The sequence below is a fragment of the Equus przewalskii genome, chromosome 5 (assembly GCF_037783145.1).
Source record: "Equus przewalskii isolate Varuska chromosome 5, EquPr2, whole genome shotgun sequence".
NCBI lineage: Eukaryota > Metazoa > Chordata > Mammalia > Perissodactyla > Equidae > Equus > Equus przewalskii.
In genome coordinates this window covers 1,414,224-1,486,312 of record NC_091835.1, presented here as the reverse complement: position 1 = coordinate 1,486,312, position 72,089 = coordinate 1,414,224, and the positions used below count along the sequence as shown (strand labels likewise).

At 36.7% G+C, this 72,089-nt stretch overlaps 1 long non-coding RNA gene across 2 annotated transcripts; it reads right to left on the bottom strand.

Moving 5' to 3' along the window:
* Positions 1-18,951: 18,951 nt before the first annotated feature.
* LOC139083668 (uncharacterized) lies at positions 18,952-71,510 on the bottom strand. 2 transcript variants are annotated; one of them, XR_011540576.1, is made up of 5 exons: positions 71,333-71,510; positions 45,627-45,709; positions 27,140-27,216; positions 21,301-21,550; positions 18,952-19,273 (listed from the first exon to the last, which is right to left on the bottom strand). It is a non-coding gene; the product is annotated as an uncharacterized lncRNA (long non-coding RNA). The 2 variants fall into 2 exon arrangements; XR_011540577.1 differs by lacking the exon at positions 18,952-19,273 and having other exon boundaries at positions 20,626-21,550.
* Between the last annotated feature and the right edge of the window lie 579 nt (positions 71,511-72,089).

The following is a 72,089-nucleotide window of genomic DNA, read 5'->3' as shown; positions in this document are numbered from 1 at the left end:
ATGTTTAAAAATGTTACGGCTTCTTACTAACTTGATGGAAATTTCTTTTGTCAGATATTAATATAGCCATCACTGCTTTCCTTTGATGAGTATTTGAATGGTGTATGTTTTTCCATCCTTTCACTTTTGACCTTTTTATATCTTTATGTTTAAAGTGCATTTACCACAAGCAGCATATAGTTGAATCTTACTTTTTAACTAATTGGTCAATCACTATGTTTTAATTTGGGCCTTTTGAACATTTATATTTAATAGATTGATATGGTGGGTTTATATCTATGACATTGCCATTTGTTTACTATTTGTCCCTTCTGTTCTTTATCCCCTTTTACTTTATTTTCTGCATTCTTTAGGAGTGCGTGTTTTTAGGTTTCATTTTATTTTCTTTATTGGTTTACTATGTATTGGTTTACTATGTATTACTCTTTGCTTTTGCTTTTTTTATAGGGTGCTTTAGAATTTAGAAATAATTTAGAATTATTCTTTGAAAAAATAAATAAACTACTAGCAAACTTTATTGAGAGAAAAGTGAAAAAGAAACAAATACAGAAAATAAATAAAAATAAAAATTACAAGAGAAAGAGAAATTTTTAAAAAGTCATATGAAGCTATTTTCTCAACTCTGCTGATACCCTCGAAAGCCTGGATGAAATAGATAATATTCTATTAATTTGGAATGTACCAAAATTTACTCAAGAGGCAAAGAAAGTCTAAGTGCATCAGTTTTCATGGAAAAAAAAAAAGACCAATTTCCACGGAAGAAATACTCCAACCCTTTCAAAAAACCTTAACATGGTTTCACAGAAAAATTCTTCCATACATTTGACATGAGGATAAGTCCAACTCTATTTGTTTAAACCTTTTCAGGACATACTATTTTAAATGTCTTATATTAATCCAGAATAAAATGGCAAAACCTAACAAAATTGGAACAGTAAAGAAACAATAATCCAATTTTATTCATGAATATCAATGCAAAACTCCAAACTAAGACGTTAGCTAATAGAACCAGCAGCACCTGAAAGGGCTGATATATGGTAAGCAAGTGTGGCTCTTTACAGAAATCCAGGGACTGTTGATAATAGCAAATTATTAATATAATCTCCAGGGTCACTAGGGAGAACTATAGATATAATATCTATAGGTGATGAGCGATATTTGAGAGAATGTAGTATCTGTTCTTTAACATTCAATAAAATAAAATAGATAAATACTAAATCTCAGGAACATATATTTATATGATCTTTCTCACAGCTTCTAATCAATATAGAAAGCTTTATTTATCTGACAGCATTGTTCTAATGAATGCCACTATCTGAGATAAGACATGATCTCAGAATTCAGAACATAAAAGATTTGTTGGTAGGTATTTTAAGACTGATCCAATTTTGACCCACCCTAACTTGTTGCTCAGAGGAGTAAGATTAAAATGATAATGTAGAAAGTGACAGTATTAAAGACAAAAATATACAAAATTAATATTCTTGAAAAATGTAAATATTTCAATGTATAACAAAAGAACCCCAAAAAAGATAAATTTACAGATTAAAGTGTCATTCCACACTGAGAAAAAATTGATTCTGTACTATCAACACTACAACCTCACCAACAATCTATCCTCACAAATATACTAAACTATAAGAGTAAAGAGTCTTGTGTACATCTAAGTAAAGCACAAAAATCACATAAGAGGCAAATTAATTAGGCTGGCATCAGACATTTTCACAGCAATCATCAATGCTATGAAACAGTGAAGCAATATCTATAAATTGAGAGAAAAAGAAAATGAAACTCAAGAATTAATGCCCAAATTTTCCTTTCTATAAACAGACAAAATAATTTCCCTATAAACCCTTCTTGAAATAAAAATATTTTACTATAAGAATACTTTGCTGTGGAAAATATGTGGCTATGGGTATTAGATCCATCTACATATAGTCTTTAGGCTAACCAACTGTGGAAAGCATAGTTTCAAAACAGAACGTAGTTTTTATAAATAGTGAAGATAATGTTTACAATAAGAAAAGGAGGAGAGAGTGAAAATTTGAAGAAGTTTTCTGTGTTTCTTTTCTTATCTTTCATAATATAGAGTCAATAATGTTATCAAAAGTTTCAATACTCCAGTTTATGGAATGTTTCTCTTCAACTTTTTTTTTCTCCCTGGGAAAGATTAGATCTGAGCTAACATCTGTTGCCAATCTTCCTCTTTTTTTTTTCCCTCTCCAAAGCCTCTGTGCTTAGTTGTATATTCTAGTTGTAAGTCCTTCTAGTTCTTTGTGAGCCACTGTCACAGCACGGCTACTGACAGATGAGTGGTATGGTCTCTGATAAGGAAACAAACCCAGGTCACCAAAGCAGTGAGAATGCCAATATTAACCACTAAGCCATCAGGGCTGGCTCTCTCATCAACTTTTTAAACTTTAAATAATTTAAGAAATGGATACTGCTTGTTATAAAACCATCTCTTTGTTGACTGTCGAATTCATATTAATTTCTAGTTCTTCTGTTGAAGACAATTAATTTAAAATGTAACATTTTGTTAAACTAGAACATACAGCATGATCCCATTCTTGGAATATTATCAGTCATCTCTCTCTGTTGAATCTTTCTTCTTCTATCTGTTGATGTCCAGAATCATGTATGCCAATTGCTTCTATCTGGATAGTGGATTTTTGGATTACTTTTTATTTCTTCTTCCTATTCTAGGTTATTTGAATTTTTATATTGAGTATATATTATATTTTGTAAAAGGTTGAGTTACTTTTCAAATAAAAAGACATTTGTCCAAATGAAGAAAAATACCTACGTTCACATATTACCAACCCCACACTCATACTACAACTGGTCATGTGAGACTAACTACAGAGAAGTGATAGAATTGCATAGTGGGCAAGGATTCATTCACCCAGAACAATACCACTGAATTTCAGAACACAAAGAATGGAGGACAAAAATTAATATCTGTTTCTCAAAGTATAAATATGCAGGATGGCCACATCCTGTGTAGTAAGAACGGTAGTTTATATCCAAACAATGTATTCATTAGTCACTGAAAACAGAATTAAAAGCATTCATTTTTTAAAATTTATTGATATAAAAGGCATAGTTTAGTACCTATACTTTATGTAAGAAATTACAGCATTAAAATTTCAATAACAAGACACTAATAGATGCACAAGAGAAAAAAAACATTTATAATTTCTGAACCAATATTCTTCTGCCAATATTAACAACAGCAATGCAAAATCTCTTCTATTTTTCCAATGTGTGTGAGAAACAAAGGAGTAGAGGATGGATATAGTATGAATTTATGACTATTCTAGATAATCTCTAATTACGTGAAAGAACACTTGCACATTTTTGAATTATAAAGCTGTATACTGTGAAACTAGCAGGAATATCCATCAATTAAACAGAGACTGTGTCTCTTATTTATAAAAATCATTATGTAAAACAGACCCTTATTATAAGGGAAAATTCGGTCAAATACCAAAATAGTTGTAGAGACTTTAACATTCGCTGTGAGGCACTAATTACTTTAACGAAAGGCGAGGACTTGAATTCAAACGATTGTTGTTGAAAAGAAAAGTGCAACCATCTTAATTGGTCGACTCACTTGTCATCGATAACATTAGCCCATGCTTCTGTCCCAACATATAGTAAAAAATAAATCACAAAAAAATGTTAGGTCAAGTGGTTCTTAGTAATTTGAGCATGGGTTCTGTAGTTCTGATAAGCATAACTTACTTTTAAAGCAACTGAAGTTCATTAATCAGTGAAGGTCTATGCTTTAAATCTTCCATTTGAAGGTACAGGTCAATAGACTCAGCTCTTCTATTTATTAAAGTAATTAAAATTGACATATTACAATACCCTTAGTTGTCCAGTAATCTCCATGTTATTCTCGAACTAATGAATCCAAAATACAGGACTTTTCAATACTTCAATGGACTTAAACAATTGTCTTGTGCAGATTTGTGCTTAAACCCTCCAGGTCCAACAGCTTTGATTATTTCTTTATATATCTCTAGAGATATGTTCTCATGCTTTCCCTGCTTTAAATAGAGAGAATGTTTTGCAATTATCATTTACAAATGAACAATGCCCTGGGGATTGGAATCAACCTTTATCTTTTCTCTTTTCATTTGGCTTCAAAACTTTCAAAATTTTAAGCCAATAGTCTGTGCCATTTCCTTCTCTCTGTCACAGAGGTAACATTTCTTTGATCACCATTTTCATAAGTGGAGAATATTTGCTTTATACTTAGTGCTTTATGTCCTTTACATACTTCAACATCCCCAATTATTTTCCTACATAGCTGAATTATTGTTGTCGGTTGTTGTTATTTTTTAATCTACTCTGGAAAATAAAATAATGTCTTACATACGTTCTTTAAAAGTCACTTTAGAAATCTTGCTGTCCAGAAAAGCAAATGCAATTTGTGACAATGTTTTGTGCTAGTAAAAAGAGTTAATCTCCATTCCATCCATTAAATGATCACAGTTTACATGTGGTTTAATGGGACTACCTATGCATGACAGATGTTGTTAAATTATGTAAATGTCATAATAAGTTTATCTGATAATATGATCAGAATAACAGACAATGGTTTGCTTGAAACCCCAGGAGAAATAACACAAAACGTTGGAAGAAGCATAACTTTAAGTCTTTTTTTGTGGTAAGAAAATTAAAAAGAACCTTTTACATAATGCATATATGTACAACTCTCACATTGAGCTTTATTCTCCTTCTTGCTCTAAAGGAGTTGTTGGCTGCATATTCTAAGGACTTGAAAGCTAAGAAAATATAAGGAACAGCAAAGCTTATACATAGGAAGTAGGGACCAAAGACTGGCCCAGAATCTATGAAGAGCCCACATCACATTTTACAGTTCTCATAAGAATAGAAAACCCATGCTCTTTGCATAATGAGCATTTGAAAGATTAAAGCTTAAAGCCAATTGAGAGTTCTAGTGTCTAGGTCGAGCGATGTAATTCAAAAGATCCTGAAAAATAGCCCCTTCCCCACTCGCAAAGGAAAATATATTTCCCCGCTATCTCACCACAATGCCTGAAATGTCTAGTATTATTTTAAACCCTGAAACCTGCAACTATTACCTTTTATGGCAAAATGGACTTTGCAGTTGTGATTAAATTAATGATCTTGAGATAGGGAGATTATCCTGGGTTATCCATGTGGGTCCTAAATGTAATCACAAGTGTCCTTATAGAAGGGAGGTGGAGGGAGATAAGGCTGCAGACAGAGGAGGTAATGTGATGATTGGAACAAGATGCTACCCTGCTGGCTTTGAAGATGAAGGAAGGGCCGTGAGCCAAAGAATGCAAGGAACACAGCTCTAGAAGATGGAGAAGGCCAGGAAACACATTCTGTTCCAGAGCCACAGGAGAGAGCTCAGCCCTGGTTTTGGATTTCTGATCTCCAAAACTATAAGATAATAAATTTATGTGTATCTGTTTTAAACCACCAAGTTTACAGTAGTTTGTTATAGAACCAATAGGAACTTAATATAGTTGGTAATCGTATGGATGATTTAATCATTTGAATGCCAACCATATATGTGCATTTTAATTGCAAATAATGTTAGGAAGCAAAGAATAGGAATATAGATAGTATTAGGTAGGATTTTATTTCAGAGTACAAAAGAAGCTTGCTTAAAAGAAGATGGGGCTTGGTCAGGGCACCATTGAGATCAGCACAATTTTTATCCCACTTCTTAGTATTGTATATTGTTGGGGAGACAAAAAATCTTCCCCTACTATTCTAGGTCCTTCTGGCTGGTCTAATAATCAGATTGACATGAGACAGATTCACCAGAGAACATCAAATTTAATTTTGTACATACATACATGGGCTCTATAAGAATCTGCGATCCACAGGCAGTCAGGAGATTGAGGCTTATGTGCTATCCAGAGCTAAGGAGAAGCGAGTAGGGGTCTGAGACTTCAAAGAGGGGAAGAAAATGCACAAAGAAATGGAAAGAGCAAATGCTTGGTAAACAAATGTTTGTCATGCCATGCAGGGACAAAGGGACACAGAGAGGAATGTGGACAAACAGGTGTTGCTATGTTCCCCTCAGTCTACCACACCCAGTAGATATTCTTCGTAGTCATCTCTGGTGAGAGCTCTCTTTGTGCTGTAGGCTCCCTATCTACACTCTTTTAGTCAGTTAATAGGGAGGTTAAAAGAAAAACTTCCTGACTCTTTTGTTTCTTAAAAATAATCAGCCTAAAATAATCCTCATGCCAAAGAGACACATTTTGGGGTGGCAAATTTTGTTCCCCTACAATATCTTATTTAATTCTGTCCTAAAATATATTACCACTTGGTCACATAATCTCAATAAAGTAAGAACTTTTGACTTGACAGCAGGATGGACTTTCACTTTCCTGTTTCTCCTAGAGCATACAGAGAGGACAGACTCATAATAAGAATGCAAAAAGGAAATGCTAGAACAATCCTCCTTTTCAAAGCAGTGGGAAAATGACCTACTCACTTCGAGTATTCAGATGTTTTTCCTTTCCTTTTCATTTCTCTCAGAAATAAATACCTCCTACTAAATCCACAGGCTTTTTCACCTGACTTTTTGTATACTGTATTCAGAATGACATAATGCTTATGAAGGTACAAAAAAGAAATAAAATAATTGTAGCTTAGTCAGAGCTAATGATCTAGTTATGAAGGTAAGTATATTCTCATCATAATCTGAATATATATTACATTACTATCCATACTGAAGGTTTAAGATATATTCGCACTTATCTTTAAACCAACATATCAGGAATAGAATTTAAAGCAGTGTTCACAAAGGGAAGATGTTGAAGGGAAGTAATTGAATGCAATTAATCAGGAAGGTTTCCTGGAAGAAGTAAATTTTAAGATGTATTTTAACAACCAAAAGAGAGTCATTGATTGGCAAAGAAGAAAACAAATTTCTGTAACTGCAGAATCCAGAGCCAAGAGGAAGAGCGGTCCTTAACAAAAACCTAGGGATTTTCCCACAAACCAACATGAAGTAACAATGTAAGGGACACCCCTGTGGTTTAAGCTGCATAGAACAAGTAGAATCTGAGTACATTTAAACCGCATTATGGCACTTTGCTTAACGGCAAGTGTGAAACACCCCGCTAAATCATTCCTGGCATCATCAATGTAGTCACTGCCGTGTCTAACGGCATTTTCATAGGTTTGCTGCCTAAGCACATTTACAGAGTTATTCCTTCCTCTCCTTCACCAGCTCTCTACTAAAATGCTCTGGTAATCATCCTTTACTGAACTTGAAGGCTGTGTCCTCTTCAGAATGTTCATCTAGGCTGATGGCCTTCTGAGTTTAACAGCATGTAATTACTGTTCACTCCTTAAACTGCGTAACTTCTGTAACTGTAAAAGTAAGCAATATTCTGCCAAAATTCCTTCCCTCTAGGAGAGACATGAAAGTGAATCAAGGTTATTGGTATCCATGCCAAACAGAAAGAGAATGACAAAGCTGATTCATCCTCTTGTCTGCAGGATCAAATTAAAGGCACAAGCCAAGGCTTTCCTTGAGCTTTGACCTGGCTGGGGCAATGTGAAATAACCTTATTCTTCACCTGTGTCAGTTGAAACAGGGTCGTTCTGAGAGTGAGCCAAATTTTGGCTATTTATTTCTGTTAATACAATCAATTATTATGACAGTTCATCAGGGTTGGGAGTGAGTGAAATTTCTAAGGATGCTGGGTCTATAAGAATTCGGTTATGAGCGGTTCTATAGATTAGTGTCAGCACACTAATATTAAAACATTCTTGACCTCATCACATACAAATACATCCAAGTGTAAATTTCAGCCAGTCAGTCTATATACATAATATGTCAAGCTCCCACACAATTTCTATAATATTTATGTAGCTTTTCTATTGACAAATAAGATACAATATTTGCAAAACATTGACAAATATAGTTAGTGGTGTTTGGGGTATATACTGACTGACAATAAAAAATGAAAAAGCTAAAGAATATCTTAGAGCAAATATCATTAAAATATTTTTAAAGTGAATGAAATATGTACAGAAGAGTAAAATTTTATTCTGAATATTTAAATTTGAATATTAATTTTGATAATGAAATACTTTACACAATCAAAGAGACTACAACTATTAACAAAGAGAACGTTAGCACCCTCAGGCCCTCTCACACATTTTTATATATGTGTCGGGCATAAAGAAGACATTACCATCTTCTGCTTGCCAAGTACACATCAAAGCACAACCTTCACAATGGAGCAGGATTAACACTTCCAAGGTAGCATCTTTCACACAAGTTGAACGCATCTCAAGTTGTCTCCTTCCTTCTGTCAGTCCAACTGTACATATTTAAGATCGTTTTTCCCTCTCCTGGATTAACCCATAACTTTTTGTAGCAGTCATCAAAAGAAGCTGCTCAGGTCCCCCTTAAGAGAAACTGCCTGGGAAGCATGGGTGATGAGAGCCTCCAAAATGTTACAACTTTGAACCTACCATGGTGTTCATCTCAGGCCACCTCCAGGCTGCTGCCCCAGTCAATGATGGAGCATGGCAGGAGAGTAGTAGAATTCCCGCCCACCTGAGCATCCCTACCTGATATGGGATTCCTCTAACCCTCAAGTTTAGCTGGGGGACTTGCCACGGCCTGGCTGAAACTCTCAGGACAGTGCTCCATGCTGAGGCTCTTCCTACTTGATCTTTCCTTCATGCACTTACAATTGAGAGGTGAAGCCTCTCTCTGCCTACCCCTGCAGCTGCTCTCTTCATCCTCCACAGGCATTTACTTGATAAATCTGCAAATCTAGTTCAGTCTTGGCATCTGCTGCTTGGCAGGCTCAAACTGAAATTGGTGCTTCCAGGATCGAGGTGAAAGAAGGAGTGACCCCACTCATTATCATTCTCAATGATCCCCCTGGGGACTTTAAGCTTCCCATCCCCATACCTCTAGGTTTTGGAGGGTTAGAAAGCTTGGTCCTCAACAGGAGTATACTCTTACCAGGGCGTGTAGCAAAGAGTTTCACTGAATTCCAAGCTACAGCTGCTACCAAGGCACTTTGGACTCCTTGTGATCAGGAACTAGTTGGTGAAAAAGAATTATCACCTTGTCAAGATAAACTGACAGAGCAGCAAGAGGAGACAGTCCTCCTTTAGTTACTAGGGTAAGGGAGAATACATGAAAGACCCAGGCAATCCACATGCTGCCTCTTCATACTCCTTTGCCCAGTAGTAACTGGGAATAGACGCAGGAAGCAACCTGATATGAGAAATGTATGATTATCAAAGGCTCATACTCATCAGAGTGAAGATTTAATCACACCTCCAGGTAAGCTATCAAGACCAGCCCAAGCAACAGGCAAGGGTAAAGGGAATTAACAATTGGGAGAGTGGTAATTTATTTCACTAACAACCCACCTCTAAGTTTCCTCCCAGGGGTAATCGCTACCAGAACCATGGAATAGCTGCCCACATCCAAGGGACAAGTGGATCTCTGCAGTTAGGGGATGGTGTGGGTATGGAGGTGTCCCGCTCAGATCTCTCTCCAAGAAAATCTGCTATGGGAGCATAGACTGTTGAGAGTCTTCAGCTGCCCGAGCTTTGGATGCACCACAGTATTCACGCCACTCCGCGCTTCCCCAGGGCAGCCCCAGCCCATGATGGAGCCCTGTGGGGTGGACCGGAACCTGGTCATTCCTGCCCCATGTTGGGTGATCTAATGGGCAGCTTTCATTTGGGCACTCCTGTTTAGCTTGCCCCAAACATTCCCAGAACTGTGCTTCACTGCAAAACGTTCTCTACTTAATGCTTTTTTTTACCTCTCTCCCTTCACAGATGATCTGGAGGTCTTTTCCCAACTCCTGCTTACTCCTCGTTTATGTTTCACAGGCATTTCCCCGGTAAATGTCTGGCGTATCTAGTTTAGTCTTGGCATCCACTTCTCAGAGGACATAAACTGACACAATTTCTTAATTACGAAGGTGTTCTTCTTTAATTGATTCAGCATACTATGAGCCTATACATTGTGGTACTTCCTTGCCACCACGTCTTTCAGTCAGAATCAGTCCTAACTGCACTGCCTTCCAATGTCCTTACACGGTCTATTCAAAACCCTTGAATGGTCTTTTCAAAAAATGTGTTGATTCCAGGGCCACCTGTTGGTGCAGGGATTAAGTTTTCACCTTCTGCTTCGGGGGCCCAGGGTTCACAGGTTCAGATCCTGGGTGCGGACCTAGCACCACTTATCAAGCCATGCTGTGGCAAGTGTCCTACTTATAAAGTAGAGGAAGATGGGCACGGATATTAGCTCAGGGCCAGTCTTCCTCAGCAAAAAGAGGAGGATTGGCGGCAGATGTTAGCTCAGGTCTAATCATCCTAAAAAAAAAACATGTTGATGCCATATGACTGGTCTTCTCTCTGACTCTAAGTGAACATGAACAAGTGTTCTACTTCCATAAATGTTCTTTGTTTTCCACAAATGTAAATCTTAATCTTTTCCGTAAAATATTTACTGATAATTCGAAAATAAAATAGTTTTTCCTTTCCTGGATATTTTTATACCACCTAAAAATTTATGCTATAAAATCTGACAGGAGCATATAAATTTTCAATTTGTGCACTAAACCTTTATTTCATTTACAAAATTGATTAGACTCAAAATTGATTCCAAGTTTTAACACTATGGCCCAATCTTCCTCTTCACAAATTTGGGTTTTTAGAATATATATGTAAAATATTTCTTTTAATTCAAAAAGAATTCATTTTTACCATAGAAAAACTGGAAAATCCATAAAAGCAAAAGTAAAAGATAAATAACTCAATCAGATTGAACATGGTTAATTATTTTTGATATTTATTATATAAACATCTAGTATTTTCTGTGCTTACATAAATATAAAATATTAAATACATAACTATAAAAATGTAGCATTTATGCACAGAAATTTGGCTGTTTTACACAAAATATAGGCTGTTTGTTAACTGATATTTTTGCTAAACAAGATTTTATTAGCATTCATTAATATTTAATGATTAAAAGTATCAGAAGTACTATGATTTATTTAACCAATTCCAACAGTATTGAAAGTTTAAGTTGCTTCATTTTTTCTAATAATAAATAATTCTACAAAACATCTTCTTATACAAACATCTTTGATATTTTCCTGAGGTTGAATTTCTAGAATTTTGGATCAAATTCCTTTATACATTTTTTAGATTGTTGATGTATGTTACCAGAAATGTATATTGCTAGAAAAGTTGTACCAATTTAAATCCTTTTAGTATTGCTCCAATCTTTAGTAATATTTTAATGTTTTCAATTTTATAGAGAATGCATTTTTGTGTTTTCATTTATATGTATTCATTTCCTTGGTAAACTGACTTTTTCTCAGTTATGCTGCTTCCAATATGAAGCAGAAAAAGGAAAATGGACTTTGGAGTCATTTAAACTAGGTTTGAGCCCTATAGTCACATTACTAGTTATGTGACTTGGAGCCAGTCATTTAAAATCTTTAAAACTCAAGGTTTTTTTTTCTGTAAGACTGAAATAATATATATATCACTGAATGGTGGTAAGGATGACAAGGTTTAATTAAAAATTCTTAATACTTTGTCTAGGATATAGCAAGTACTCGAAAATGCTAGTTATTTTTGGCTGTTGGAGTTTATTGAGAGGAAGTGACCAGTGGTTGACCAGTGACTGGACTGACATAAGTGGAGGTTCCTCACCCCTCCCCTATCCTTAGGATGTGTGTTCTGCTTGCCTTCCTCACACTGGAAGCTCCCTCCAGGACACAGCCTTGAGATAGTAAGGTGGTGTTGAGACCATCTGGACAGTATATGTGGCTGAACCCAGTTAAGGCTGCTACATACATTTTTAAGAATTTGATGGATGGGTACAGAGATCTACTTCTCGTGCAGCGTCCAAGACAAGGTCAGTTTGGGAACCAACAATGGCTTATAAATCTTGAAGTTTTGGTTGTTGTTAAATTTCTCTTCATGCTCTTTCTCATTGTTCTCTTTGAGGTGTGTGATTGCCAATTCAGTCACATAAATGTCAATGATTCTATCCAGTATTAAGCTTCATTAATAATATCAAAGATACAGGTAATTGCAAGGTATTGGCAAAGCATCAAGAGGTCTGTACTACCAAAGCCACTCCTCAGGTCCTTCCTTGCTATATTACATCTTCTTTCACCCAGATTTACCACACAAGGTCTCTAAATTATGCAGCCAGGTCATTACTTACACAATAGGGAGCTACTGGGGCTCTGAAAGACTCCAAATTTATACTCAGTTATATAACTTACATGATATTTTCCAGAGAGTTGTGCCCCATAAAGGCATGGCTTCCAGCTTTGATCCCCTTAAGTATTCCTAGACTATATATATCCTGCTAAAAACATTCCATGGACTCACTCACCAGTAAATATCATTAATATATTTGCCAGGAGATGTGTTATTAGTATGTTTACAAAGATGTTAGATGAGAGTTAAATTTGACTGTTGCTATTTTGATTTGTAAAAATTCTTTATATAATAGGAAAAAATATCCAACTCTTCATCATATATATAGTCCCAAATATTTTTGCCCCAGGATTTTATTTTCCTTTGAATGTTATTGGTGGCATTTTCTGATCAATGGAAGTACTTGTTTACATAGCACTATCTTTTCATTACTAAATTCTTTCATTTCTTTTTTGTTTGAGAATTCAGTTTTGTGGGTTATAATTAGATAGCCATAGCCCCTTTTAAGATTAAAAGCACTAACCTTATTTTTGAGAACTTGTAATATTAAAGCATCTGGAATTCAATTTGTTATAGGAAGTGAAGTTAGGATCCTTTAAAAAAAATTATTTCCAAAAAGTTAACCAATTATCTCAGCATCATTTAACATGATACATATTCTTTGCTCCTATTTATGTGAAATAATAGGACTATCAGTTAATAAATGCTTGCAATATATGTAATTAATCTCTTTCTTGACTTTCTATTCTGTTTCCATGACCTCTCTTTTCTCACTCTAGTTTGCTCATGCTCTCTTTGTTGTAGAAATCTATCTTTTCAATTAATATCCAGCAGAGTAATAGCTCCTCTTGCCCCATTTCATTATTCCTTAGTTGCCTGACTTCCTTTGCTATTCTTTCCTCTTCATGCTTGAAGATGACTTTTTGGTTCATGTTGCTTAGTAATTCCCAAAATCCTACTGGCATTTTGATTAGAATTGTATTGCTTGAATATATTTTTTGGAGAAAAGTGAGTAATTTTCCATTTCTCAGGTTTGGTATCTGGATATGATATATCTTTCCATTTACTCAACTATTTCATGTCATCAGAAAAATTTTGATTTTTTTCTTGTACATATCCTGTCTGCATCTTAGTCTAATATTCTCCTGTATCTTTTATGTTTTTATACTTATTAAGAATGGTATATTTTCCCATTATATTTCTTAAATGGTTATTTGTGATTGTCTATGCTAGAATTTTATTTAGGATATCTCTGTCTATTTTTGATAGTTTTCTTCTTAGTTGCACTCTGTCATATTTTTCTTCCAGAATAATAACTTCGTGGAAGGAATGATTAAGTTTCCATCTTTTTTCTATAGGACAGCTTTAACAGCAAGAAAATTACCTATGACTTGAATGTTTTCAATAAATGCATTCATAAAATTAAATGAACATGCTACATTTTAAAGGTAATTTGACAGCTTTTTCAATATTTACTATGATATTCTTTTATATCAGTCACATTTTATACTATAATTTTAAGGTTACTTTATACTGTCACAAAAGACTGAATTATCCAACAGAGATTCATGAAAAACACGTTATAACCCACATTACTTTTTACTAATAATTAGCAAAATATACAAGAAAGAAGCAACAGCCACCAGTGTGGCATCTGTATCTGTACCAGCCAACACAGCTTCTTAAAAGTCCCCTTTTGCACACTGAAACACATTTTGGCATCAGAATGATGATGTTCCCTATGTGCATGGTATAAGTTACCCTAGGGAGGAACAGATCCTGCTTAGTATTGTGGTGTATCAGTTTCCATACCTCACTAGTAACATAGCTAAAGAACCTCTATGAATAATGTACATTCTGACATACAAGTGAGGCTCATAAGTTACAAGCTTGTTTAGACTAAATCTAGAAAGACCAAATAAATCCTGCTAAAATCATGGACACAGCAGACCATGATAGCCCTTCTGTTATCTTCTGCTACTAAATCCATGAGAAGACAGTCTGGTACAAGTGGAATGGGTATTTCCAATGAGGTAGGGGAAAAGATAATTGTTCTATTGCAATGAACACAAACTATAGCATTTGGTGATAATTATCACAGTTTTCTCTATATTATTGGTTATATCCTCTCCTACATCCTTGTTTTTCTCTTATATGCTTTGATATGCTTTCATAGATTAGAGACTATGCTTAATCTCTTATTATTGGTTCAAGAATCAGAACTTTTAGTAAAACCATTTTACTACAATTTGAGTCATTATTTTCTGTATGGATACAATTACTAACAAATGTTTATTCAGTGACTGTTAAATGACAGAGTATATGAGTTTCTGTAAATATATTAATGAACAAGGCAAACATTTTAAATTTGCTAAAGATTGTTTTATAGTAAACGATGGTCTACTTTGGTGAATTTTCCACGTGCACTTGAAAATAATGTGTATTGCGTTCCTCTTTAGTGGGGTGTTCTATAAATTTCACTTAGGCTGATTTGACTGTAGTGTTGTTCAGGTCATCTATATCCTTACTGACTTTCTTCCCACTTATTCTATCAATTAATTGGAGAAGGGTATTGAAATCCTCAACCAAAATTATAGATTTATTTATTTCTAATTTTAATTCTCTCATATTAGGCTTTATAAATTTAAAGTAGTTTCTATTAGGTACATACACATTAAGGATTGTTATATATTCTTGAAGAAGTGACCTCTTTGTCACTATGTAATATCCTCTTTATTCCTGATGATATTTCGTATTTGAAGTCTACTTTGTTTGATATTAATATAGTTGCTCCAAATTTCTTTTGTTAAATGTTGTCATGGTATATCTTTTTTCATACTTTCTTTTTTAACTTATCTTCGCCTCTGTTTTCAAAATGGTTTTTGCTGACAACTTCCCAGAATTGGCCAAACTGTGAAATTGGAGGGCACAGTCCTCCACAAGACAGCCCTCACTTCTGGTACCAACTGCAAGGTCACAGGGTTCCCAAAACCTCCCTCAAGTTTAATAATTTACTAGAAGATTCATAGAACTCACTGAAAGTTATTTTGCTTGCAGTTACACTTTACTGCAAGGAAACATACAGATCAAAATCAGCCAAAAGAAGAGATGCATCCAGCAGAGACCAGAGGGTTCTAAATGCAGACCTTCCATCGCCTCCCCTATGAAGTCAGCGTGCGTTACCCTCCTGGCATCAATGTGTAACAGTACCCATAGAGTTTTGTCAACCAAGGAAGCTCACCCAAACTTCACTGTCCAGAGTTTTTACAGGTGCTTCATTACATAGACCTGATTGACAAGGTGATTGACAAGGTGTCTAGGTCAACTGGTATTGAATTACCCAAAGCCCCCACCCTAAACCACTGGCTGAACTTTCTGCTGTGGCCAGCTCCCACCCTAAACAAAGACCCTCTTGTTGGGTATGACAGAGATTACCTCTCAGAAGCTGAGGGAAAGGCCAAAGAGCAAGGCCAAATTCTTTACTACACAACGTCACATAGTTGGGTCTTGCCTTTATCAAATCCAACATTCTCTGTATTTTAACTGCTGTATTTAGACCAGTCAAATTTATTGTGGTTATTGATACGGTAAGATTGGAATCTACAAACTTGCTATGTCTTTTCTTTTGTTTCATCTGTTCTTTAATCTCTTTTTCTGCTGCCTTTCTTGGGTAAATTGAGCTTTTCTATTATTCAATTTAATCTCCTCTATTAATATTTATACCTCTATTTAAAAATTTTAGTTAGGTATGTCAAGATTTCAATACGTATTTTTAATTAACCAGAGTCTACCTGTAAATAATATTGTACTGCTTTATGCATAGTATAAGAATCATACAGCAGTATATTCCCAGTTCTTCCTTCCCAGCATTGTGCTATTTTTATAATGGATCTGGCTTTACATATGCTAAAGTCGTATGAGTCACTCATTATTTTTTATTTATCCTTTCAGTTACCTTCCTGAGCAATTAGAAATAGGAAAAAAATTAATTTGTTTACTACATTCATTTCATTTACAGTACTATCATTTTTTTGTATACATCTAAGTTTCTTCCTCGTAATATATTTCACTTTCTGAAGAATTCTTTTAACATTTCTTATAGAACTGATCTGCTGGTATTAAATTATCACAATTTTTGTTTGTCTGAGAAAGTAATTCTACTTTATTTTGGAGATAAAATTTTGCTGAGTATAGAATACTGCACTGACTTTTTTTAGTACTTTAAAGATCTCACTCCATTGTCTTCCAACTTAGAAGATTTCAAAAGAGAAGTTTGTTGTAATTCTCATCTGTGTTCCTCCTCATGTAATGTATCTTTTTTCTCTGGCTGCCTCAAGATATTCCCTGTGTTCTTTGTTTCCAGGTGTGATGTCTTTTCTTTTATCTTCTATTTATTTTCTTCTGCCTTTTAATTTAATTTAATTTCATCTTATTTTATTACGCTAGTTATCCTGTGTGGTATTCCTTTAGTCTGTGGTTTGGCTTTATTCTTAATCTTGGAAAATTCTTAACCAATAATTCTTCAAATATTTCCTCTGTCCCATTCTCTTATAACATTCTGAAATTCTATCTACATGTATTTTATATCATTTGATATTTTTCAGAGCTCTTAGATGCTCTGTTGTTGTTACTGTTTTCCCTATTCTTCTTTCTCTTTGTGTTTCAGTTTGAGTCATTTCTATGCACTTGTCTTCTAGTCACTGATTCCTTCCTCACCTGTGTTGAGTCTATTGACGAGATCTTCAAAGGCATTCTTCATCACTGTTACTATCTTTCCCATTTCTACCATTTCCATTTGATTTTTTCCTATATTTTCTATCTCTGTACTGATCTTGCTTATTGTCAACCTTCTCCATTTGAGACTTTACCATATTAATCATAGTGAGTCATAGTTATTTTAGATACCTTTCCAAATAGTTCCAATATCTTTCATATCTGAATCTAGTTTCAATGATTGCTTTGACTCTTGAATTGCATTGTTTCCTTATTGCCATTTTGTGTGTTTCATATTTTTTTTATTGATAGCTAAACATCTGCGTAGGACAGTAAAGACTGAGACAAGAATACTTTGCTGGGAACTGGGCTCACCTTTATTTCAGATATGTGTTTACTGCAGGGGTTTGAGTTAATCTACTAAGGAGGTAGGCTGGCTTTGCAGATTGTTCCGCATAGGTTTACACTGAGCACATCACAGATGTCAGATTTCACTTAGCAACACCTTGTGTTTAGGATGGTGACTTCTTTTTGTTTTGTTTTGTTTTCGTTTGTTTGTTTTTTAAATATATGCTCCCTACTCAGCTTTAATCTATCCTTTGTACTGTACCTCAGGGAGGGCCTGTTTCATCCAAGTCACTTGCTACTTGATGTTAGCCTTGCAGCGGGGAATGGGAGAGCATTCTGTGTGATTTTAATAAAACCTCAGGCAGATATCATGTCCCATGGGTTTTGAGGATTAATTTTCTCAGTGCTTCTTTCCTCCATTGGGCTAGAAGATATTTTTTATCTATTTTCCAGTGATGGTGAGTTTTTCCCCTATTCCTTTTATCTAGTTGCAACAGATTTTCTCCAGTGCTTATAGAACAACAGTATTTTTTTATGTCTCCCTTCATAGATTAAGAATTACGTTCCTTAGAGGTAATACAGATGGAAGTGTCCCAGTGGAGTTCTGTCTCCTTCTTACAGCTGATCCCATCTCTCAGGTTTTCACCATAAGAGAAACTTTCTCAGGACACTTCCCTCTTTTGTGTGTGGCTGTGATCACCTGATGGATTTTGTGCAGCAAGAGCCTAAAAGAGAGTGTGGACAATTCTTTTTTTTGCAGCCATCTTTCCAGTGCATGTTTGACTGTTTTCCATCAATTAGACCATCATCCTAGCTGAACTCTGCTTACTACTGTCTAGCTGCATCTTGCCCAGGTAAACAAGAATTTATGCTTCACCTCTCCCTGCTGGTGCTTATCTCTTTTTATATATATTTTTCTTCTTCTCCCAAAAGCCCCCCATTACATAGTTGTATATTCTAGTTGTAGGTCCTTCTAGTGGGATGCGACCTCAGCATGGCTTGGTGAGCAGTGCTAGCTCCGTGCCCAGGATCTGAACCGGCAAAACCTCAGGTCACCAAAGCAGCACGTGCAAACCTAACCGCTCAGCAATGGGGCCGGCCCTTCTCTTTATATTTTGAACCAGTTGGTTGCTTTGTGATTTCAACACTCATGGATTCAAGAAAAGTCATGAATTTGATGTTTATCAGGTTAGTTTTTGTTGTGTGCTTGGGAATAAGGCCCTTTCCAACCCTCAACATCTCTAAATGGAAACCAGAAGTCTCATATCTATTATTTTTAATTGACACATCAAACTCTATAACAAAAAGGTTATAAAACAGTACACACCAATAGGCTTTATTATTATAAGAACATTGTTTACTTGTTTGTTTGTTAAGTCAGTCAGCAACCAAATATTTGTTAAGTGCCTCTTCTGAACCAAGTTTGTCCTCAACAACTTGCTAGGCCATGTAAATAATCTCCTGTAAGTCTGGAATGATGTGTATGAAAATATTTTAAGAGCTATAACAAAGGAAGGAAAATAAGAACTTCAGCATTATTTCTATTATTGAAATATGGGCTTATTTGTCCAAAATGGTTCATTTGACTCAAATCCATGTATGAAAAACAAAGTTGTGGCAATTAAGTGTGAATTAAGTTTTACATATTCATTTATTGTGAAGTGTAAAGAAGCAAAGACTGAGTTCTTAATCTAAACGATGCTTTGAGGAAAGTAACAACGAGAGCTTCGAGCTAATTTGAGAATTGTTAAAAAAAATAGTTTACATTGCCTGTAAATAGATTTGGATTACAAAACAAAAATTGCTCAAAGTTATTTCCTGAATGAATTTTTTTCCAATTTCAATCATCAAAGACCTTTGATCTCTTATTCCCATCATCACTGGACAAAGCTTAAACATCCAGTGAGTCAGGACGTACAGTCAAATGTCACAGAAGAATGTTGTGTAGTAAATTCTGGAAGAAAAAAAGTGGAGAGAAAAATACAAAGTCATCAGCCATATTTAATCCGGAGAAATTACCTGAGTAAATTGGAACTATCTACCCAAAACATCACACATATATCTGTATTTTGTCTTAAAGTTCAGTGGAAAGCAAAATGCTTTCCAAAATCTGCTAGAACACTTCAAAAAAGAGAAATTTTATCAAAAGTAGACTACATCCTGATAAAATGCAGACATGAGTAATTCTACCATGCTATTTTGTCCTAAGTAAATTTCTAACTTTATTGCCTAAAGGTGACAAAATATTCTCTACTTTGCAAGCAAAACCAGGTCTAGACTCAGCCTATAATCAACTGTCATTTGGTCAAACAAAGAACAGAATGTGGCTTTATGTCTGAGCAATGTATTTAATTTTGACAGTCTGACTTCTTCGGGCTTCAGCAATCAACAACTCAGCACATAAACACACAGCCTGCAGCCTTGCATTGATTGTCAGCACAATTAATTGCCAAGAAAACTGCGGCTTTATTAAGTGTATGGCACTAACAATAAAAACATCACTATTTTTAGCACAGAGCAGGGCAAGATATCTATACAAATAAAATATAACAATAATAAACAAAAAGCCAGTCAGTAGTCCCACAGAAGAACATCAATGAATTTGTTTTGATGTCAAGTCACAACAGAATACTCAAGTGTCCTTGGACATAAGACATTGCAACCTCCACTAAAAGATAAGAGCCTTTTGTGCAGTGTGAAAAGTGGATGTCAACTGGTCTCTTCAGAATTATTTTTTATAGCTTCAAATATCTGTTGTCCATATGCCCAACTACAGAAATGCTGCCTGGGCAGGAGAGAGAAGACAAACATCACAGGGTCTAGTTATAGTCAGCATTGAAGAATATCCTAGAATTTAATCAGTGATAGTCTTTTAAAAGTAGATACATCCTCGGGAATAGAAATGGCCTATTGGTAGCATTGAAGAAATTTTCATCTGGTAATAAAGAACGAGTAATGTATGCTACAACTTTAGAGTTTTGAAATAAAAAGAGAGTAGTTCATTTTTTATATCCTTTCATTTATGTAGATATTCATTATACAAGTTTTTAGTATAGAGTTGCATAAATCTTAGAGAGGCTAACATATTGGAGAAAAGAAAGGAAGAGGAGGAAGAGTTTAGAGAACAACATGTATTGAGCATTGTATGAAACATTTGGGGACCAATGGTTGCCTTCACACAATATTGGTTTGTTTTATCACACAGAAATATGGTCAAAAAAGCCAATACAATGAAGCATGTCTGCACTAGGAAGCTTTTAAAAATTATACCTTCAGAGCACTAAATTAGAAGAAAAATAGACTTAGTTTTATTAACACGTGTATTTTTATCATCATTTTTAGACAGGAAGTATAAGATTTATAGAAATAATATGTGCAAGCCCGTTGATCTAGGCAGCAATGATGCTGAGAAGCAAACCACATTCTGCTGTCCTGGGTCCAATATACCATAGTACCTCATGTAAAATACAGGGTGAGATGGATTGCTTAAGACCACTTAATTGTGAAGAATATTAATTGAGTTGAAATATAAGTAGGTATTTCCTTCATCACATATGTATCATATACTTTGCTAAGTGCATTACGTACATTATATACATTAATGATCTTCTGGTTCACTCAACAGAAGCAATTTCAAATATCATTGCAAAACAAACCCTTAATCTGATGTGAGAAATCTGAGACTCAGTGAGGTCAATATGGCCTGTCCAGGTCCACTTGCTGGTTGGTGACAGAAGAAGAATAGAACTATCCTTATCCTTCTTTCCTTAAGCTGTATAGTATACAACAGGCCACTGCTGAACAAGTAACTATTGGACTTGATTCCCTTACACACTGTAATGATAAAGGTATTTTAGAGAGAGAAAAATACAGAATTTCTAAAATCTAGCTCTAAATTTAGGTTCAAAATTTTAAAAATTGCTTCAATTTGTCATGTCACAATAAGACAAAATTCCTTAAGTATAGAGAACCACATCTTACTCATCTTTGTAGTTTCAGCACATGAAACATTTGATTTCTAGTAACCTAGATCATTCATTCATATTCGTCCTTTAAAACTGAAAAATTTTCAATCTCTCATCTCAAAATAAATCCTCTGGATGAAGGGTTTCCTTTATCATTCTGCTTGTGGTGGAGGTGGAGGTGGTGAGAAGCAGCAGCAGACAGTTATAGCTTCTGTGATGAAAGGTTTACAACTGATTTTGGGTAGTCTTCAGCTGCTCTCAGTCATCTACAAAATAAATAAAGAAAGCAAACAAATACAATAAAATGTACCTTCAACAAAAAGATGAAAAAAAGTTGAGACAAAATACAGGTGCAAGTGCACACACACACACAGACATTACCTCACATTGAAAACATAATTCATTAAGTCATCTGCAGTCTGAGCACCTTATCTAGTTCCCTACTTTGGACAACAGCAAACTCCTGTGACAAAAGTGAGAACAGAGTAGGTACAGATAGAGCTAAATTCTGAATATATTCATATTTTTTCCCTGAAACACTATGTCTAAATCAAGGTAAAGACTGTGTGAGATGTGTCTTAAAATGTTGAGCCACTAGAAAATTTTAACACAAATCCCTTTTCTGATTGAACATCAGGAAAATGTTAATAGATGAGAAACTTAATTTCCAAGCATTTTCCATTCAGTTAGCAAATGACTACAATTGAGGGTCCACTATTTTTTAGGAGCTGGATTAGGTGGAAGGGTAACAAATAAGGCAAGGGGCATGCCCCCAAGGAATTTAAACCTTCTGACTAGAAACACTTCTAATTTGGGCTAAATTTGAATACTAGATTGGCCTGTTGCCTTGTTAATGTGGTGTATCAGGTTGATAAATTTGTGGGTGTTGAACCATCCTTGCATCCCTGGAATAAGACCCACTTGATCATGATGTATGATCCTTTTAACTTATTCTTGTATTTGATTGGCTAGTATTTTGTTGAGGATTTTTTGCCTCAATGATCATCAGTGATATTTCCCATAAATGTCTTTTTTTGTGCTGTCCTTGTCTGGTTTTGGTATTAGGATAATGTTGGCTTCATAGAATGAGTTAGGAAGTCTCCTCGCCTCTTCAATCTTTTGGAAGCGTTTGAGAAGGATAGGTATTAAGTCTTCTTTAAATGTTTGGTAGAATTCACCAGGGAAACCATCTGGTCCTGGACTTTTACTCTTTAGTAGGTTTTTGCTTGCTGTTTCGATCTCCTTACTGGTATTTGGTCTATCCAAATTCTCTACTTCTTGGTCCAGTTTGGAAGGTTGTATGTTTCTAAGAACTTATCCATTTCTTCTAGATTATCCAATTTGTTGGCATATAGCTTTTCATAGTATTCTCTTATTGTGTTTTGCATCTCTGTGGTGTCCACAGTAATTTCTCCTCTTTCACTTCTTATTTTATTTACTTGAGCCTTACCTCTTTTTTCCTTGGTGAGTCTAGCTAAGGGTTTGTCAATTTTGTTTATCTTTTCAAAGAACCAGCTCTTGGTCTCATTAATTGTTTCTATTTTTTTTTTTTTTAGTCTCTATTTAGTTTATTTCTCCTCTGATTTTTATTATGTCCTTCCTTCTGCTGATTTGGGGCTTTGTTTGTTCTTCTTCTCCCGCTTCCTTTAGATGTGCTGTTAGATTGTTTATTTGGGAGTGTTCTTCTTTGTTGAGGTAGGTCTGAATTGCTATAAACTTCCCCCTTAGAATCACTTTTGCTGTATCCCATAGATTTTGGCATGTTGTATGTTCAATTGTCTCCAGGATTTTTTTTATTTCTCCTTTGATTTCTTCATTGACCCAATCGTTGTTCAGTAGCATTTTGTTTAATCTCCACATTTTTGTGGCATTTCTGATTTTCTTCCTGTAGTTGATTTCTAGTTTCATACCTTTGTTGTCAGAAAAGACACATGGTATTATTTCGACCTTCTTCAATTTAGTGCGACTTGCTTTGTGGACTAATATGTAATCAGTCCTGGAGAATGTTCCATGTGCATTTGAAAAGAATGTGTCTTCTGTGGTTTTTGGATTGAATGTTCTACATATATGTACTTAGTCCATCTGGTCAAATGTGTCATTTAAGGCCAGTGTTTCCTTAATGATCTTCAGTTTGGATGATCTATCCATTGGTGTAAGTGGAGCATTAAAATGCCCTACCGTTATTGTGTTACTGTCCATTTCTCCTTTTATGTCTGTTAATAATCACTTTATATATTTAGGTGCTCCTATGTTGGATGCATAGATATTTACATGTGTTATAACTTCTTGTTGGATTTTTCCCTTTATCATTATGTAGTGCCTGTCTTTGTCTTTTATTACAGTTTTTGTTTAAAGTCTATTTTGTCTGATATAATTATTGCCATCCCTGCTTTCTTTTCTTTTCCATTTGCATGGACTATCTTTTTCCATCCTTTCACTTTCAGTTTGTTAGTGTCTTTAGGTCTGAAGTGTGTCTCTTGTATGAAGCATATATATGTGTCTTGTTTTTTATCCAATTGGCTACTGTATGCCTTTTGATTGGAACACTTAGTCCATTGACATTTAAAGTAGGTATTGATAAATATGTATTTATTGTCATTTGTTACTTTTTTCCTGGTTGTTTTAGTAGTTCTTCTCTGTTCCTTTCTTTTTCTCTTGCTCTTTCCCTTGTGGTTTGATGACTTTCTTTAGTAATATGTTTGATTTCTTTCATCTTACTTATTTTCTTACTTATTATAGGTTTCTGGTTTGTGATTACCATGAGGTTCCTATATAATATCCTATGTATATAGCAGTCTACATTGAGTTGATAGACTCTTTAGCTTGACCTCTTTCTAAAAGGTCTACTTTCTCATACCCCTCCTCCCACATTTTATGTTTTTGAAATCATCTAATCTCTTGTTTTGCATGTGTCTATCCATTACCTTCTTATCATTGAAATAGGTAATTTTAGTACTTTTGCCTTTTAACCTTCAGATTATCTTCATAGGTGGTTGATCTGCTATCTTTACTATATTTTTACGTTTACCAGTGATATTATTGCCTGTTTTTTGGGAGGTCTTTTGATAATTTTTTTATCCCTATTTGTGGTCATTGCTTTCCCACTTAAATAAGTCCCTTCAGAATTTCTTGTAGAACTGGCTTCTGGGTGATAAACTCCTTTAATTTTTGCTTGTCTGGGAAGCTCTTTATCTTTCCTTCCATTCTGAATGACAGCCTTATGGATAGAGTATTCTTGGCTGTAGGTTTCCTCCTTTCAGCACTTTAAATACATCATGCCATTCTCTTCTCACCTGTAGGGTTTTGGCTTAGAAGTCTGGTGATATCCTTATGGACTTTCCTTTGTATGTCACTTGTTGCCTTTCTCTTGCCACTTTTGGGATTCTTTCTTTATCTTTAATTTTGGACATTTCAATTATAATGTGTCTTGGTGTGGAGGTCTTTGGGTTTATCTTGTTTGGAGCTCTCTGTGCTTCATGTACTTGAATGTCTGTCTCCTTCCTTAGTTAGGAAAATTTTCAGCAATTGTTTCTTCAAATAGTTTTTCTGCCCCTTTGTCTTTCTCTTCTCCTTTTGGGACACCTATAATACAAATGTTAGTGTGTTTGATATTGTCCTAGAGTTCCTTTAGACTGTTTTCTTTCTGTCTAATTCTTTTTTCTTTTATCTATTCAGCTTTGGTGATTTCCTCTTTCTTTCGTCTAGCTTACTGATCTATTCTTCTGTATCATCTACTCTGCTATTGAGTCCCTCTAGTTAATTTTTCATTTCCAGTATTGTATTCTTCATTTCTGATTGGTTCTTTTCTATATTTTCCAGTTCTTTTTTGATGAGCTCACTGTGTTCATCCAGTCTTCTCCCAATATCAGTAAGCACCCTTATGAGTTTTTGTTTGAACTCTTTGTCAGGTACATTACTTATTTCTGTTTCATTTAGTTCTTTTTCTGGGGTTTTGTCCTGTTCCCTTGCTTGGAATGTATTCCTTTGCCTTCTCATTATGCCTCTTTCTCTGTGCTTATATCTATGCATTAGGTGAGTCGGCTATGTCTTCTGATCTTGGAGAAGTGGCCTTATGTAAAAGATGCCTTTTGATGCCCAGCAGTGACTTCCCTCTTGTCGCCAGTCCAAATGATCCAGGAGTGATCCCTTTGTGAGCTACTTGTGTACTTCTGCTGTGGCAGGGTTGCTCTTAATGCAGGTACCCAATGCAGGAAGGTCTTTCCTTCCCTGGCCAGCTGTTTGTAAATCGGGTTTGGGGATCCTCAGCACCATTGACTACCGGGTCTAACAGCACACTCCTGTTGACGTTTTCCTGTTAATTTGCTAGGGACCCTGTGTAGTTTGTTGCTAGGCTCAGGGGCTTACAGTTGCTATAGGCCTCAGGCCTACAAGGCTGTTGTCAGTTCTCTTAGGAATGCAGCTGAGTGGGGCTGGCCCTAGGCATGGAAGCACTCAATTGTTTCAGGCTTTGGAAGGTGGGGCTGATCCTTTTGATGGCTATTTGTGAAGCACAGGTCTTCTGCAACTGATAACCTCCACCCCCGACAGGTCCACACATACCATCAAGTCAACACAGTCCTGGTCCATGCACACTTCCAAACCCCCTGGATTGTACCCCAATGCCCCACTGCACAGGCCCCCACCTCTGCACCAATGTCCCCCACAGTTCACCTGGTCCTCATACAGTCCCCGCCCCATAGAGGCAGACACACTCGCCTGTCTGTAGAGGATCAAGGCACCCAGTCAATGCAGGCTGACAAGTAGTCCAAGGGCTTGCTGTTTGGTGGGGCCAGTCACTATGGCAGCTGCCCGCCCTTGCTGAACTAGATTAAATCTGCACTCTAGTGAGTCTGGCAGAGCCCTGGACTAACAGGCCAGGGGAAGAACTTCAATGGTGTCTGCCAGGGTCTGTGTCACCATGCCTGGTCTAGGAGACAACAATGGCCCTACCAATGTCTCAGTCTCCAGAGAGGTCTCTCCTCTCACCAAGATGCACCCAGAGCCTACCAGGTGAGTCTCTTTTCACCAAAGGACTGTCAGCCTTCTTTCTGGTGATTTTAGGTTGATGTCTGAGACAGGTGAGTTTGTCCATGGGCCCTTTAAGACCCAGGTTTTTTTTGGCTTTCGTCAGATAGCTTTTCTGAGGGTATTCCCTGCTGCAGATAATAGCCAGCAAAGCCAGATAGTAAGACCCTCGTCTCATTTATGCTGAGTCTGAAGGATGCTTATAACAGTATTGCCCCCACTCTGGACCTCACTCCTCCAGGGAGGGCTGCATACCTTAGGGTGGCTCCCACCTGGCCAGCTGAGAAACTCCATTGCTCCTGAACGTGGCTTTTTTTCTCTCCAGAAGGAATTTCTCCCTCTTCTGCCTTAGTCAGGACTGTCCCTTTTTGTGAGGGTTCTTTTTATTCAGTTTTCAGTTTTCTATCCAGGGTAATTTTTCCAAAAATAGTTGTAACCTGGTTGTGTTTGTGGGAGGAGATGAGTTCAGAGTCTGCCTATGCCTCCATCTTGACGAGATCCCCCAGAAATTTCCTAAAATAAAGATAATGTTGTAGTATATTTTGGGGCTCCACAAACTATTGGGAGAGCAACGCATTTCGTGACTCTCTAGTGTTGTGCCTTTCTCCTTAATACAGAACAAAAAACTCACAGTATATATGTCCTAGGAAGCAATATAACTCCAGTAGTTGTTTTAACAAAAAGCTACTGAAATTCTATGTACAAAACCATATCAATAACATATAAGAAATGACTTTTCTCTGACTGCTGTGTCCAGCTCTTTTAACAGCCATATTCTTGTTGCTGGAAGGGTCTTGTGCTGAGAAACAAGAAGCAAGCAGTGAGCTGACCTTCCACAAGGTGGCCTTTATTGCTGCAAAATTGCTGCACTAATCTCCTTCTTCTCTTAAATCATTATGGCAGGCAACTGTGGAACCAAAACAGAATAAAAATGCTTTCATTATGAAACTATAATATAGGCAGAAATTCATCATAACATCTTTTAAAGAAAAACAGATAAATGTTTGTTTTGTGGGTGCTATTTTCTTGTTTCATAAAAAGAAAATAATTCTTTATAAATTCAAATACCCTATCTGTAGCTCTGCCTCCCTTAATGAACACTCCATACTAATTTACAGGACCTATGTAGTTCAAAATACGTACAACAGACAGATGACTCACATTATGATCTCATTAAAGAAAAGGCAGGATTTATCTGTGATTATGCTAGCCTCCAAAAGGTGAATTTTTCATTCCCTTGGTTTGAGCATTGCAATGGTTTTCCATTATCTATGTCGCCCCCTTCTGTTGTGTACGGAAGTGATCTCCTCATTTTTGGACTGTCCCTGGTGGATGTTTTTGGCACACTGAAGGAATGGTTTTCTGGAATCTGTGTTGAGCACCACAGTTTCCTTAATGGTGGAAGACATCCGAGTCTCACATCTGTTACTCATTCACACCACTGAACCAGAAGCTGAGTCAGAATAGGATTAGAAAAACCAGGTTGCTAAGCCTTATTTTACTTTTCTTTTCTCCTCACCTCTTCCATCTTCCCAATAAGCAGATTTTCAATGACCAAATGATGGAAAATTTATTAGCAGTAACCACTACGGAGATTATGTTTGCCAAATATTTTCTCTAATCTTTAAAATAGCACTGCCTTTCTACTTTTTTAACTTTGTTTTTTAAAATAAACTATTTTATAACAGTTTTGGATTTACAGAAAAATTATGAAATTAGTATAGAGAACTTCATTATACTCCACACCGAGTTTCCACTTTTATTAGCATCTTACATTAGTATAGTATATTTGTTACCATTAATAAACCAACATTGATAAGTTATTTTAGCTAAAGTCCATACTTTATTCAAATTTCCTTAGTTTTTGCCTAAGGTTGTTTTCTTCCCAGGATGCCACCATGATTCCACATTCTATCAAGCACTCATGCCTTCTTAGCCTCTTCTTGACTGTGATTTTCTCATTTTTCCTTGTTTTGTGATTACCTTAACAGTTTTGAGGAGTACAGGTCAGGCACTATATGGAATGTTCCTCGGAACTGGGATTTGCGTGATGCATTCCTCATGGTCAGACTGGGGTTATTTTTGTGAGGAGGACCTCAGCGGTAAAGGACGTTATGTCAAGAGTACATACCATCAATATTCAACACGACTGTCACTACTGGCTAACCTCGATCCTCCCTCTGAAGCAGCGTCTGTTAGGTCTCTCCACTGTAATGTTACTCATCTCCCCCTTCCCACACTGCACTTTTAAGAAACAAGCCACTGTACACAACCCACATTTAAAAAATGGGAGTTACATTATACCTCCTCAAAAGAGGAATACCTAGATAAATGGAATTCTTCTGCATGACATATTTTTCAATTCTCTCCCATTTATTTAATTATGTAGTATTTATATCAGCATGGGCTCATGAATATGTTCTTTACACTTTGGAATATAATTCAATACAACTTTATTCATTTTCTTGTTAACATTGTTCCAGCTCTAGTCATTGGAGGCTTTCTCGGTTGTGGCCCTTTGACACATCCCATTATTCTTTGTTTTTCTTTGTTTTTTCTTTTTTAGCACTTCCTCACATTCTCAAAATACCAGGTGCTCCCGTCTTATGGTATATATTTCCTGCTCCAGCCCTAGAATCAGCCATTTATTCAAGGAACCCTGGTTCCTTTTATTGGAGAATGATAACAGAAAACAAGAAAAGGATGCTACTAGGGAGTCATTGCCTCTAGATCCTCACAGCTGAGGACATATTTGTTTGTATACTAACCGGTGTACACACACATTTCTGTAAATATTTCTATCTGTAACTATCTATCTATTGCAAGCCAACTATGAATTCATACTGATATCTTCAACTCTAATCCATTACCATGTAAATCAATCTAGCCTCTCCCTTTAGCATATCTGTAACCAAGAGTGAAAAGCTGGACTCCCACCATCTGTCATCCATTACCTTGACTGCATAATTACAGCATGTGCAAACAGTGGTTATCAGAATTGTTAACCAATACCAACACGAGAATAGCAGACCATGTAGATTTTTTTGAACTGGTTTCTTTCACTTAGCAACGTGCGTTTAAGTTTCATCCATGTTTTCTGTGCCTTGATACTTTATTTCTTTTTATCACTGAATAATATTCCATTTCATGGATTTACCACAGTTTGTTTATCCATTCACCTCTTGAAGAATATCTTAGTTGCTTCTGGTTTTTGATGACTGTAAATAAAAGTGCTGCAAATATTTGTGTGCAGATGTTTCAATAGATATAATTGTTCAAATTAATTGGGTCACTATGAGTGCAATTGTTGGATCCTAAGGTAAGACTATGCTTAGCATTATAAGAAATTTCCAAACTGTCTTCCAAAGTGGATATGTCATTTTGCGTGCCCACCAACAATGAATGAAAGTTCCTGTTGCTCCACATGCTCACCAGTAATTGATATTGTCGGGTTTTTAGATTTTAACCATTCTAGCAGATGTGGAGTGGTATTTCATTGTTGTTTTAATTTGAAATTCCATAATGACAAATGATGTGGAGTATCTTCTTTTGTTTCTTTGCCATCTGTATATTCTCTTTGGTGAGGTGATTATTCAGGTATTTTACCCGTTGTTTGGTTAGATTGTTTATTTTCTGATTGTTGAGTTTTAAGAGTTCTTTCTTAATGTTTTGCATATAAATCCCTTCTCAGATATACATTTTGCAAATATTTTCTTCTAGTCTGTGGCTTGTCTTTTCTTTCTTTTAACAATGTCCTTTGCAGGCCAGAAGTTTTTTATTTTAATGATGGCCAACTAACCAATTCTTTTCTTTCATGGATCGTGATTTAGATGTTGCATCTAAAAACTCATCAATAACCCTTACATCACATAGATTTTCTTCTCAAAATTTTATAGTTTTACATATTGCATTGTGGTCTATGACCCACTTTTTAGTTTGTTTTTGTGAAAAGTATAAGTTCTGTGTCTAGATTCATCTTTTTACATATGGACATACAATTGTTCAAATAATATTTGTTGAAAAGCCTCTTATTTCTTCATTGAATTGCCTTGGCTCTCTTGTGAAATATCAGTAGACTGCATTTGTGTGAATTTATGGGCTCTCTATCCTAGCCCATTGATCTATGCATCTATATTTTTACCAATACTATGTTGTCGTGTTTACTGTAGCTTTATAGTAAGTTTTGAAATTGAATAGTGTGAGTCCTCCAACTTTGCTTCATTCTTCAGTATTGTATTGGCTTTTCTGAGTCTTTTGCCTTTTTACATAAACTTTAAAATTAGTTCATTGATATCCACAAAGTAACTTGCTGGGATTTCGACTGGGATTGCATTGATTCTACAGATCAAATTGGGAAGAACTGACTTCTTAATAATACTGAGTGTTCCAATCCATGAACACAGAATATCTCTCCATTTGTTCAGATCTCCTTTGATTTATTTCATCAAAATTTCATAGTTTTCTGCATATACATGTGGAATACACTTTATTAGATTTATACCTAAGTATTTCATTTTTGGTGCTATTGTAAATGGGTATATAAATATATATCATTTTAAGTTATCAAATCCAATTGTTTATTGCTGTTAAATAGTAAAACAATGGACTGTGTGTATTAATTTTGTATTCTGCAACCTTGATATACTTGCTTATTATTTCCAGGAGTTTTGTATTTTTTAAATTTATTCTTATTTGTTTTATTTAATATTTATTATTTATTTAATGTTTTATTTATTTATTTTACTTATTCTTTTAATTTATTTTTTAATTTATTCTTTCAATTTTCTATATAGACAACCATGTCATCTATAAATAGAGTTTTATTTCTAATCTGTATGCATTGTGTTTCCCTTTGTTTTTAATGAAGCACCTGAGACTTCCAGTATAATGCTGAATAGAGTGGTAAGAGAGGACATCCTTGCCTTGTTCCCAGTCTTGGGGAGAAGGTGTTCAGTTCCTTATGAGTTAGCATGATATTAGCTGTAGGAATTTTGTAGATTTACTTTATTAAGTTGAGGAGATTATCAATAGTTCTGACTTTGCTGGGAGGTTTTATCATGATTGGGTGTTAGGTTTGTCATTGGTTTTCCTGCATCAATTGATATGTCATTTTTTTCTTCTCTATTTTGTTGATATGGTGGATTATATAAATATTTTTTAGTAGACTTTACTTTTTAGAGAAGTTTTAGGTTCACAGCAAAATTGAGAGGAAGGTACAGAGAGTTCCCATATACCCCACACATGCATAGCCTCCCCACTATCGACATGCTGCAACAGGGCGGTATGTTTGTTACAATTGATGAACCTAAATTGATACATCATTATCACCCAAAGTCCATAGTTTACATCAGGATTTACTCTTGGTGTTGTATAGTCCATGGATTTTAATAAATGTATACTGACACGTGTGTGCCAATACAGTATCATATAGAATAGTTTCACTGACCTAAAAATCCTCTGTACTCTCTCTATTCATCTCTGCCTTCCCCCAACCTCCGGCAACCACTGATCCTTTTTCTGTCTCCATAGTTTTGCCTTTTCCAGAAAGTCATATAGTTGGAATCATACAGAATGTAGTCTTTTCAGATTTGTTTCCTTCAGTTGGTAATATGCATTTAAGTTTCCTCCATGTCTTTTCACAGCTTGATAACTCATTTCTTTTTCGTGCTGAATAATATTCCATTGTCTGGATGTATCACAGTTTATTTATCCACTCTCCTACTGAAGGACATCCTGGTTGCTTCCAAGTTTTGGCAATCATGAACAAAGCTGCTATAAACATTCTCGTGAAGTTTTTTGTGTGGACATAAGTTTTCAACTCCTTTGGGTAAATACAAAGGAGTGCGATTGCTGGATCTTATGGTAAGAATATGTTTAGTTTTATAAAAATCTTCCAGACTGTCTTCCAATGGCTGCACCATTTTGCATTCCCACTAGCAATGAATAAGAGCTCCTGTTGCTTCACATCCTTGTAAGCATTTACTGTTGTCAGTGTTTTGGATTTTGGCCATTTTAATAGGTGTATGGTAGTATTTCATTGATGTTTTATCAGTAATTCCCTAATGACATATGATGGTAAGAACCTTTTCATTGCTTATCAAAATATTTTTAAATTCTCTTGAGACTTCTTCTTTGACCCATGTATTATTCATAAGCATATTGTTTAATTTCCAGATATCTGGGGATATTCTAGGTATGTTTCTCTTAACTTCTAGTTCATTTCCATTGTGGTCTGAGAACATCGTTTGTTTATTTCTATTCTTTTAAATTTGTTAAGATGTATTTTATGGCCCAGAATAAGATCCATCTTGGTAAATGTTACATATGAGTTTGAGAAAATAATGCATGTTAATGTTGCTGGTTGGAGTATTTTAATAAACCTCAACTAGATTAAGCTGATTGATAGTACTCTTGAGGTCAACTATATCCTTACTGAACGTTTACCTGCTTGATCTGTAAGTTACTAAAGGAGAGATGTTGAAGTTGCCAAGTATAATAGTGGAGTTTTATATTTCTATTTTCAGTTTTGTCAGTTTTCATCTGACCTATGTTGATGTTCCATTTAGGTGCATATCCATTTAAGGTTGTTTGTTATGTCTTCTTAAAAATTTGAGCCCTTTGGCTCTGGCCCAGTAGTGCAGTAGTTAAGTTCACACGTTCCGCTTCAGTGGCCTGGGGTTTGCCAGCCCAGATCCCAGGTGCGGACGTGGCACCGCTTGGCGTGCCATGTTGTGGTAGGCATCCCACATATAAAGTAGCGGAAGATGAGCACTGATGTTAGCTCAGGGCCAGCCCTCCTCAGCATAAAGAGGAGGATTGGCAGCAGTTAGCTCAGGGCTAATCTTCCTCAAAAAAATAAAAATAAAAAACCAAAGAGTTTGAGCCCTTTATCATTATGTAATGCCTCTCTTCATCTTTGATAATTTTTCTTATTTTGAAGACAACTTTGTCTGAAACTAACTAGCTACTCCAGCTTTCTTTTGAATAGTGTGAACATGCTATATCTTTCTCCACACCTTTACTTTTAATATGATTTCTTTTAGACAATGTATAGTTGGATCTTTTTCCATAATCCACTCTGATATTCTTTATCTTTTAACTGGTGTATTCAGACCATCATATTTAAAGTGACTATTGATATAGTTGGATTAGTATATACCATGTTTGTAGATACTTTATATTTGTTACATTTGCTCTTTGATTCCTTTTTTCCCTCTTTCCTACCTTTTCTAGTCTTAACTAAGCATTTTGTGTGATTTCATTTTTCTACTCTCTAAGATTATAAATAATATTTCTTTTTAAAAGTTATTTTAACGATTTTTAGAATTTCCAATATATATTTTTTAAGAAACCTAAATCCACTTTCAAGTAACACTATGCAGCTTTATGTGTCAAGAGCATCTCATAACAGAGTATTTCTAGCTCTCCCTTCCTTCCCTACTTTTGTAATTTGTATTGGATACTTCTTTTATCTAAAGATTTCTTCTTCTCTGCTATTTTCTATTCATCCACTTTGCTTAAACTCAGAAGACATAGACTTCTAATACTAAGGTGATATTTAGTAATACAAATGGGTATTCTAAGCTCGTAACAAAAATATGAAGAGTTCAGAGGGTTGTATGTTGTTTAAGCCTGAAACCATCAATACTTGGGGGGCACAGTCTCAGCTGGCTCTCAGGGCCCTCACGCCTCTTCAGGATGTGACTGAATGGACTTGGCGCCTGTCTCAGAGCACCTAGTCTCTTCCCAGCATGGCACTGCTCCCTCAGACCTAGCGTTGCATGTGATAACAGACTGAAAACCTGCTTCTGCCTCCATACTAGTCACACGCTTTGAAGGAAACAACAGCACAACAAGTATTTGACTACATGAGAGCTTGTGGTGTCATTACCTCTTCGACAAATGCCCAGTATTTTTATCAAGGGTGCTGACTGGGCACAAGATAGAAAGATGGTCTAAGCCGCCACAATGAAAGCTCTCGTCTTCCCAGATACCTGATTTATCTCTGCTCATTTTCACTTTTGGAATGAAATTTTCCCGGAAACCAGGAAATATTGTTAACTTCCTCTTGTATACCTACAACTTAGTCCCCTCTCCTCTCTGTCTTTTCTTTATTTTCACTCTCCACTTTCTTGCAAACAGCCTTTAGAAATGTAAACGTAAGAGGAATTATGCTGCAAGCTTGTTCTTCATAAAAGAACAGCTTTTAATTAAATCAGGAAAAAAAATGCTGCCACAGGCAACACTGACAAGGAATGCATTCTGTTAATCTTTGCAGAGAGGCACTGTACACGGCACTTAATTTAATTAGGGAGAGAAAAGGCCTGTTCAGTCCTGGAGGGTTTACCAGTGTCCTTTTAAATTGAGGACACAGCATTTATATAAAGTCATTTTAATATCAGGCAATACATTTCTAAACAGTAATTTAAAAATATTACTTGCTATTATTAAATGATACCTTGCTGCGACTTCTCACTTCATGGGACAACTTTCATTTCACGGAGAAATTTCAACCACCAACAGGCCTTTTGCTTCCCTCCAATAATTTATTGACTTTGAAAGCATTAAATAATTAGGACTATGTTCCCTGGGAAACAGCTGCACCAGGGAAATGCGTGTCAGAGCTGTAGTACAGTGGGTCACGTATTTGGCTTATGTCTCACTTCTGGGCCATGGTGGTGAGCGATAACGAATAACTTTTATATTAAAAATTATATTACAGTTGAGAAGTAGGTTATATTCTGATGTCACTCCAGGCACTACAGACACAGAAAGGATATCTTTAGGATATTTTAGCCATCCTTTTAAATTTCGAATCATACTCTCCAGCACTTCAAAATCTTCGTTGAATATTTCTACCCCTTTCAACCATCCTAAGAAGCTAGACAGGTTATCAGTCTGTCACACTCATAAACTATAATAGAAAATCACCCACGGAAGATTTTAATTAACCAAATACAAGCAACTACAATTCAAAAAGCAAGTTATATACTAAGAAATGTTCCATTTGATGTAGATTTTTTTACCCAGAATCTCAGTGATGCTGTTGCAGTGTCTCCAGGGAGCATCATGAAAAAAAGTGAGGATATATATATTTTTAATTCCTTGGATTTCATTTATTAATTTATCTATTTATGAGAGTAGTTGAGAGCAGACACTAGCCTTGGTGCTAGTGATTTGAACTAGTCGAACCTGGTCCCTGACAGCATAAGGCTTACAATCCAGCAGTCTTGAGGAGTTTCCATCTGTGATTTAAGGTTTAGGTGGAAGCTGGAGCAATTTTTGAGCAATAAAGGACTGTTGAATAAAGGACTGACAGGAGGTATGCTATCTCTCTTAGGACATCTATCAGTACAACAAAACATCTTTTCCAATTACAATAATAATATATGCTGATGAAATTAGTGCACAAGTAGTGAAAATTCACTTTCAGCAATAGCTAGTAAGCATCTAATTTCCAGTTCTGATCTGAAAAAGCAAGCAGACCTCTGATTTAAAATTACTGTTTGGGGACAAATTAAAAAGTTCATTTTCAAGCAGAATGTTTCCTGACACTAATTTGCACAGAGACTTATATAACTGGTCCCAATTCATCCCCCATTTATGTAAGGAGAATTCATTGTTAAATGCTTAGCACAGAGCCAGGACCGAAGGAAGCTCCACAATTGCTGGGCATCATAACTACTTGGGAGATACTCTATCAGGGTTGGTAACATAGGCTGTGTTGCCAGCTGGACCTGTATTGGAATCCTAGTTCTGTCACTTATTAGCTGAATCATCTTAGGCTTATTACTTAAACTTCAGATGCTCAGATTCTTCGTGTTTAAAATAATAATAACAACCATGCAGGGATGTTGCTTAAGGATTAAAATTTTTAAAGTACCCCAAATATTTATTACTAAGCTTGCATACAGTAAGTACTAAATAAATGTCGGATGTTATTGTATTTGTTGGCAGTAAATAGGCCTTCAAAACTGTTTTGCTTTCCTTGAAAATTTAGATTAAATGCTTTTGCCACAGTTAACAGAAAATTTGACCCAAATGATTTTAAAAATAGGTGAAATGTATCATTTCAACTAAAATGAATCTAGAAGTAGAATAATTCCAAAAGCTGTTATCATATAATTACCAATATCTTCAATAACCTAGGTCCTCTCCATATTTTTTGCTCTGGCCCACACACTATTGACCTTTGTCCTCATACTTGTATCCTCATGAGCATAAGGTGGTTGCCACAGCTCTGCTCTCACAGTTTCACAGGACATTGTGCAATGGCCAACAGTGAGAAAGAGAATGTCAAGAACTATTCAGGGTCTGAGATTTAACACTACTTGCAGGCCAGCAAATTAGTCTGCCGCATTTCCATGGATGTTGCCAGAAGACATGAGACCTCTGAGTGAGGTAGAGATGGACAGTTTATTACTCATAACAAAAGCAATGGCAACAGTATCATCACTTTTTTGAGCTATTTCCCAAAGTTACAATTCACACAGGGTGATGTGACAAGGGCCTGGTGATGCCTGCATCCTCTGTGGGTTGCTTTACAGGAGAGGAACCCTGACAGTAGGGAATCCTAATCTCTCATAAGAAGCTTTGAGCAAACCTGCTTGACTGTGGTGCTGGAAGGAAGCGTTGTCTTTATTGTTCCAGACAGTAAGCAAACCTGCCCTTCACTCCACAACTATCTCCGTCTTTGAAGGCTGTTCACTATACAAATTCCTTAAAAGACAGTCTGGAATAAAAGGGCAGTGAGTAGAGAAACACAAGAACTCCCATGCAGAGAGCATACCCCATCTTCATGACCCCTGTTAAAAGTAACAAAGTCTTTCTCCAAAGTTTCCTAAAAATCTTTGCTTAATTTGAAATATTTGAGCCTCATTTGCATTCTTAGTTCCAACATTAGCAAGGAAAATGAGAATGCTTTAATTGACTTATATTAATCAAGCTTTAATTCCTAGGACTAAGGAGGGGCCCAGCCTCCCCTGCACCACATGGCTGTCCCAAATTTTTTTTAAAAATTAGAGTTTTCTTAGAAGGGGAAAATGGAAGATTATTAGTAGGCAGGTAACAACCAATAGGGGCTACTCACCTTTTGGGTGTGTGTATCCACATCAGTCAGGATAAATTTTCCTTCAAACAAATCAAGAAAACCATCTGACTTATAAGTGTACCTGCACTATGGCAATTACAATAGGCAGACAAATGGGCTCTCTTCCCTCGGGGGTGTTGAGAAATAAATGTGTGTGCACACGTGTGTCAGAGAGAGAATCATGCTTTGAATAGTGCCTATCTACGACCAGTGATATTATCTTGCTCCTGTTGCTATATCTGCATTCTCTAATTTTTACACCTTGGATACATATGATAGTACATGATTCACAATAGGTATTCATTAAAAAGTTGTTAAATTAACTAATATGTCATTTTTTTTCATTTTATAATGAAGGGTATCTATGTTGGGATACTCTCCTAAGAAAAATCTTAGAGTATTATGTTGACACTTCATTTTGTTTTTGTCTTTTTGTTCAACATTAATCATTTTCTAAAAGCATATACTACTGCTTAAAGTCTAAGGAAACTATATGTTATATAGCTACCCTACGTCATATGGTACTGCCATCAGATATTTTGGTGCTTTATTCATCTTCTCAAGTGTGTTTTGGTAAGATCAAATGGACAGCACCTTAGACAAGCCCATGTTTCAGTGTGGATGCCAGTAGGAAAACTGTCTAAGGAACTCTAAAATTCCATTTATGTCATAAATCTGTCTTACTTGTGTATCTTTTAGATATCTTTAAGTGAACTATTTCTCTTATTGCAGAAAGTGTTGAACACATCATCTTAGCTATTACATATGCAAAAGTAAAGAATTATTCACGTGAAAGAATCAACTGGAAGTTACCCTGATGGCTTGCACAATTGTGCTATTGAAAAGTTGGGAAAGAATTACATAATACATGCCAAGTGAATAGACTCTTTGATATTTTTCTTTCTTCAAAAATTCAACATGAAACTGTGATTAAGAAGCTATTCTGATTTGGGGAATGTTAACTTTTGGATTGTGGACACCCCTCAAAATGGCTTAAACCACAGTTCAACATCAAAGTCCTGCTAGGAGCATCACAGGCCTGTGCAGATGCTTTACTGCTGTTTCTTCTTACAATGCATGCAATCACTCACTCCACAAACACACAGTGAGTGCTCTTATGTCTTGTGGATACAAAGATGAATAAGACATAGTTTCTGACCTTAAGAGCATCACACAGAAAACTGCAATTAAATAAGATTCTTTTTATATTAAAAGTATATGTAGGATGCAAAAAGGGGATTTCACTTCCTGATGGTCAGGGCAAGTTCCCCAAAGTTGCCTCCACTGTATGAGTCTAAGGCAGTGATGTGGAAGGTTGATGAAGAACTTTCTACTAGGAACATCATGAATCAAAGCTTGGAGGCTTGAGGAAACATGGCAGAGGACTGACAACTGAGAGACTAATGTGGTGGTGCTTGGTAGGAATTTAGAAAGAGGAAATAAATTTGCCTTTCAGAGTCAAACTATAAAATGAAAACTTAAAGGGCTATATAAAGGTAAAATATAAAAAACTGGATGATTCTCAAGAAAAACTGACTATATTCTCCTTGAAATTCTTCGTATGCATAAAGAAAGAGAGAAGGTTTTGGTTTTCCTTGGAAATGCAGGGCGAAGAAGCAGAGAAGCAAAATTTGACAGGTACGCTACTTCTTAGTACACAGATCAGGATTCTATGCTTAAAACACTGAGGGGCAGAATTTTTTACCATAGGAAATTCAGCAGAGTGATAACCATCGCCCTGTAAGTCTCCTCAAGAGAAAGCACCAGAAACGTTTACTCTACAGTCACACTTAGCTCCTTCCCAACAGGCACATGGGCATTTTGACAATGAAGCTGATGTGTTTAAGGAATAGTGAGAATTTCACGGCCTTAATTTGGGTTCCCCTAAAATCAGACCCTGAGGGAAGAATTTGAGAAACAAAATGAGCAATGGGGAAAATGTGATAGGAAAGGGAGAGAAATTAAAAAGAAAAGTTGTGTTAATAAGAAATTTGCTGTTTTAGGGTACCAGTGGTAAATCTTGCAGGGACTATCTAAGAAACCAGGTGTAATAGATATAAGTAAATGATGGGAAACTGGGTCATTTATCCAGGACTTTTATCTCTCATCACTGAGGGTTACCCCTAGGGTGGTTAACTCTTCCCACTGTATACATCCACACACTTCTTGGTTACCTAAGTGCAGAGAAGCAAGCTCCTAGTGAATTTGAGAAAGCCTTTGAAGAGAGAAGATGTGAGTCAAGTACTTAAAATAGGAAGCCGTGAGCTTGCTGGTACCAGAGCTGCGGGTGAATGTGGGTGGGGCAAGGGGATGTGGGATAGCATCTGCTTCAGAATACTCCTTGTATTTCTCAGTTTTCTTACGCCTCACTTGGAATCCTCTCTATTACAGTTGCTCAGCATTGTGGCCAGTCAAAATCTCTTGAAAAAATAAAACTTAAAGCAAATGGTTGATGAAATTCATTACATCTCCTAGTGCTACAGCTCATCTTGTGAGCATAACTGGACCCAATCTAAAGTCCTCTCACCTTTTATAGTACATCCATTGATCTACATTAACTTGCCCAGTAGGACAAAGAGAACTTGATCTCTAAAGAGTTGAAGTCCCTGGTCACTTGCCCTCATCAGGCAATGGTTGGAGCAATTAACCATTGAGTGTTGGAAGCACTAAGAGGCACCCTAGTGGACCCTTGAGCTCCAATCATACTGCTCTGTAACCCCATTATGTAGCAACTATCCTAGATCTTCATGATTATTGGAGTCAGTTAATCATTCCAGTATGGAAACTATGTTTTTGCCCACTGATGACTTAGCACAAGAATATAAAATGTAGCCTTATGTTACCTTCTATGTCCTTGGTGAAAATGTTGCCCCATGCACAGTTTCAAGGACCAGGACCCATAGCCCAGCAGAATCTAAAGTTGTGGGGAAAGGGAACTCAAATTTTTCAAGTGGGTCATTTGGAGTGATGGTGAGCAGAGCCACTCCTACTTCCACCCCTTGGTTCCTGGACCTGTGTATTTTAGCTAAAGGGAAAATAGGACATTGTAATGACTGTTAGATAATGTATATAAAGCATCCTAGAGGACAGTGCCCTAAACCTGTAGGAGGTTGTCCCCAAGATGGTACTGTGAGACTTTAAGAGAGTATTTCCATATTCTATTATGTTGACAATTTCCACAAGTTGCAGTATATGGTAGAACCAGTTGATTCTGTGCTCACTGTTGTACCTCCTTTGCTTAAAACACATCTCTTTGTTTAAGGTGATGTTATGTAAGACCTTATGTTGTAAATCAGGTAATCTATGAACTCTTAGAAAGTGGTGCTGACAGAGACACTAAAGACAAAGAGAGCGAATTTATACTTGGAATAGTGTCAGACCCAGTAACAATGAATTGATTCCCTCTCTTGGATAAAGGTGTCCAGTGTAATCAACTTGCCATGAGTGGCTGGTTAGTCTCCTCAAGGTACCTTGTTTAGAACTCAGTGTTAATTTCTGCTTCCTACAGGTTGAACATTCAGCAGTAACAGTAACTGGATCAACCTCCCAAATAGGGAGTCCGTGCTGTTGCACCCATGTATAGCTTCCATTCCTGGCACCACATATACTCTGTTCATGGGTCTATTGTCCAAGAAAAAGTTAAAGTCAGAGAGGTTAACTGACTTTCACTGGAAAAGCCATCCTAACTACCAGATTTCTTAGAGTCAAACCATAAAGTGGAAACTTGAAGGGCTATATAAAGGCAAAATATTAAAAAACTGGATAATTCTCAGGAAAAACTGCCTGTATGACCTGTAGAGGATGTTTTCTCTGAGATTAGAAACAAAGAAATGCACTATTTGAACCCAATCTCATAGGTTCATCCACATACGTCTTCCCCAGACTACTTTCACCCTTCCCGTATTACTCTTTCCAGGCTTCTATGACCAACCTAAAACCATGCCTAAGTGGATTCTAATGAAAGAACTCTCCATTTTAAGCTAGTGCCAATATATCCACAGACTCATCTACGAAGCAGGCTTAACTTTCTCTTCTATGAACTGGTCATATAGCACTCCTCCTGAATCCATAGGTGTAAGCTGGGCGAGAGTTATCAGGGCAACACACACAGGTGATGCAGGAGCCCGAGCCACCTATTTGTGTAGCTTGCATCTTCTGGACCAGCTTAGGCTTGGTTCCAAATATACCATTTTCATCATATGATAAATTTTGTTGTTGTACCTGCTATTTCTTATAAATTGGTGGATATCTCACAATACTAAGGTCATGTTAGATGGCCCTGGTTATAATGTCAATTGATTGCACAAGGTCTGGTGCTCAGTCACTGCTTTTCCTAGAACTTATGAGGAGCTACTTTTCAAATAATAAGTGATTATCTGCTTCAGAATAGATAGTTTTGCACTAAGACCATAGGGAATCTGTGTATATCTCTTCTATTTGGACTCACCAGCGGCTCCCCACAGTATATCTTCCACGGATACCGATAGCACCATTGGATCTGCCAGATCAGATGGCTCAAGCACCAGAACAGCTTGTACGACACTCTGTAGGTACTGAAAAGGCCTCCCTTGCTTGAAATTTAACCAAAAATTACCAGGCTTCCATGTCACTCATTAAGTAGTCCAAAGCACTACTGGTAAGTGTGGTATATGCAGAGGCACAAATGGATTTATTAAATAATCATCACTACTTCTGATTCTTTTGAATCTTTGAAAATAGCACTAATCTCTACAATTCTAATGTGAACGTAGTATTGCCTCTCATTTGCTATTTTGGCCCAGAGAAGTAGTTTCAAGAGCTTCCACATGGTTCTTCTATCGTAACAACTCTTATTCCACAGGTAAGAAACTCATTTAGAGGGTTCTAGTAGCTGATACAAATATTCATTCTGATTATGCATTCATGGATCAGAGACATGGATTTGAACTCTATTCTGCTTATTACTTGGCCTCTATTTGCATCCACTCTAATAACAGGACCATGGAAGTATTTAGGACCCTAGTATTAATGTCAGCTCAGACACTGTACACAATGACTCAAAATATCCAGGTATTGCTTTGGTAAATGGGTGCAGGTTTCTTTGGAAAGGGATTGGGGTAATATTTACTGTCAATTCTTATAGAGGTTTTGCAGGAATTCTTTCTGAAGAGGTCCTAGTCTCCCTTTGATTGATGGGCCCAGCGTCTGACAATTGGCTCAGGTCTGGAATCTAGTGCCACAAGGACTATATGTCAGCCACTTGTGCTATATTGAAATCTTACCCTAGCTACTGAGGTTATAACAGGCAAGTAGCTTCTCTAGCTTCAAAAGATAGGAGTCTCCTTAAATGCTGGCATAGAGGCCTTCTGGATTTCACAGCATGCTCTGAAAACACAGTTTGCTAATCTAAGCCTTACATTCTCCTTCTTTAAGAATTCCTGAGCACTTAACAAATGCCAACCAACTCCACTATCCTTTTAATCACATTTGACTTCATATGTTCCAAGTGCTAGCATTCTTGCATAAGCCAGTGCTTGCCATTCCATCTCTACCTAGTCCCAGTACCCCAGCACCAAGGCTCATCACCATCCCACTTACCACCAGCAAAGCGATCCATTTCCATTTCATTTACAGGTGATCCAACTTCAGAATCCAAAGAGAAGAACCTGCTTTCAAGGGTCACATCCAGTACTAACTGCTTTTACTTCAGTTCCCCCCAGAAAGCAGACCGTTAGTGAAGCACTTGGGGTCAAGTAGTTTTGTGAGGTGATTCCACGAAGCACATGTGAGGAGTGGGGAAAGTGAAAAGAGAGAAAAGCCAAAATAAAGCATGTTATTGAGCCAGTTATTATTTGAGCAACTGGAACACAGTTCCACTGGAGAACCCTGGAGAGACCGTGAGAAGATAGATCAGAGGATTGCCCCATGAGAGGACAGTGAGGCTGAGATATTTATCTACTTACTTTGACCCCAATTGTTTGAAGGTTGCCCAGGGGTTTTAACTCCTACCACTTCCAAAAGTTACACTTCACCCCAAACTCTGGCCTTGAAGAGAAAATCCTTGGGCAGAGAAGAAGAGAGCCCCAGAAGATTGAAGGAGAGAGATTTCAGAGTGCCAGGTGGGCCGAGAGGCTATGGAGAGCATCAGGAGCGTTTGCTCCATTCTTGGTGGCTGTAATTTACAAGCTAGGAAGGGGATGAAATTCCTTAAATGGTACACCAAGAATTTGTCATTTCATCCTGAAAGTTATAGAGAGATATGACAGGATAATAGCAGAAGCCTGATAGAATTGGGTTTTCATTGTAGATAAGTCTGTCTCATAGCTGTGTGAAAAGTAATCTGAAAAGGCTAATGCTGAAAGCAAGGAGACTAGATAGGAAGCTTATGTTATTAGCGTGTGTTAGAGATAACAAAGACTTAATCTAGAGTAATGAAAGAATAGGTCTGCCTTCATCGCCAACAAACATAAAGAATCCAGGAACAAGATTATTATCGTTATAGTTAATGGTCAGGTTGAAAGGATAGTACACATTTTCAGGATTACTGGAAGTATACATTTGAAAGAAATTGAGAAAGAAAACATGTCAGGTTTGTTATTGCTCATTGTATCCTTGCATTTTTTAACAGCAGGAGAGAGTCTGATTAAATTACCCAGCAGTGTTTTTTAAATATGCAAACACATCATGTGGGGATCATACTAACAGGCCAATTTTCATTCAATAGATCTGGGGAGGGGTTTGAGAATCCACATTTCTAAGAAGATTCCAGGCAATGCTTATTCTTCTGTTCTGAGATCACATTTTGAGTATCAAGATCACAGACTGTTTTAGAATGGCCCCATCTGTGCTTATCCAAACTTAGATGAGGAATTAAGAACAAATAAGAGTATACTTTGAAGGTTGCTTGGTCCTTATCCATGTTTTATGTACTTATAAAACTATCTATTAGTTAGGGTATACACAGCTGACCAAGGTGATTTCCTGCCAGTCTAATTGATATCAGAGGCCTGTATTAATAAAAATTCCGGGACTCAGAGTGGCTCTGAGGCATTGCAACATTCACAGAATGAGATGTCACAGGTTGAACTGACAATAACAAAACTATTTAAAATACCTCCTGAAAGATCACAAAATGAGGAAAGTTTTTCTCTGGTTATCTCATTGTTTAAATGAATTTACAGAGTATTTTCATGCCAAAATACGTATATACATACATACATCATACATACAAACTCACTGCATGTTAGATCTAAAGCTTGAGAGATTGTATCTACAGTCTCATCAGTGTGGCACACGGAACTTACCTATTTTTAAAAAACGGCCCCCATCTTTTACTTTAAATTTTTTTTACAAAGGAAATTATGTTAGCTCTCCTGAGCAGTTGTTCTTCAATAGTATACTTTTGACTTTGTTGTTTTGCTTAAATGCCTTTTGGTTTCACTAATGACTTTAGAAGTCAAAGAGATTAATCAGGTCGAGTTTGTTTTACTAAGATGCTGTTGGGATTCCCAGTTTTAGATTCCTCTCACTTGATGTATTTAAATCCTTTCCATCATTAAATTCCCAAAGATATATTTAAATAGGGGCATCTCTATCAGCTCTGGAAACTAGGATTTCAAAGATTTACAGCAAGATAGAATTCAGGTGAGACAAAATTGGGAAATGGCTGGATGATTCACCACTAGGAAAGGAAAAGCCAACTGGGAGAATTAGTATAAATGACCTCAAAGGAACCAGTCCCTTGGCTTGGAGTAGCAGAGGCAGGATGTACCCAAGTTCATCCAAAGGGTCAGTTGGCAAAAAGGCAAACCTTAATCCAAATGTGCTTTACTTTAGGAAACATACAAAAAGACAGCAGTTCACAGTGAAGGAGAGCGCTATTCCTAGCTCATATTTGGTGTCCCCGGAGTCCCATGTCTACCTTATTTCTGACATTTAGGAAATAGGGACTCTAATTTCAAGATGACAGACTGAGTACACGCACCAAATGCTCCTACCACCAAATACACACACACACACACGATACACTTAAAAAACAACCAACCAAACAGAAAGAACTATTATTGGGTCATAAACTGGAGTAATTCTCCAAAAAGAACAGAAACAGAGGAAAGCAGCACCCAAGAAATGCACAGGAAACCTCTGTCACAGGAGGTAAGATCAAGAACCTCAATGTTACTCCTGTCAGAGGAGGCAGGGTCCACGACTAGAAGGAAAAAGCAGAGTCAACCAACAGAGCAGTTACTTACTGTAGGTGGAGTCACTTTGTAGTTCTCACTGTTTCCAGACAATAATCAAGTGGGAATTGCAATGCAACTCTGCATATCGAAACCTATGAGATACAGTCAAAACAAGGGAAATGCACTGTCTTAAATGCACTCATTAAAATAGGAGGACAGTTGAAAGTAAATGAATTAAGTTTTTAACAGAAAGGCCTAGGAAAAGAACAGACAAGGTAGAAATTGATATTAACGATTAAAACAGAAATAGATTTAAAAATGCAAGAGTAGTCAGGAATATTTTGAAAAAGAACAAAGAGAATGTAATTACCCTACTAGGTATTAAAATATCCTATAAATCTTAAATATTTAAAACATTGTGGTATCGGCACAATAAAAGATAAATAGATCATGGAAACAAAATAACCATGAAACGCAAAGGCATAAACGAAAAAAATAACACATTAAACTACACAAGGAAAACTCCAACATGTCTAAAAGTATGGTAAAGAGGATTAATTAGTGACTAAAGAGATTGCAATATGTGCAACAGAAGATTAATATTCTTAACATGTCAGAAATTCTTACAAATAGAAACCGTCCAATAGAAAAAATAAGAAAAGGCTATAGACAGGCAATTCCAAAAAAGAAAATACAGTGGCTTTTAAACATAGGAAACATGCTTTATCACAGAAGAAATCTGCAAATGAAAACTAAAACTATGAGGTATAATTTTTTCTTATCAGCTTCGCCACAGCTTAAAGGTTTGACAATTTTTAGTTTTGGCAAAGCAAGGAGGGAGAACTTTTAAACCTCCATGGAGGTTAATATCACTACATCTATTAAGTTTGAAATATACATTTCTTTGACTACGCAATTGCAATATTGGATTGTAGGAAAGAGGCATGCTCCAAATATGCTCATAATATCTTCGTATTGAAAGCAAAAATTTAGAGGAAACCTAAAGTCAAAAACTAGAGAAATAGTTAAATTAACTATGGCATTTAAAAACAATCCAAACTACAAATATTAACAGGGAAATGTCTCTAAAACCACATATTGTTGAGTCAAATGAAGAAGTAATAGAAAAATAAGAACAGTGAGCTACTATATAACATAAATATATAGGCACATAAGTATCTTTATGTGTATGAGTGCATATATCAGTATATACATGAATTTATGTGTATGTGTGTATGTGCATATGTATATATACACACACACACATATAAATTTTTTAAAGGAAGTTAACTGGTAACAGTACACAGAATCTCTTAAATGTTAACAGTTCTTCTGGCTTACAATTTATCTGGGAAGATAGTGCCAGAAGTCAGCAATGAAGACCTTAGTTTCTCTACCTTTTCCTGCACTTTTTAGGTAATGTTTTAAAAGGTGTAATTATCTTGATAATTCTTAGTATCATAATGCTGAGGGGATTGGTGGTCTAGGAGCTGTAGTACTTGTATTATTTATTTTAAATATGTGCTTAACTAGGTAAATCATAAATAGAGACCATTTGACTAGAAAAATCTTAGGGAACTTTACTGGCCGATGGAGTCACCTCTTCTCCCATAATATGTAACTCACCCCTGTGCCCCCAACCACGTACACTCCATTGCCCTGGACCACTCTTGACTCCAAGCAAATATTTTGTAAGTGCCAAGTCCTTTCATACCACATCCACTAACTCCTCAATGTAATTCCATGACTTCCTCATAAACAACTGTGTAGCAGAAAGCAGAAGGTGAGAAGAAATTCATCAGTACTAGGGAGAGGCAGTTTGCTACTATGACTTTTCACTTTGGCTCAAGAGATCTGATCTTATTCATTACTATTAAAAATGGGCTCTGAGCGGACTCTTTGGTAGCCCACGCCAAGTTTCAAAAATCTTACATATACAAGGAATATTTGCAAACAATACATATCTACCACCAGCACACCTAAAGCTGTCTTTGCAGAGATCAGTAATGAAATACAAGGTTTGCGGGCATGCCTGACTAACACAGTTGTGCTAACTGGCTGGTAAGTCAAAGACACCATGACTGGCTATTTTTCCTAGCAGTGAAAGAGAGGACTTCTTGTCAATTAACCTCAGAGTTCTGAAAGATTGTTGATATTATTACTTAAAGACATATTGGTGACTATTTACATATAGTGAGTTAAGGAAGGTCTTTCTAAGTGTGGGGGACTGGCATTGGCCACCCCAACATATGTCTCTTTGGCATGAGGATTATTTGGGGCTGGTTACTTTTAATAAACTGCAGACAGGAAAGGAACTCTGAGAAGCAGAGTTTACTTATCCTTTGTTAAGAGACATTTACATTGTAAAGGAAATCTCCAACTGTAAAAGTGTCTCCCTCTCTGTACCAGGAAGAAGGGGGGATGAACTTAACTCTAGAAACTCTTAATCAACACCAAAGGCAAGGACTTAAATCTGCATTTGTTTACTGTACTTGTGTGGTAATCTCCCATGATTAACTTCCCTCCACCCCCAGCATCCTCCTTTGTCTTTAGCTGAAGATGATATTTAAGGTGGGGGCTTCAGCCATTTTGGCAGTTGCTCAGCTTGCCTGAGCCTCTCCCATGTATATGTGTTATAAAGCTTTGTTTAATTTTCTCCTGTTATTCTGTCTCATGTGAATTTAATTCATTCTCCCACCAAAAGAACCCACAGTGGGTAGAGGAAATGTCTTCCTCCCCTACATAAGCATTAAGCCAAAAGCAGAAACTAAGTGAATACATTTGACTACACAAAAATCAAATATTTTCACAACAAAAAAGAAAAAACTCAGTCTATTAAAAATCACAAAACATCCCCTAATCTTGATTTGTGAGTACCATTCTTCAGTAAAAGCAATCACAGCTCCTTGTAAAAATAGCTGATTCTAGTGCTGGAGCAAGGAATAATATGAGACTAGCCTGGAGCATCTGGTTGTGCCAGAAAGCAAGGAAGTGTTTAAAAATGGGAGAAAACATGGGGGTATGTCAAAAGGTCAAAGAAGTCAACTTCAATAGTTCCCAACGGCTAATGCTAGAATAATTTGAACACTTTAATAAATAACTGTATCATTGGATTATAACTGAAAGAATATAATAAATATCCATAAGTCCATATTGGCATAAGTAAATGATTCAATAAATAAATGGAAGGAAAAGGGATAAGTTTTCCTTACAGAAGATCTACCATTAACAACTGTAGAAGGAATGAAGGAAGTAGAAAATCACCATTAGAATGCCACAGAAATAATTTATGCAGGCAAAATCAACTGATGAATGCTAAAATTAACTGGAAAACTTTAAGGCAATTGGCATAGATTCAAAGTAGCTTCCCCCAAATACATTAATTACCGTGGCGATTTTAACGTATGACCACAAACTGTTTGATATCTTCCCTCCCGATCGTGAAGTTTAATTCTCCTCTCCTTGAGTGTGAGCCAGACATAGTGATTCCCTTCTAACTCATAGAGTATTGAAATGGAAAAATTATAACTTTGCAGTGGAGAATCCTGTCAAATATGACCTTAATCAAGGTCAACATTATCAGTAATAAGTCGTGTTGATATCATGTGCTAGCTGACATGATGTGATGAGAATGAGTCTTGAAAGTTGGAACGTTCCAGGGCCGGACTGTGGCCAAGTGGTTAAGTTTGTGTGCCCAGGGTGGCCCAGGTTTTTGCCTGTTCAGATCCTGGGTGCCGACATGGCACTGCTCATCAGGCCATGCTGAGGCGGGGTCCCATATGGCACAGCCAGAAGCACTCAAAACTGGTATATACAACTATGTACTGGGGGGCTTTGGGAAGAAGAGGAAGAAGAAGAAAAGGAAAAAAGATTGGCAACAAATGTTAGCTCAGGTGCCAATCTTTAAACAAACAAAAAAAAAGGTTAGAAGATTGGGTCTTAATCTATCTCTAACATGAAGTAAAGAGAAGAGTTAGAGACAACTGCAGTAGTCTACATGAGAAATTATTGACCCCGAACAAGAAACTTAACCTCTCTATGTAAGTCTATAAAATGGAAATAATGTTATTTTACTGTTACAGAATTTTGCATGAATAATGCATAGAATTAGGTATCAGGGTGATCTAATAAACAGGTATTTAATATGCACTTCCTGTTTGCAAAAACAAAAGAAAACAAAAACACTTAAATGAGATAACCTATATTAAGGTCATGTGTGTGTGTGTGTGTGTTTCTGTGTTGAGATTAGTGGAGTAGGAGGTGGGAGGGAGAAGCAGAAATTAAGTAAGCATAATCCTCCAGGACACTCCCAGCTCCATATACACATATGTGCACCATGGGGAATGATTCAATAGTGTGTTATACTTTCCCTCAGCCCCTCTGGTTATGTAGTTTCAAGATACTTATATACTTAGAATTCCCTCTTCTATTAGATTGAAGGAGATATATGACAGTATACCTATAGGTTAAAAAACAGATATAATTCCTAATTATCCATTTAAATATTGACCTTCTTTCTGTGTGGCCACCCGTTGCCTTATGAAGTCTTGGATCCAGTCACATTCTGATAAACTGTCTTAGGCGGGTCAAAGCCTGCCCTGAGAAAAATGTATTTCTAGTGCCATAAACCGTCCTGTTTAGGCGCAACTTTGGTAATATTACTCCCTCTCCTTAATCTAGACTTATCCTCCCTCTTTCTAGAAATACATCTTTATGACTTTTGTCTATATATTTTATTATCACTCTAATTGGTTTTTCCAACTTGGCAAAATCTTTCACATTGTATGATAAAGCAGCTTTTCCGTGAGGCTCAGCTTTAATATACAAGCCACCGAGGGAACACTTACTATTAGCCACATGTCAAATGGAAGAATCCTAATATATTATAAAATGCAGCCAGACAAAATGCTGATGTTCAGAGAAAGAAAGCTGGAGAATAAGGGAGAGCATGTATTGCAAAATAAAAAAAAAAATAATCAAAATAATCACTGGTTATCCTCCCAAGGGAAGCCTTTGAAGTCTTCTGTTGCTAATTCTCTACTGAAACATCTCTATCTTCTTTCATTAAAGGTTCATTTACAACAAAATAATGTAAAAAAATAATTTAGATATTCATCATTTAAGGTAGGACGATTTACCTTGGTACCTCTAATATAGTCAGTAATATTTCAGTCAGGGAAGGAAATTTTAAAGGTATAGGGCCTTTTTATTCTGCCTAAAGGATATTTCTGTCTCTGAATATGTTTTGGAAACACTAAAAACAAATTATCACAATGCTACATACTGAGAATCAGTGAACAGGTGTGTATAAACTCCATCCTTGATGAAAATAACTAGAAAATAATTTCCTGATTTAATTGGTAACTTACCAGTAGAGTTTTAAAATTTCAGCAGTTTTTGGTTCAGAGGAAATGAAGAAGAATTGCAAGGAATGATTTAAGAAAACACAGACAGTATGCTTTCCCGTACAGTTTTGATTACACAGTCATAAAAGAATAATTTATGGAGATATTGATTCGTCTTATGTGTCTGATGTAATCTATTCCTCTTTCTTTCTCCAGTAAGACAGATAGGCCCCTTTTGGAGAAGTTTGTGTGCAATAGCTCGTTGAAGAGACTATACTTGCTTGGTGTGTCAGGGGTAGCTGAGGAGAGTAGAAGGTAGAAAGAAGGAGGAAAGGAAGAGATAATGTGAGGGAAATGAGAAAGATTCCCAAGTCTGAGGAAGGAACAGATTTAGATGGAGAGGAATATAGCTATCTTGTAGCCCATCAGGGACAGCCCTGAGGAAGTCTGGAGGCCAAAGAAGGCGATGGGTACATACAGAATCTAGGTAAGCTAGACTCCGGCCCCAGGGCTCTGGGCTTCTGCAAAGATGCCCATGCCAGACTGTGGCACAATGGAAGAAGAGCTGCTGGATTATGTGAGGCCACAGGACTTAAAGAGTAAGGATGTTATCAGCAAGATGCACTGAATGTGAAAGAACTCCTGCCTTGCTTATCAGTAATCATACTGCCCTCATGACTTGTTGTGCAATCCCAAGGCATGAAAGTACTTCAGCCCCTACCCCTGAATAACAAAGGACTGTGGCGTTACTTAAGCACTTGACTTTGGCAAGTAAGACTCTTCACTTGTTTTTATGGTCACAAATTAGGCTTCCAAGCTTTTCTTACTATTTCTTATTCCTTATTGACTGGTGTATAAACACCTCAGATGGTCAACATGGTTCTGTTGAACTCCAGATTTCTTCTTATTGTCCATAACTTATCAACCTGTTTTCCAAAATGTTGAGTTTCAACTCCAACACACACACACAGACTCTACAGCTTTTTTCCCACTGCTCCTGCACATGGACTATGTGGCTTCATTTCCCTTCAAATTAGTGGAGGCTGACAATAACAGGCTGGTTTACGTCTTTGCACTGGTGCTTTCCCATCCATTTCAAAGTTAGTGCTATGTCTACAAGGGATTGCTTCCTTGTACTAGCACTTCCTGGTCTAAGAAACCAAATCATTTTTAGTAACCTTAACAGTTGTTGCTACTTTCAAGAAAAAATCTCTCAGTGGAGCATCTATTAGCAAATACACAGAAGACAAAGAGAAGGGAATCAAAGCGTACCACTATGAAGAGTCATCAATTCACAAAGAAAGAGAGAAAAAGAGGAAGAAAGGAATAAGAAAACTACCAAACAGCCAGAAAACAATAAAATGGCATGAGTAAGTCCTTATCCATCACTAATTACTTTAGATACAGATGGATTAAATTCTTCAATCAAAAGGCATAGAGTGGCTGAATGGATGAAAAAAAAAAGGACAGAACTATATGCTGCCTACCAGAGACTCACTTCAGCTTTAAAGTCTCATATAGGCTCGAAACAAAGGGATGGAAAAAGATATTCCATGCAAATGGAAAGCAAAAGAGATCAGGAATAGCTATGCTTTTATCAGACAAAATAGACTCTAAGTCAAAAACCGTAACAAGAGACAAAGAAGGTCATTATATAATGATAAAGGGGTCAATTCATCAAGATAATATAAAAATTGTAAATATATGTGCACCCAACATCACAGCACCTAAATATATTAAGCAAATGCTAACAGATCTGAGGAAAGAGACAACATAATAAAAATATATGCTTGGGAGATATCAGAGTATAGATCATATCTAAAGCCTTTAAGGTGAATTCAGTCACTGAAGAGTGACTATAAATAGGCAAAGAAAGGATCTGAGGTCTGAGCTCTGAGAACTTCAATGTTTAGAGGTAAGAGAGAGGAGGAAGCAGCAAATGAAACTCAGAGAGTGGCAATGAGATAGGCGGAAAATCTAGGGGAGTGTGGTGGTCTGTAAGTCACATCCTAGAGAGTGTTTCAAGGAGAAGAGGGTACTCATCTATGTCAAATGCTGCAGCCGAGTCAAGACAAAGACTGAAAATTGACAACTGAATCAACCTGGAGGTCACAGACGACCATGAAGAAAAGTAGTTTCAGTGGCGTGGTGCTGGCAAAAGCCTGCTTAGAATGTGTTGAAGGGAAAAGAGGCCAAGAGGAGTAAAGCCCAAACAGGATTTTTAACGTTTACTAAAATATCTGCACACAGGAAAAGGTGAAGTGAACATTCACCATTCAAAACCCTGGTGACAACGTCACCTCGATTCCTAACACGTTGTTTTATAAGCCCTCCTTTGTATGTGTGTACAATCCAAGATACCCTTGCTTTCCAAATATTGTTTTAGGATTCACAGAAAAGTGTCCCTTGTATTCTGACAGAAACATCTCTATATATGAACATATGTATGTCAGATATTTATATGAAATATATTTACATAAGATATATCCATACAATAAATTGTATATTCTATATGATCTGTATTTTATGTTTACATATATTTATATATTATATGTATATAAATAATTTAATTTGGGAACTTTGATTTCTTTATAAATTGAAAATTTATTCAGAATTGCATTGCAAAGGGTAGGTAGAGAAATGGGATCACAACTGCAGAAAACTTAACATCATGAGAGTTTCTTGTTAACCTGTAAGAAATTGGATTATATTAATATGACCATATTTATTTTATTTTAAAAAATACTATAAGTAGAGAGTGAAAAATGGATGCTTTAAGAGATTGCAAGTTATTTACAAAATTCCTAGTTAAAATGTCAGAATACGTGTCTAAAGACTTCTAGTTAAGGACAGATTTATTGCTACGTGCTCCAAGAGCATCCTACATTTCCCTTATTTTAGTCTTTATCACACTTAATAGTTAATATTTGCATAAATCACCTTTACACTAGATTTATTTTTTTTTTTGAGGACTATTAGCCCTGAACTTACATCTGCAGCCAATCCTCCTCTTTTTGCTGAGGAAGACTGGCCCTGAGCTAACATCTGTGCCCCTCTTCCTCTACTTTGTATGTGGGATGCCTGCCACAGCATGGCTTGACAAGCGGTGTGTAGGTCCGTGCCCAGGATCCAAACCAGTGAACTCCAGGCCGCCAAAGTGGAATGTGCAAACTTAACCACTGTGCCACTGGGCTGGCCCCTTCACACTAGATTTTAAGTTCTGTAAAAGCAGAAACAAAATCTATGTTGCTTACCAAAGTAGTGTCAATAATGGTGCATAGTAAGTACCTAGTAAATATTTTTGAATGAATACATAAATGAATATGACAATTATAGAAATATAGTAAATAGTATCTCAAAGTTCCAAAATTTATGTAGAATTAAAAATTATTGTGCAAAATAAAAGAAAAAGTCATACAATGAATTCAGTGTTGATTAATAGTACCAAGTACAAATAATAAAATTAAAATCTTATTCATCTTAGAAGAGTAAGTAAAATTCACAGACTGAAGAATTCTTGGCAGATTTGTATAAGGGGAATGTGTGCTTTTGCAAATTATTTCTTCATACAACCAAAGAGGTAACTAACCATTGCCCACTGGCCTATTTTCAGTATTGAGAATGTCCCCCTCTAATATATGAAGATATAATCAAAAGACAGCATAGAGAGAGAATAAGGACCCAAGTTCCAGAGTCAGCCGGCCTGGGCCATTTACTAGCCATATTTCAATGGGCAAGTTGCTTCCCTCTGTAATCCTCTTTCTTCCTCTGTAAAGTGGAATAACAATAGTGCCTGCCTCATAATGGAAACATTAAGTGACTGAACACATGTAACTCACCAAGAATGACTAGTGCATAGGAAACCTGCAATCAACATTAGCTGTTGTTGTTAAATGATTGTTGTACTGCATTACTTCCTATATACTTCATGTGCTTTACTTAGACTGCAAGATAGATCAAACACTAGGCACCATCACCCCCATTACAGCAAACTCCTAACTCTTTCCCCTCCTCCTCCACAGTAGAATTATTTGCTCACATGGCTCCAAGACATTTTCAATTTCCAGCTTCCAAGTTGCCATGGACCAAATTCTCTTCATTCTGCATGAATTGAAGTGATATGAGGCATTTCCAACAAAGCCCTTTAACAGAGCAGGGTTCCTGTCCCATTGTCCCTATCTCAGTGCTCTCTTTCATCTCTTTGCACTAGCTGTAATGGTGATGGCCATAGCAGCCTTGGAAGTCCCAAGTTAAGCCAATGAATACGTTTTCTATTTCTGTAATGATTCCCACAACTTAGTGGCTTAAAGCAACGCAAATTCAGCATCTTACAGTTCTTGAGGTCAGAAGTCTAAAATCTGTCTCAGTGAGCTAAAGTCAAGGTGTCCAAAGGGCTGGTTCCTTCTGGATGGTCTAGGAAAATCTCCTTTCCTTGCCTTTTCCAGGTCCTAGAGGCAAGCTTCTTTCCCTGGTTTGTGGTTCCATGCTGAATTTTTAAAGCCAGAAGTGTGTCATCTTCGAATGTCTCTCTCAATCTTTGACCTCTGCTTCCAATTTTCATGTTCTTCTCTGACTCTGTTCCTGTTGCCACTTTGTCTTTTCTGACTCTGACCTTCCTATTTCCCTCTTATAAAGACCTTGAAACTTATATTAGGCTTCCTGGATAAATCAGGGTAATCCTAGCTCAAGATCCTTAGCTTAATCACATCTGCAGTTTCTTTTGCCATATAAGGTAACGTATTCACTGGTTTCAGGGATTGGAGTGTGGACATCTTGGGTGTGAGGACTGGCATTATGTGGCCTATCACAGCAACCATCAGCCTAAGTCCCAGAGTGCCCTGATGGAGCAGAGCCACCCACCAATCCAAAAACCCTTCATCTTGTATTGTTACTTAAAGGCAAATTTCTTTGTTCTATATGCTATGGAATGTGGTCATGGTGGTTACCATTTATGTTGACTGACCACCATTAATCTAGCCTACCCTAATACATCTTTTGCAGTTCTGTATACTGTGGCACAGAAGATTTAGAATTCTTAATGTGATTAACCACAACAATTCGTAATATGTTATTTCTTTATGCGTAAGCCATTATTCTATAATAATGCAGCAGTTACTCTGTGGTAATTTGTAACTTACTGTTACTGTTTATTTTCTAAGTAATTTTTTTTTGTAATGATGACTTCTTTTAAAGAAAGTAACCTTAGAAGTTAAATGTAAAGTGAGGCTGTGATCCTGTGTAAATATCAGAATTGATGCTCTTGACCCTTGGATTCCAGATGGGTCATTAAAAAAATTCCTGCCAATTATTCTCTAATTTCATACTGTGCACTCCATCTGTTAACCCACTTGCTTTGGTTTGGGGCTACTTGTCTGGCTTATTCTCCACTACTCCACAGAGACCAAACTCAACTGACATATACACATATTATGTATAAAGGTATGTATTTAGACTGTATATTAGAAGAATTCAAGGACAGAATGTAAGCAAGGAAAATAAGACATTATTAAAATCTAGCTTTCTAGGTCTAGAAAACATAAAAAACCAACCAGGCTAACCAATCAGTCCTAAATTTTGAGGGTAGACGCGGACTCATTTAATCATTTTACATTTAGGGTAGAATTCAGATCCAGAGCATTTATGAATTTCAGCTTGAAACCTACTGAGTTTGTAATAAAAACTCTCTATAAGCATGTAATCAAAAGACTCTAGAAATAGTATCTGGATTTACTAAGCCAATCCCTAATTGGCAATCAGATTTGGGCTTAAAACAACCTAATTTGGTGGGTTTGCTCAGGATTTCATTCAAAATTATAAGCTATGTGACAAAAATCATTGTTTCAAAGGCTTAAAGTAAATTTCCAAAAATATGTATGCTCTAATTTACTGCCAAGGACAAATATTAAGAAGATAAAATGAAGGAAATATGCTTCCATGTTAGACAGTGATGTCTTGAATTTCTTGCATCCTGCACATCCCTGGCAGGTAGGAAGTCCTGCATTAGTGTATGCTGAACTAATGATCTCAACCAGAAACTATGCAGCCAAATCTATGACAGTGAATAAATCGTAGGGTTGTAGACTAAAGGATGACATATTTATTCACATTCTTTGCTACCTATTTTAGCAACGTCTACAGGGTTCTGGACCCCCTTTATGTTCTGTTATTTCATGTCAGATATGTGGTTGAAATACAGATGGTAAGAATTAGAATAGTTAGAATATAAACATAATTCAAAAGCAGAAGTTTCATATTCTTATGTCACCATTCTAGAGTATGTTTTCTTTTAAAGGACTACCGAAAGACAGTGCCACTACAGTAGGACTGTGGTTTTTGCCACTTTTTCTCCCTTCTCCTAAAACATCCCTCCTCCAGTGTCAGTGTTCAGCTCATAAATGCTTGATGAGTCATTTAAAGTGCAAAATCTATTTTACTGAAGAAAGGAAATCATTAGGGATAAGATATGTTCAGAAAGGAAATTTCTTCCTATAAAATATAACCAGACCAGGAGACTGACAGGTATAGTGGGGATACAGGCACTAGATAGGCTTTGTCCACTCCTGAAATCCAGCAGTGACATTTACAGCAGACAGAGGTTAATGAGGGGAGGAGAAGACAATATGGAAGACACAATGTTTGACTGGGAGCTGGTATTTTGGCTCAGGCCCAAGGATTCCCATCTGAACTCCATGAGGCTGCAAGCAGAGGTCTCTCTACACCCTGGAACACATTGCTTTGCTGCCCAAGTGAAAATGTGCCCCAAGAGTTGATGAACTACATGGTTTGGTGCCTAAAGGATGTGTCAGGAGGCAACACCTTTCCGAAAAATTTCAGCGACTTCTTAGAAAATACTAGCTGCGGCAGTAGTAATCAGAGGACCACAAGTGACTTTGTTAGCTGTGGTCAAGAATTGGATGCAGCCCGGAGGAACATGGTGGGTTCTATGATAATAGAAATACTTTTTATGAACCCAAAAGAGATATACCCAAGGACTCCCAGACAGAATAGTAAGAATTTGAGAAGGACTTTCCATCAAAGAAAGGCAGATTGAGGTGAAAATTGGTGACACATTGGTTACTATTAAACGTAAGTTTGGGGATCAGGGATTCAGGAGGACAAGCTAGAAAAGCAGAGAGCAAGTGGTCTTTGCTAAGAACTTTTCAGATTGTGGCTTGAGGAAGAAAATAGGCAAACTTAGAAATTAATTGATGGTAATATTCTATTAAGAAAAGATGAGGAAAACTCAGAATGCAAAAACATATCTGATTCAAATATTATTAGACAACTTCAAACTGAAAAAAATATAGAAAATAAGATACAAGGAAACAATTAAAATTTTCTTAACCCCCAGATAAGTTTCAATCAAGGTAATGGGGTTATAGCTGGGAAACCCCGTCTGTGATTCTACCATATAATGCAGGAAATAAAGGATTTGAGCACACAAAACGTTTTATTTTCTTTCAGTTATTTCAAGGACTGCCTTCTCTGCCAGAAATTTTGTATTTTGAGCACATTCCCATATTCCATCCCATTGAACTAACTGGACTGTAATGAACCTTTCCTATCTGGATAGTCTAGGATTCAGGGGTACCTGGCAGTGATAGCTTGTATGGTAATAAATAGAATGAGCCTTCAGGTACTGTTACAATATATAGTGAGAAATTCTGCCATGATATTCATTTAGTCTCATAAAATGTGGGACCCAGGAGTCTTGATCTAAAATTCTCCAAATTTCCTTGAGACCTCAGATGGATTTTAAAATGTTATCACTGATTCACTCCATGCTGGACACACACTGTGTCGTTAACACCCATTCCCGCACATAGATGTCATATTCCCCATACCACTTTTTCTATTTTAAAAAAGTTATTAAAATAAGACAAAGTTTGGGCCGGCCCGGTGGCGCAGCGGTTAAGTTCGCACGTTCCGCTTCTCGGCAGCCAGGGGTTCGCTGGTTCGGATCCCGGGTGCGGACATGGTACTGCTTGGCAGTCATGCTGTGGTAGGCGTCCCACGTATAAACTAGAGGAAGATGGGCACGGATGTTAGCTCAGAGCCCGGCTTCCTCGGCAAAAAGAGGAGGACTGGCAGTAGTTAGCTGAGGGCTAATCTTCCTCAAAAAGAAAAAAAAGACAAAGTTTATTTTTAGAGCAGTCTTAGGTTCACAGCAAAATTGAGAGAAAGGTACAGAGAATTCCCATATACCCCACGTTCCCAGACAAGCACAGCCTCCCCTACTATCAACATCTAGTTCCAGAGTAGACGGATTTGATATAACCCATGAACCTACACTGACACGTTATAATCACCAAAAATCTACAGTTTACGTTAAGATTCTCTGTTGGTGTTGTATACTGTATGAGTTTTGACAAATGTACAATGACATAATCCACCATTGTAGTATCATACAGAGTAGTTTCACTGCCCTAAAAATCCTCTGTGCTCTGCCCGTTTATCCCTCCCTCCCTAACAACCCCTGTCAACCACCAATCTTTTTACTGTCTCCATATTTTTGCCTTTTCCAGAAAGTCATATATGTGGAATCATATGGGATGCAGCTTTTTCAGATTGGATTCTTTCACTTAGTAATATGTGTTTAAGTTTCCTGCAAGTCTTTTCCTGGCTTAATAGCTAATTTCTTTCTAGTGCTAAATAATATTCCGTTGTCTGGATGTTTATTTATCCATTCACCTACAGAAGGACATCTTGGTTGCTTTTAAGTTTTGGCAACTATGAAAAACTGCTATAAACATCCATGTATAGGTTTTTGTGTGAACTTAAGTTTTCAACTCCTTTGGGCAAATATCAAGATGCACAATTTCTAGATCAAATGGTAAGAGTATGTTTAGTTTTGTAAGAAACTGCCAAAATGTCTTCCAAAGCGGCCATTTTGCAGTCCCACCAGCAATGAGTGAGAGTTCCTGTTGCCTCACCTCATCGTTGGCATTTTGGATTTTAGATGTTATAATACGTGTATGGTGCTATCACATTGTTTTAGTTTGCAACTCCCTAATGGCATATGGTTTTGAGCACTTTTTCATATGTTTATTTGTCATCTGCATATTTTCCTTGCTGAGGCATTTGTCCAAATCTTTTGCCCATTTTTTGAATGAGTTGTTTCCCTTTTGCTGAATTTCAAGCGTTCTTTGTATATTTCACATAGCCTTTTATCCAACAATGTGTTTTACAAATATTCCCTCCCAGTCTGTACTTGTCTTCTCATTCTCTTGACTCGTTCCACTGTTTGATAATCAAGTTTGTTTTGGAAATAGAGTGAACAAAAATAAAAATAATAAAAACAAAAAGTTTCTTCTAATGGATCATATTTCTCATCTCACTCACAGAGACAGTGACTTCCCACATTTTCTCAAATATCCTGTGCCTGACATCAAATTTTAGGTTATTCTCCGTCATTCCTCTCAGGAAAGTTTAGTTTTTTCAAAATCTTCTTTTCACCAAGAAGGGTGTGGTTCAGAAGGGAATTGCAAACACCGTGTGTCTGCTGTTGAAGTTAAATTAGGCTATGCAGCACCAGTGCAGCAGAAAGAACATAGATTGGGGCTCATTCTCGACTCTGCACTTAACTAGCAGCAGGATTCTTGAGCAAATCACTTAACACTTTTACACCCCTATTTCCTTATTCAAATAGGAATTCAAATAACTGCTATGCCCACTTCAAATTGCAAGGCACAAATATGCGTCTATCCCAGAAGCTGTAAAGTGCCGTAAAATTTTAATTATGATTATTGCAAATACATAATAATATGTCCTTAAAAACATTCTCTAGGTCAGCTGCCTTTGCATTATAACCCCTCTCCCCGGTATGTAGGGTTTCTTCTGTCATGTTTGTTGGCCTGTGACTGGCAAGCAATTATAGTGAATAATTCCATTTTAGGAGTAGATAATAAAACGTGATATCATAACTACCCACAAAGCCTCAAAAGTATTTATGTTTCCTCTAATAACCTGGTGAGATGCTGTTAATCTTGACAAAAGCTGCCTGGCAGGTGCTGGGGAGCTGAATATTTTCTGTTTGCTGATTCTTCCACAGGGAGGAATCCAAGCTATTAAAATGCAATGGCCCCGCTCTATTTTTAATTACATTTAGTTTATTAGAGGAACAATCAGATGCATAACAAATACTGGAAACAAACTTTCCCCGTTACCTCAGTGTAGGCCTAGAACATTTCATCATTTACAAAATGGGTCATGGGGAGCCATTCCTTCAGTTCTCTTCACCAAGAGAAGTGAACACAATTTAAAAGAGTGAGAGAATTGTATCACTTCCAGAGGGATCAATTCTTCATTGATGACTTCCCCTTTGATTCAGTTAACCTTTTGTTCTAAAGCTCATCATCATAAAGTTTATGTAAATAAGTAGATTCCTCGTAGGCATCATGATGGAAACTCCAAACCTCTCTCTTCTACATCAAGTACAGAGTCTCCATAAAATAAACCATAAACGTGGAATGTATAATTCTTCCATTAGAAGATTTCTGCAGGTTGCAAGGTATCGAGAAACATAATTCTCACAGTTCTGAAGAAAACAGGCTGTGTTCCTTGGTTGACCAAATCAATCCAGTTGCTTTCAATACACAACATTATGAAAGGTGTAATTTCATGCACTATTATGTACATATAGAATTTAAGAATGCCTTCCATTTTATGTGCAAAGAAAGGTATATACCATATAAGAAGAATATATTTTATCATAAAGTTGTTTTCCAATCCTATTTGTGAACTGAGTCTGTATTTTGAGCAAATGGCCATTATCATTAATCACCTAGAGTAGCTGGAACATGACAGGGTGTGAAATGTAGATGGTCTTTTTTTCACCCTTTCTATTTTGAGAGTGGGATTGTGTTATAGTTTCCAAACACTGTATAGGACTATTGCAACACTGAGAGCACAGATGCAAACAAGGAAAATGATTAAGGAAAGTATTAGAGAATGGTCCAACTAAGAGTGCTTGAATTGAAAGTGTCAAACATATCAGGGTTATGAGTTTATTTTTATTTTGTTAACATCAAATGTTACTCTGGTAATTATTTTGGCTCCTCCTTAATCTCTAGGAATTCCTGTTCAAAAAATAGTCAGTGACCACCCTACCCCAATAAGTAGAGTTACACTAGAGAAAGGAAAAAAAAAATCATTACTTGTGAAGGGTTTAATTCTATTTCCCAACTTTAGAAGACCTGAAAAAAAAGTTATTGAATACATTCAGATTTTTGGTTTGCTTAAATCTGATTTCTTCTAGAATTTGTAAAAATGTTCTGTTGTTTACTTTATCTTCTTTCAATCTTTAAGAATAGAATGACAACAAATGTTAAGAAATTGAGATAAGTAGAGAGAAATATGTTTAAAAAAACCACATTTACCTTATATTTTAACTAGTCAAAATCAATTAATTATTCTTAATTCCTCAAGGATAAATTAATGCATTCCTTGAATATATATACAGTATCTACTATGTACAAGTCATTATGTTAGCCACTGGATATAGAGTAGGGAAGAATAATAGAGCCCCACTCCTTGTGGAGTTTATAGACTCAGGGAAAAGAAACACAACAGAAATTAGTCAGATTTTGATGAGGGGTACAAAGAAGGAACTATTGAAATTGTAACACTTTGAGTGGGATTGGTAGGTGAAGAGTTAAGGAAAGATTCACCAAAAAAATTATAATTGAGACCTGAAGAATAAGTAGAGATTGCCCATGTGAAGAGAGATGGTGGGAAATGGGTTCCAGAAAGGCAGATTAGCCTGTGTAAAAGCCTTGAGGGGATAAAGCATATGGCGTCTTGAGGAACGGAAAGAAGGCAATGTATCTACAGCTTTGGGGTGGGTGGGAGTAGATGAGGCTGGAGAAGTAGGCAATGGCAGATCACACAAGGCTCTATGAGTCATGTGAAGTGTTTGGGACTTTATAAGAACAATGGAAAACCATTAAGGGGCTTTAAGCATAGGATTCGCTAAATTAGAATTTTATAAAGATTAATCTGGCTTCATTACAAGCTATAGAGAGAAGCCAGTGTTGTTATATAGATTCCTGTTAAGAAGAAGAGCAAAATTCCCCCACTGTACAAAGATCATGCTAGATCATGATAGATCGTGATCATGAAAGATCATGATAATTTCATGAAGATATATAAGCTTCCATATTATAATCTTATAGTCTTCTGTTACCTATATAAAGCAACAGTGGCTTTCACGAGATGTTTAGTGAAAACAGATAAGTGCACAGATTGGAAATGCAGTCACACACCACATAACAATGTTTCAGTCAACAACGGACAATGTATATGACACTGGTCCCATGAGAGTACATAGAGCCCGGGTGCATAGTTGCCTAGATCATCTAGGTTTGTGTAAGCACACTCTATGATGTTTGCACAACAATGAGATCACCTAATCACACATTTCTCAGATTGTGTCCTCATCATTAAGCGATACATGACTGTTTATTAATGAAAGTGAAAAATAAGACAGTGTTTATTTGAAGAGGCTTGAAAAAGTGGAAAAGTCAAGACTAGTCCAGATTTCACACCAAGGGTCTATGAGCCATTAGATCCCCCTGGAACAAGAGGTCGTTTGGGGGAATTAGTGGATTAGTCTGCCTACTTCTTCTTCTATGTGAATTTCAGGGGTGGTGTTTCTAATTCTACCAAGAAACCTGTTGGTAATTGCAATTATATTACATTTATATATTTGAAGGAAATTGGCACTTTGATGTTCCTGATATTTCCCAACCCACGCATAGGTTGAAGTTTCTCCAATTATGTCTTTCTCTTATGTCCTCCATCATTATTTTATAATCTTATCCCCAGATGTTTGAATATTTTTGGTCAGCCTTATTCCTGGGAATCATCACTTTTATTGCTATTGTGCACTCAAGTTATATACCCTATATTTTCTAATCATTTTTGTCTCTGGCATATAGGATTTTCGTACATTGAGTTTGTATCCTGAAACCTAAATCCTAAAACCTTATTAGAGAGCATCAACTCTAATAAATTCTGAGAGTGAAGATTATTTTGAATGTTCTATGAAAATAGTCATATTATCTGTCAATGAGAACAGTTATATCTTTTCTTTTTCGACTCTTGTTCTCCTCACACATGTATTTTATATTTTGAATATAATATAATTTCTGCATTTAATACTTCACTTTTATATGCTTATTTAATTGTGATTACTGATACATTGGGCTTATTTATACCATTTCACTTTGTGTTTTCTTTTTATTTTTGCTTCTTTTGGTATTGCTTCTTTTGGGTTGATTTTTTTCAATATCATTTTTTTCTCCCTCTGTAGTAGGTAGACTTAGAGATGACCCCAGTGCCTACCTGCTGTGTGCACGTCTTTAGGTAATCACCTCCCCTAGTTCTTTTCTAATGAATAGAACACAGAAGAAGTAATGTATGTCACTTCCAAGAATAGGTTATATAAAAAGACTGTGTCTTCTCTCTTGGGAGTGCTCTCTCATTCCTTTTTGGAACACTCACTTTGGAGAAGCCTACTGCCATGCCGTGAGGCAGCCCTGTGGAGAGCCCAGGTGAGTAAGCTTGAAAGCAGATCTTCTGAGGCCTTCTAATAGCCATGTGAGTGAGCTTAGAAACAGATAAGATTCGGCAAAGATGTAGACAGACAAAGGAGCAGAGACTATGGGGCGTGGAAATAGTTGAAATTATGGTGGTCTTTGGATTTGGACTGGATAGGGAGGAAAATAATGACAGAATGTTTTGGATAGATAGAGAACAGGAATCTAAAAGTCTCTTTGAAGAAAATGGGAGGTATCAAGTGAACAAAAATAATAAAGGCAATCCACATATGAGAGAAGTTTTAAAGATGGGAAAGCAGATAAGATATAGAGATACAACATGAAGAAGTTTAAAAAGAACTGTAACACCAAGAGGAAGGATCTTGCTGCAGAAACAGAGAAAACTTATGCGATGTGAAATGCAGTAGTGGGCATCATGGATCAAAAAGTTGACCTAGTCGGGCCGGCCGTGTGGTTGAGTGGTTAATTTCACTGCTCCGCTTCAGCGGCCCAGGGTTTCACCGGTTTGGATCCTGGGTTCGGACATGGCACCGCTCATCAGGCCATGCTGAAGCGGCGTCTCACATAGCATAACCAGAGGCACTCACAACTAGAATATACAACTATGTACTGGGGGGCTTTGGGGGAAGAAGGAAACAAAAAAAGAAGATTGGCAACAGATGTTAGCTCAGGTGCCAATCTTCAAAAAAAAAGTTGACGTAGCCAAAGTTATTAAGCTCTTTAAAGTAAAGGTTTTATGCAATTGCAGAAGACCTATTGGGATGAGTTTCGAATTTTGTGATAACGGAAAAAGCAACAAAATGCTTTTTTTATTTTTTACTTATTTTTTAAATTCAAATCACTTCCACAAGATATTAAAGTAGTTTAAAGAATTTTAAGACTAATATTATATTTATTCTTAAAGAAAATAATTGTATCCTTAATTTGTTTTTTAAAGAAGAGTTTGCAGAGAATTAGGAAATATAAAAGGTATATGTGTGTGTATGTTTGTGCACACAAATTTTGGGGAAGAAAAAAATCTGTGTTCTTTTTTAAAGGAATCATAATAAACCAAATAATTATTTTTTAAAAAACATACTGTGCAATGTAATGAGTTGTTTCATTGCTGCTAAAGTCAGCTTATCAAAGAATGGTGGTGACAGAGAAAAACGGTAAATTTCTAAATTAGAATCTTGCATAAACCATTTTAAAACAATTATTTTAATTAAAACTTCCACTTCTCATTTACATCATGTTTTCATAAACAATTGCAATGTTTTGCTTTAGTGGGATTCTTTTTTTAATTTAGCCCATCCACTGTTTCCCTGATAGGTTGGAATTCAATCAATGGTTGTTGTTGTTTCTATAACAGCAGAAGTTCTCATAGCATAGCTCCTTTCCTACACTGAAAACAATTATTATTCTTCAAAATAGAAAGCATTCTAGTTCACAAATTTCATCTTTCATTTTAATCAATCATATCTTGAGTGTGTGGTTGTGTGTGTGTGTTTGACATTTTGCATTATTTCCATTGCCCAAGAAGATCACATTGTACAATCTAAACAAAACAGACTAACACCTGTCACATTCACGTAATGCTCTTTAGCTTAGTAGCAGAATAAACAATACGATATCATTAAAATCGCCTGATAACTCCCTCATAGCAAAGGCAGTTGTGTTGACTCTGAAAAACGTGAAATGGAATATTCTTGACAAAAAAGCTAACATTCTCCATGTCTTGGGCAAGTCAAATGACCTCCTCTATTCACAAGATATTGGTAATTTCTTAATACAGCATAAAATCATAGCAGTAGTAATAGTTTTGCCATTTTTGCAATTTCCATTTTTCATTGGATATGTGTAACATGGTAGATTATGTGATATGCAATGCTTTTTTATCCCAAAATATTTCTTTCCCTGTTACTCATTCACTTTGTAATCTACAAGTAGTAGACACTCAAGAGATGTGTATTGGATACATTGTTGAATAGGAGAGTTGATTAGTCACTGATGCTCAGTTGTTATTCCTCTCAGATCTACAATTATCACACAAAGGCTATACTCTCACGTATGTGTGGTATCTCAAAAATGCATTAAAACTCTCAAATTCCAGTTCAACACTGGCACAACTGCATAGGCTATGTGTGTCTAACACTAAGAAAATGTGTCAGGTTTCTGTTATGAGTGAAACTGCATTGTAATTGTTACACAGGGAAAACTGTCCTCTCATACCACCAACGACTGTGTCCAGCCCATAATTCAGCATAATGGTGAGAGCTCTTCACTGCCTGCCTCCATCAGGATTCTAGGTAGGCAGAGCATATTTCAAATTGTTATCTATAATCACTTAGCCAAAGACAAGTATAGAAAATGTGTTAATTTACGATAAACTTGACCTAGATTATTTGTGTTTAAATATGTAAAATGAAGATACATATTTACATAGCGTTTTGTAACATATAAAAATTCTCACTTAACCATTTCAGAGATAATGTAGTTTTAAGGCCTTTACATGTTTAAATGAAAATGTAAAAATTTACATTACTAAGTTAAAATGTAAAAATTTTGGAATATAGAAGGAACTTACACCTACTTCGTGTTTGCCATGTGTGTGGCATTCAGTACCTATGATATCTATCTATCTGTCTATCTATCTGTCTATCCTCCTATCATCTATCATCATCGTTATCTGTCATCTATCATGATCATGTGTCTTTCTATCTATTTATCATATGTTTCTCTATCATCTATCTGTCTATCTATCATCATCATCTATCATCTATCTATCTATCTATCATCTGTCTTTCTACCGAGACAGACAGACAGATAGAGAGACAGAGAGACAATACCCTTAAGTGTGTTTTCCAGAGGTCAAAACAGTTTTCCTCTGATCACTCTGGCTAATCTAATGAAGGAGCAAACATTCAGAGATGAAATGGAAATCATATCTGTTCATTTACAAACAATTCACTGACTGATGACAGGTAGAGAGTGACTATAGAATTATATGCATTTCTGAGTGTTTATTTAGTCAATCAAATGTCCAACCATTCCAGAAAGGGCAGACATAGCAGAACTTTGGGAAAGGAACCCAAAAAACAGGATTTTAATTAAACTTTAGAGAAGCCCTCAATTTGACTACAGACTAAAATGAAATTCAATGACAACAAAGACAGAGAAGATTGAGGAAAGAGAGCAATTGGAAACGGGAAGAAGAGCAAACCTCAGTGAGTCTGATCATGTATAAGTCACAGATGTGAGTAACCATCACACCAGATGTGGTCAGCATGGAACTACATTGTGTGGGAAATGCATTGCCACTGTGGTACAGGGCAGACGGTGCTCTTCCCGTAGAAGGCAGACCTCATTCCATCTGGTGCTAACACCCTCTCAGAGTCAAAAGAAGATGGCTCTTGGAGGCTTAGCCCTTTCCACAACTATCCTCCAGTGGTGCACACAGACCTCTGGCAGAATCTGCTTACAACTCTCTGGACCTGGATTTGGTCACAGCCAACTGTGTGTTAACTCTTTGAAGAGTCTGATGTTTAGACTCAGTTTTCATTATGCTTGAAAAATGAGAATTTTCATTGTGATTTCATTGAATAAGTGTATAAGAATAATTAAATTAAATGTGTTATTAGTAAATACCAGTTGTTTAAAGTAAAGAAGGCTTTCCTAAAAGGAGACCTTAAGCAACAAAATTTAAGATCTTACTGAGTTGCCCTTAGTTCAACTACAGAAAAAGGACAAGAGCCTTGACAAACGTGACTTAATAACAATGAACATAAGATACTAGTCTAATCAGTTCCACAAAAAAGACACAGTATTATGTAGCAGGGCCAGGTAAATAGGAACCTATTCTCCTGAGGTTCAACCATAAGATCCTATGACACAATTTCACTCATACGGACATGTCTTAATAACCAATAAATGAAGCAGGCAAACTTGTACGGATGACCATTCCAATGTTGCTTGTAGTAGGAAAAAAAATAGAAACAGAATAGACTTCTTCTAACTAAAAGAAATGTGATGTTATTGTAGATCCACATTATTGAAGCAGCCACTGAAAGGAGGTGTTCAAAAATTACTAATGACGAGGGAAAATACACATAAGATTAAGCGAAAAGTTTATTATACAAAAGTCAATATAGGGTTTAACAGTAATGTTGTTAAAAGAAGCTTATATAACAAAATTTAATGTATATGTAAAAAAATCTTAATAGTTTTCCAAAATGTGATGTTCTTTTTTTCTAGGAAATCCACTTGAGTGAGCTCTTTAGTTGCATGAATGTAAAACAAGTCCCCAGTCATTACCTTGGAGAAATGTGTGAAGATAGTATTTACCTGACTGTGAATGATAATGTTTAGTCTGAGAATATAATGTAAATTATGTATATTTTTTAGCAGTTTTGTCTCTAAATGCTGTTTTTCTTCTTTGGTAAAAGTGTTCTTTGATGTTTGAAGATTTAGAATATTCAGTAGGGGGCCGGCCCCGTGGCCGAGTGGTTAAGTTCACGCTCTGTGCTTCGGCTGCCCACGGTTTTACCAGTTCAGATCCTGGGCGTGGACGTGGCACCTCTCATCAAGCCATGCTGAGTCAGCATCGCACATAGCAGAACTAGAAACACCTACAGCTAGCATATTCAACTATGTACTGGTGGACTTTGGGGAGAAGAAGAAAGGAAAGAAGAGGAAGATAAGCAACAGATGTTAGCTCAGGACCAATCTTTAAAAAAAAGAAAAGAATATTAAATACCTGGATATTGTTTATTCTCCTGGAGATAAATATGTGCATGTAACGTGTGTGTGTGTGTGTGTGTGTGTGTGTGTGTGTGTGTTCATGTGTGCATACATGCACATATCTTTGCTTAGACAGTTGCTCACAGAAAATACAGATGTAAGATTTTGAAAACCATGGGAAAGACGTGAAGAGACGCAGGAATGACCACTTCATGTAGGAGACAAGACTAACTAAAGGAATCACAGTGGAGTGCTTGGCTCTATAGATACTCAGTTTTATCTGAGACTAGATATCTCAATACACACTGGTGTAGGATGGAGTGTTTTGATTGTCCTGTCTGCCTAGAGAATTGGGACAGAACTATGTCTACAAGAAGAGTTCCTCTTAAAGAGGATATGTCATCTCAGGATATGGCAAACTCTGGTATAAGAAGTTAGAGTTGTGAAGTTACCCGCCAGACAGTGAAAGAAGAATTCCCTTTGCTTTTTGAGAGATTTTCCAGGCTTTGGACAGACATGCATGGGGACAGGCATGGGGACAATCCTCTTAAAAGAAGGAGAACTGCACTTTGACAAACAATGGCAAACAGGAGCTGGGCAGACAGGCATCTGACCAGGGTTTCCTTGGTCTTGAGGCTGTAGGCACCAAGAGCAGCCAAATCTAATAGAACGTTATAAATTATTCCCTATATTTTACTTTCTGGCATGTGAACCTAAGCAGAGGTTTGTTATGTGTCAAGTCATTACACTGCTGGAGGGAATTATGAAAAGGGTCTGCCTGGGATGGAGAGGCAAAGAACAAACATGCTCCCCTGTCCCAGGGCCAGTGATGGGAGAAGAAGAGCCAGATTACGGGATGGGATTTTAGGCAGCTATTCAGGGTTCCGATGTAACAGGGTACCTAAAATGTCATATAAAATGTAATGGCATAGAGAAAATGTAATTAATCAGAACTCTTTCGAGTACACTATAAGTGCCCGAGTGGAATATCCTGACAAGTCACTAGTATTGAGTTTAAAACTCAGAAGAAACACACTTGGGTAACAGTGGAATGCTAAGCTACCTTTAAAGATGATGCTCTGGTTAACTCCAGGCCTTTGTAGTGCAGAAGAGGGTATGCGACTCTGGGGCCAGAGCTGATCACTCGGGACAATAGTGTAATCGCCTTCCCCAGTGGCACTCAGCCTCTTCTCTATACAATGAAAGGTGTGTAGAAGTGATCACCCGGCACCAAATCACTAGCCTTCCCAGAGTGTTCAACCCCACGCCTGCTCCAGGCAGCCACATGCTAGGTCTGACTCTGGGAAGCGTAGTGAGCACCGGGGTTGGCTAGGCCAAGACATAGCCCATCCCCACAAGTCAAAGGCTGCACTCACAGGAGTGTGACGAGAAGAGGAAGAGGCTAGAGCTGAAGACGCATAATGACCATACTCCTGAGCAGAGGACACACCTGCAGAAAAAGGTGTGGGGCCTTTGAAGACTAAAATTAGGGCCTAAACCACTGTAATTCCTGAGCTTTCTTCCCCAATCAACTCCCTGAGGACAGAGATGTTTGGTTTTTATTTCCTGTTAGGCCCCTAGTGACTGAGACAGTGCTTTGTACATACTACATGATGGGTATTATTTATTGAATATTCTAAAAGAGACCTCATTTTACCTCCATGTGCTAGGAAAAACTTAGACCTTTGGGCTCAATATATAAGTGAATATGTACATACTTAACATACTATGTGCATGTGTATTACACATATCTCTGCACAGATGTTACAAGGAAATTTGCCAAAATATCAAAAGTGTTTATCCCCGATTCAAGTTATTACAAGTCATGATTTTCTTCCTTTTTCACGTTTTTCTATATTTGTAAGTTTTCTACCTAATTAGAATTAAAGAAATAAAATTATTTCTACTAAAAGAATTTCTAAATTCTAAAAATTATTTCTACTAAAAGAAATAAAATTAAAAATCCATGGAAATATACCCTAATGATATGAATTAAACAAAAATCCCTAATAGATAGTATTAATGTAACTGAGGGCCCTCCAGGACCAGTTCAACTGATGCCATCTCTTATCAACAGAGTGATTAAGAACTGCCTTTCAGAAAACATGCAAAGTCATGTGGCCAGAGCCTGTGCAGAGGAAGAAATCCTGACCTGAAGTGACGGAAGAACCAAAGATGCTCTTCCCCATGGAACTAAAGGATCAGGTCAGAGGCGGAACTGGAAAGTTGAACTCTTATCGGAAGCAAGAGGTCCCTCATTCAGGAAGACCAGGTGTTAAAATTCTTTCCCCACCTCATCATAAATGTTTAGAATCCTGTCATAAATGTTTAGAACCTACCTCAACATAAATGCTTGAAGTCCACCAATCAAAACCTACCCCACCAGCGTTTCCACGTGCCAACCTGTGTTCCATAACCTCTTAAATTTTGCCCAAATCCTGAATCAGGGAGACAGACCTGCGAGCCCAAGTCCACTGTCCGCCTGTAGATCAGTCTCACAGAATAAAGCTGATCTCTTTCCCCAAAGGCTGATGCTGTAATTAACTGTCTGTTTATGCACACTGGGCAAGAGAACCCCAATTTTGTGAGGTAACATTAATACTTTATACTTGAGTGCTTACAGAATATTTTAATTCAAGGGCTTACAGAGTGACTTAATACTCAACACTTAACACAAAAATACTTAATAGATAATATATTATTAAATCACAAAAGTCTTGTGTTTAAAATTGCCCACTGTCTCAAACCCTGTTCCATGTTTCATAAACGCAGGCCTTTTACATAGTATGACCACCAAGTTCCATATCAGAAAGGAGCATTTTAAAAGACAGAGATTTAAAAACTGATGGAAGCAAAGAGCATTTATTATTTCCCCCACCCTACAGATTGGAAATTAAAAACAATTAAGG